Here is a 72,089-nt window from a genome sequence, read left to right on the forward strand (position 1 = left end):
CGTCATGGTCCCTAAACCGAACGGGAAGTGGAGAATGTGTGTTGACTACACCGACCTCAACAAGGCTTGCCCAAAAGATGAATACCCATTACCTCGGATCGACCTCTTGATCGATGCCACGGCAGTCACGAGATGCGAGCTTCATGGACGCGTACTCGGCTACAACCAAATCATGATGCATGAGGAGGACGAGTCGTACACGGCCTTCCGGCCGACCAAGAGAATTTTGCTACAAGGTCATGCCGTTCGGATGAAGAACGCCGGAGCGACATACCGGCGCCTCGTGAACTATATATTCCAGCGGCAGATCGAAAAGAACATGGAAGTCTACGTGGACGACATGTTGGTGAAAAGTTTGAAGGCCGAGCACCACTTGGCCGACCTGGAAGAAGCCTTCGGCGTATTGAGGAAGAACCGGATGAAGCTGAATCCCGCCAAGTGTGCATTCGGCGTAACCTCGGGAAAATTCCTCGGCTTCATGGTCTCTATCGGAGGCATCGAAGCCAATCCGGCAAAAATCGAGCCATCCAAGAGATGAGTCCTCCAAGGACGATCCTAGAAGTACAGAGCCTAAACGGACGTGTGGCGGCGTTGGCGCGATTCATGTCGAGATCGGGCAACAAGTGCCTACCGTTCTTTAAGGCCCTAAAGAATATCCGGAACCCAAAAGACTTTATCTGGTCGTCCGAATGCCAGGAAGCTTTTGAAGAGCTGAAGAAATATTTGGAGAACCCGCCTCTTCTCAGCCGACCTGAACCAAAAGAGGAGCTTCAAATCTACTTAGCCGCCACTCCCGTAGCGGTCAGTGCGGTGTTGATCAGAGAAGAGAGTCGAACTCAAAGGCCGATATACTATATCAGCCACGTTCTTGTTGATGCCGAGACAAGGTATTCCGGGTTCGAGAAGGTAGCATTCGCTCTAGTCATGGCTGCAAGGAAACTAAGGCCGTACTTCCAAGCTCATCCGATCGCGGTACTGACCGACCAACCACTCAAGAAAATATTGCAAAAACCCGACGTTTCGGGACGGCTGATTTCCTGGGCGGTTGAGCTAAGTGAATACGATATAAGCTATCGATCGAGGACGGCAATAAAAGGACAAGCCTTGGCCAACTTCATCGCCGAATGCACGGGTTCGGAACATAAGGCCGGAGAAGAAAAGACAGTCGAGGAGGTCGGGGCTACGGCCGACCCGATTTGGACCATGAATGTCGACGGCTCAAGCAACTCCGAAGGAAGCGGGGCCGGCCTAATACTTGTAAGCCCCAAAGGCTTTCTGGTCCAATATGCCCTAAGGTTCAAGTTTCCCGCCTCGAACAACGAGGCTGAGTATGAAGCCCTTCTAGCTGGACTTCGAGTCAGCAAAGCTATGGGCATAAAGCGGTTGAAGGTGCGAGGAGACTCCCAACTTGTGGTCAACCAGGTCAACGGAGACTACGAGGCGAAAGACGAAAGGATGATAGCATACCTGGGCCGAGCCCAAGATCTGATCTCCGAGTTCAAGCACTTTGAGATGACTCGAATACCAAGAAAAGAGAATGCCGCGGCGGACTCCTTATCCAGGTTGGCCGAGGCCGACCTCCAATACCTGAGCCGGTCAGTATACATAGAAATATTGGAGAAGCCATCCTTACAAGAAGAAAGCGTAAAGCACATTGAAGAGGACGGGCCGACCTGGTTGGACCCCATTGTCAACTACTTGGAGAATGACTCGCTCCGGGGAACCGAGACGAAGCAAGGAAGGTCAAGATCCGAGCTTCCAAGTACTCGATGATCGACGGAGTACTCTACAAAAGGGCAATCTCGGCCCCTCTTCTCCGATGTCTGGGACCGAAGGGGGCCGAGTATGCACTAGCCGAGGTGCATGAGGGAATATGCGGGAGTCACATGGGCGGCCGAGCTCTTGCATACAAGATACTTCGGCAAGGATTCTATTGGCCAAGAATGCAAGAAGAGGCCATGAGATACGTGAAGACGTGTGAGAAGTGCCAACTGTTCGCGCCAATCCCAAGCCGACCAGCAACAAAGTTAACCTCAATGCTGAGCCCAATCCCATTCGCTATGTGGGGAATGGACATTCTCGGAGATTTCACCCCGGCATCGGGAAACAGAAAATACGTAGTAGTAGCGATAGATTACTTCACCAAGTGGGTCGAGGCCGAGCCCCTTGCCACCATCACTGAGAAGAACATGGAGAAATTTTTTCGAGATAAGGTCATCTACCGGTTCGGGCTACCGAAAGTTCTCATCACTGATAATGGCGCGCAATTCAATAACCCGGCCTTCCGAGAGTTCTGCGAGCACTTCCACATTGACTTCCAACCCATCTCGGTAGCTCATCCGCAAGCAAATGGACAAGTAGAAGTGTCCAACCGAACATTACTCGCCGGCATTAAGAGAAGGTTGGATGAGGCCAAGGGGAGGTGGGTGGAAGAACTCCCAAGCGTCCTATGGGCATATCGGACGACTGTAAGAACTCCAACCGGGGAGAGTCCATTTCGCCTCGCTTATGGGACCGAAGCCCTCGCACCGGTTGAAGTTATGGCCTCATCGTACCGAGTGCTCAACTTCGATGAGAAGACCTATGAAGATGGGCTGAAAGCAAATCTTGACTTCCTCGATGAAGTCCGAGAAAATGCCCTACTCCGGAACGCGGCGTACAAACAGAAGACGGCAAGCTACTATGATTCAAGAGTCAAAGAGCGGCATTTCCGTCAAGGGGACCTTGTTCTCAGAAAACTCAGCGCATCCCAGCCGAAGCAACAAGGAAAATTAGCACCAAATTGGGAAGGCCCGTACATAGTCTCCAAGCAAATTCGCCCTGGCACGTATCGCTTGCAGACTCCGGGGGGCAAGAAGGTACCGAGACCTTGGAACTCGGAAAATTTGAAGAAGTTTTTTCAATAATTGAGCATGCTTGTATTCGGCTTCAGTTCTGACATTTGATTCAATAAAGTCTTTTTCTCCAACACTTAACGTATTGGCAAGCTCCCAAGTTGAAGTCGTAAGACCGGTCCTCATAGACCAGGCCGACATCAAAGACCAACCCTCATAGGTCGGCAGCCAAGTCGTAAGACCGGTCCTCATAGACCTGGCCGACCTCAAAGACCGACCCTCATAGGTCGGCAGCCAAGTCATAAGGACCGGTCCTCATAGACCAGGCCGACATCAAAGACCGACCCTCATAGGTCGAGTCGTAAGACCGGTCCTCATAGACTGGCCGACCTCAAAGACCGACCCTCATAGGTCGGCAGCCAAGTCATAAGACCGGTCTTCATAGACCAGGCCGACATCAATGATCGACCATCATAGGTCAACAGCCAAGTCGTAAGACCGGTCCTCATAGGCCAGGCCGACCTTAAAGACTGACCCTCGTAGGTCGGTAGCCGAGTCGTAAGACCGGTCCTCATTGACCTGGCCGACCTCTCAAGGGCCGACATCCCTGTTTGGTCGAACCTAACAAAGTACAAAATTAAGCTAAGGCATTAGGCTCGGCCAGGAAGGATACTCGGCCACGAGTCAGCTTATATGATAGCCTCTCCAATCGGACCAAAGGGAAAGGCGAGTTAACCAATCAAAGCGAGGATCACATTGACCTCGGGCGTTGTATGACCGAAACCGCCGACCACATGAGGCATGGATAAAAAAGAGACGAGTTCCTAAGCACGGCTAGTGAAACGACTCGTCAGCTTGGCCACAAACAAAATAGAATACGCAAGGAAAAGAATACTGAGGGTGCCGAGTTCAAATACTTAGACAAATTCTGGCAAAAATAAGTTGTTTTATTCATTGTAAGCCGACTGATCGGCACGGTTACAAAATTGGGCAGTTCGGCCCCACAAAAAAAAAAATAAATAAAATATTTTTACATCTCCGTCTCCTCGGCGTGGGACTTGGAGGCGACCTCGGAAGCGTCCACGGTACTGGGCTCGGCAGCAGGGTCTTGGGGTCCAGCTCCCCGAGGGAGGACGTCGGCCGGAGTAGGTGCCTCAAGGGGCAGAGCTTGGGTGACCTCGGCTCCCTCCTCATCTCCCATCTCGCCTGCGAAGGTAGTCGCATCATCATCAAAACGGGAGAGATTGAGGGGGCACGCCGCCTTGATCTCGGCCAAAAGTTCAGCTCGGCCGCCTCAAAACCCTCGGCGAAGGGAGGCTTCACGATCTCATGGCGAGATATCGGCGTACTCCTCCGATTGGAGATAGTCGCTGCGCCGCGCTCCGAGCCGTGGCCAGATCTTCCTTGGCCTTCTCCTTCACCTCGGCGAGCCGAGCTGCAGAGCCCGGACCTTCTCTCTCTGCCTAGCCACCTCGGCCGAGAGCTCTCCACTCGCCTCGCGGCGGTGAGCTTCTCTTGGGTCTCCCGACGCCTCGAACGGCATCTGGGCGTCCTGATAAGCCTTCTTGCACTGGACGTCCAAAGAATAGTTCTCGGTCAGGAGCCGCTCGAAGCGGAGCATGGTCTCCACTGCTTTGGCGAACCCCTACAAAAAAGCATGAGAACAAAATTCAAGACAAATTACCCAGATCATATCTAATTACGAAAGCCGACAAGAAAACTTACCATGTTAAAATCTTGGAATAGGGTGGAGAGGAGCTCGGGGTCGGACAGCGCCTCGAGCTTCTCCTTGTCGGCTAGAAGCCGACCGACATCAAGCCATTCCTTGGCTTGAGGGGCCGACGTCAGGGCCGAGTCCCCCGGAAAGAGGCGCCAGGTCGGCCTCACGGGGACATTATTGGCCGAAGCCCTCCCCAGGATGTATCGGGAGATGTTGGTGGGAGAGGCCACGGGCGGAAGGCCGCCACTCATCAGGTTTATCGAGAGCTTTTGACGCTTGATATCTCTCGGCGGGCTCCTCTCGCCTTTTCGGCCTTTCCCTTTCCTCGGAGACCCGGCTAGACCCGTGTTCTTCTCGGCCTCCAGACCGACCACCGCGTCCGACGGTCCCAGCATCACGGCCTTGCCCTTGGAGGCCTTGGAGGACTCTCCCCGGGGTTTCTTCTCGGCATTTTTCTTTTTCCTCTCTGCGATGGTCTCGGCCCTTAGCCGAGCTGTGTCCATTGGAGGAATGTGACCGACCACTGCAAGAGAAACCGAAAACATAAAAAAATGAGTCAGAAAAGGAAAAGAAAACTAAGTAAAGGGGTCGGCTCGGACAACAGAGACAAGCTCGGCAAGGGTTCCTACCAGGGGTCATATGCCAACTCGAAGAAACCCCTCGTCCTGAAGGTGGAGGACATCGAAGGGCGGACGCTGGGGGATCCAGTCGAGCGAGGTCATCTCGTTCTCGGTCAGGGGTAGTACCCTATTTACATAGTTCAGGTTCATCTCCTTCCACTCGGTTCGGAGAGGGCTGTTGGGAATAGAAGCAAAGAAAAAACGGGGCTTCCAATACTTGTTGAAGGTCGGCGTGCCAACCAGAAATTTGTGGCTGCCTAGAGCCGCACTCTTCCCTGATCGACGGCAGAAGTAATACCACCCCTTCTCGGGAGACTTCTTCAGGAAGAAGAGCCGAGAGAAAAGCGCCACGCTCGCACCTCGGCCCATCTCGCAGAACAAAGCGTAGAAGCCGTACACGGCCAGCCAAGAGTTCGGCACCAGCTGACCAGGAGACAAATGGAAGTGGTCCAAGATCTGGTCCACCAGGCTGAGAACGGGGAGCCTGAACGCATACTTGAAGGGTGTCTCGTACAGAGCCACCTCGCCGGGCCTAATGAAGCAGGCCATCTCCCCGGGGTTAGGAACTCGGAGCTGAATGTCCTCGGGGATGGCGTAGGTCGTCCTCAGATAGTCGAGGTCGGCCTCCGTGATTGTGCTCGGAACGGTGCCGACACTGCCTTCCTCGGGCTCAGGGGCGTCGGTAGACGAGCTTACCGAGCCAACCCCCATCTCGGACGAATCTCCCTCGCTTGATTCCTCATCGGATGAGGACGACCCGGAGTTCTCGGCCCGGTCTGCGGCTGTGGATTGGGCCGCGTGGTCAAACTCCATGGGTAACGGGGGCTCGGCCACCTCGGCCTGACGAAGCTCCACTACATCGGGCTCGTCTGAGGTCGAGCCCAACAGGTCTATGGTGGGAGAGCGGACGGGGAGTTCTCGGCTCGGACTCGCGCCCTCTGCCGCCCTGGCGAGCAGTTCGCCCATAGGACTACTACCAACTGACATACGAGGCGGAGAAGACTTACTGGTTGAAGAAGAGCTGAGCGGGAACGAAACGACGGCCGAGTCGATCACGAGCAAGCAAACGACGAGATCTACCGAGTTGACGGATCCAAACTTGCCGAGAAGTCAATAACTTAAAGCAGTGAAGAATGAATAGTTAGGAGTCGCCTATTTATAATCCTTGGGTTTTACTGATCCAACGGCCGACCAGAGCTCAACATGATCCAACGGCCCAGATCAAAGGACGTTTCGAATTCCCGAGCCCGCCATAATGACTTTGCTGACGTGGTACAGACACCCAACCGTCAGATCGTGCAACGTCAAATCCGCAGCAATAAATAATCTCGGCTCAACCGCAAGAATCTTCCAGATAAGCGACCAGGAAACTTCACTCATCCACGCCGAGCCGACCCCTGATGAGTGGGGGGCCTGTGATGAGGCATAAAACATCCCACCTATCGGAGGCTGCCACGTGGCCGACCCGACCTCAGTCCGAGAACAAAGTTGGGCCGAGCAGAAATCGGGCCGACCCCATCTCCGATAAGTCACCTGACAAAGCCTGAGTGGAGCGAGCTAGCCGGTGGCTGAGGTCGAGATTGTACGGGTCAGCCATAGACTCTTAGCCAAGCTCATGGCCGAGACCAACCTCCCGGGCCGACCTCCATTGCCGACCCCATGGGCCGACCTCGTAGGCCGAGCCCTCCTCCATTGAAGCTCCCATAGCACCCCACCGGGGATCTCCGGGCCACGTCAGCACATCCCGAGAATCACGGGATAAGGACCGAGCCACGATCCTAGCGCATCACGGAATCGCACTCTACATGGACTCTTACCTTAATAAGAGTCCGACCCCGAAAATAACTCTCCACTCTGCTCTACGCGAGAGAACCTTCCGAAAGAAGGACTCCTACCATACTAGGACTCTTCCAACCGTCTCATCTCCTCCTTACTCTATAAATACCCAGGTATGGAGCACTATTCCTGATCTGGCTTTCTACTACGCAGTTGCGTTGTCGCGTTGGAGACCTGACTTGAGCATCGGAGAGTCCTAGGCCGGAGCCACACCGGCCCTCTTGCGCTCATTGCTTGGTTTTTGCAGGTTCATCCACGGGCGAACCAAGCATCGGAGGTTTTCACACGCAACACATACAAATCTTATGGGAGGGAAACACCAAAACCAAATTTTCAAAAGGATAGAGGTATTTTAAAACGTTAATTAAAATACATTTTACAACATTATGTCACGTCTTTTGGTCGTTTCTGGATTTCTAGATCTGCATTTCTTCAGAAAAAAATTTAGTTTGTGTTACGGATTTATCTCTAGAATCGTTTAGGGTTCAATTTTCAGTTTCAAACTCTAAACGATTTGGGGAAAATGAGGGCAATTTGATCACTTTACTCTTTAATTTTGATGGGTTTTTATCATAAGGGCATTTTGATCATTAGATTCCCTTAAACCAATGTCTAATGTCCCAGAGTCAGACTAACGGACTGGACTAGATTGTTACAAAGTTTGGAAAGTAGGGGTCCATTTGCAATTAGTAAACTTTCAAAGGTGCATTTATACATATGGGCAATTTGAGGAGGGCATTTGAAAAAACCCTTAATTTAATTGGGCAAGGGTTCTCTGTGTAGGGAGCTAGCCACTGCATGTTTTTTTTTTTTTTTTAAATAAAAATTTATTAAAGATTAAAAAGGAGGCAAAGAAGCCTAAAGACAGACTAAAGGCAAAGAATGCTAAAGCTAAAGCTAAAGCTTTATAAAAAATATAAAAAAAAGGGGGGGGGGGGGACTCCGTCCTAAAACATATTGGCGAGGGCAACAAGCCACTCACTCACCCAAGTGACATAATAAATTAAGGCTACGGGGGATCTGTGAGGCACACCGAGAGGTTCCTTATCCTATTCGATCGTCAGGGGATTTCAGCACATAAACCAGGCCAATCAAGAGCCACACGGGTCAAAAGCGCCTCCTCCTCAGGCGAAAAGGGGGATGGAATTTTTTGCAACCCCACTCCTAACTCCTTATCAACCATGGCTTAGTTGCCATGAAACCCTCTTGAAGAACCTCTAAATTGAGGATTCTTGATGATGGAACCTATTCAATCTTTAACCAAATCATAGGGATTCTTGTTTTAATGTACTTAAACCTTCTATTTAGTATTATTGATGTTAATTAGTGACCTCCAATGACTGGTTACCAACCCCATGTCCAAACCACCGTGAAAGCCCCTTTGAAAAACCCTAAATTGGAGAAACCTTGATGTTAGAACCTAATTCTTATTATAGGATCTTTAATGGGATGAATCCATGCTTTAATTACTATGCTTAGAAGTCAATAATACTCCCTAAATGACCTCTGAAGGCTCTTGGCCATTGACCAAAGGAATATTCGAGCTTAGGCCAAACCGCTGCAGTTCTGGCTTAGGCGGACGATGGCATCATCCACCTGGATTACAGAACATCGTCCGCCTAGGCTATTTCAGTAATATTTCTACCGCCACAGCCACTGCCTTAACACCATGATTTGCATTCCGTTGACTTCGAGTTCTGCCAATAACTGGAGTTGCCATATGGGAACCCACACGACCACCTCGAAGAGCATTCCTATGACCATCACAATTTTTCCGACCCAACACCTGACTCCACCCGTCTTGCACCTCCTCTTGATCAGATTGGAAAGCAATCCTTGATTGAGTGGCCACCTCATCGGAATTAGAAATTGAATTCTCAATCAAAGTTTGACTATTCATCGAATTCTCTATCAAAGCTTGAAAAGCAATCCTTGATTGCGAGGCCACCTCATCAGAATTTAAAATTGAACTCCCAATCAAAGTTTGATTAGTGATACTTTCCAGAGTGGAGAGCGTAATCAACGCTTGATTAGCAACCTCCCCTACAATCATGGCATGATTCATGTCTTCCTCACCAAGGGAAGATCCTTCCTCCACCAACTGCTCTTCCTCCGATTCAGCTTCGGACTGTGAGCCACTAACTACCGATCGAGTCTCCCTCAAGCCAATTTGCCAAGCGTCAGGGATCCTTCCAGTAGGCCGCCACAAACGACGATCTTCAACCCCTTTGTCCAACCCCTACAGAGACACGGTTGTCGCAGGAACCACAAAAGACGTTTCCCCATTTTCCTCCCTCCTCACCAAACCACATCCATGACCCCTCTTCTCCACGGATTTCTCAATTACAAGTTCTTTCCCCTTGCTGAGCGCTTTACAATTATTCACCCCACCAACAGCGCCCAAAGCTTCCACCCCATTCTCACCGTCCAAGGCTTCCACAACATTCTCAGCTACCGTCGGCTGTTCTTTCTCCTGGCCAATCACCTGCTTATGATTCATCTTTCCACCACCATGGCTTTTACGACAATTCTCTTTAACATGCCTCAATTTAGAGCAATCCAAACAGAATGATGGCAACCGTTCATATACCACTTTCTGGAAGAAACCCGTAGCACCACAACCGATCCAGATTCTCTCCAGGAGATCGCAACGAAGATCCACTTCCATGCAAGCCCTCGCTGCAACTGTTCGAGTGTAACCAAATGTAGCCCCATCCACCCACAACACCTTCCCCACCGCCCCAGCCACCGAGCGGAAGAAATTCCCATGATACAAATTAATCGGTCAGTTGGGAAAAGAAACCCAAATCGGCACGACTGAGGATTCCAACCCTGCTTTGAAATACCTTGTCCACTTGAAAAACCTGAATGGAAACCCTTTGACCACCATCTGTTCCTTCAACCACACTCGAACATAATCCGAGTGGCTAAAAAAGCGCAAGAGAAGATGAAGTGAATCCAAAGAAGAAACAATGACGTCGGCCGAGAGGTGAAAAGCAGCTTGCAACTTTCGCTTCACGTTAAAAAGCGTTGGCCTCCTGTATGCGCACTTCACAACCAGTGCCATCTAAAACGGCTCCACAGACATTGCAATTTCTGCCTCAGAAGAAAATAGCCGGAGTTCCCAAGTGAATGGAAGGTTCTTTCACTGCAATAGACTGGGTCTCCGAGGCTGCACCTGATGCCACCACCGAGACAAAAAACCGGGCCGCACCACCCCCTAAAACAGCCGTACGCGGAGGATCCGGTGGGCGGTCCTCCCTTGCGCAAGGAGGAACCTCCATGGAACACTAAATTCCAACTGGAGGTCTTCCTCAGGGTAGTGGAAGAATCCAAGATAACTTCCCAATACATCAATAATTGCTGGCCACTGCATGTCAATGGAGCCAATGGGAACACATGCAGCGACATCAACAGCATCGTGGTTACCACCTTTAATGGGGGATGGGGTAGTAATTTCAACCCCGTGTCTGGGTGTAAGACACACACTCCCCCACAGAACTTTCTCCCTCATTTAAAAGATGAACCATTCTATGGCTGAGCTTTGTTCCCTGGCCTCTGCTATCGCTAGTCACTGATGAGTCTAACTCTAGCAATCCCAGTGGAGAAACTGGAGTTGATAAAGGATCTTCACTCCCCGAATAGGATAGCAATGAATGGACTGGATTGAAATAGGATCTCCACTCCCCCCGAATACAATGATGTGATGGCCATGAAAGGACTGGACTGAAATAGGTGATCCCAGCCCAGGCCAGTCCCGTCCCAGAAGGCAGACCTGTTTGGGATGAATTTCAGAAGATTCAACTGGGTTCAGTATTTTCAATAGGATTTGTTGGTGCAGATCGAAGTAGCACAAGCAACTAACTTTTTTAGTATGCACAAGCTTCAATTCACTTCGATCTTTCAGTCGTTTAAAAATTTTTTAGGCGTTTTGACTCATGAGATCACTGTCATATTCTAATTAAAATAATAGTGCGCTTGTGTTCACATACACACATCATAGGGTGCAGATTTTTATTTGTATTTGAGTTTGGTGCACTTCCTTACCCTTCCTTCCCAAAACAGGACGTATAAAGGGTCTCCAGCATTCAGTCACCATGCATTCTGTTCTAGCACAAATCTGTAATGCACAAAATCCAGCCATTATACTAATAGGATCCTAGTCAAACTTCATTTTCTTTTGAGCAAAATACTGTCCAAATGAAATTACAATAACAAGAAAAAGATGCTAATCGTTTGATCATCTAGAAAAAGATGTCCCCGGGTATAGCTCACCCAAAGAATGAAATTCATGATGTGTCCGAAAGAATGAGCAGCAGCACTCTTAAGTTCTGACTCTACAATCAAATGAGGAATGGCATTTACATGAGTGAAAGTTCTCCAGAGGGAATCGATCTCTCGACCAGTTTAGCCCAAGATTCATTTGTCTCAGTGATGACCTTAAGAGCATAATCCTGCATATCACAGACACAAAGCAAAGGGCAACTAAAATCACAAACCAAAGAATTAATAAACCACCCCATGCGGAAGACAAATGAACATGTCGGTAGTGCAATTCAAATCTATCAAGTACAGACAGTCGTATGTCAGAGAACCTAAACAAAAATGCAGAACAATAAGGCCCCATGCTCTCCTCTCCCCCCTTTTTTGCCAACACCATCCATGCACCTTCTTGCACCCAAATGTGACTTGACTTATTCATAAATGCAACTTATAAACATACAGTGCCATTGCACATGGACAACGGTTTTGTTGACAAGCTATTGTAGGTTGAATGCCTCCAAAGCTTCTTCTACCAAAAAAAAAAAAAGAAAGCTTCCAAAGGCACCAATCACCACTTAGGTGAGTTGAACCCCACTCTGTTTTTAGCGGATTGACTTGTGTTTGAGTCCCAAGATGTGCTTCCAATGGAGGTTGATGCCCTGACCTTTAATTGGCCAACTCCAGCCCAAAAACTGGGGGCCCGCCAGAGCCACCACATTAAGTGGTCATGCAGTTCCAATAACATGGACTACCAGATCCACAGTTACAGAACCCAATGGACTTCCTCAGAGTCTTGCCACAATTAACTCCCACGTTCCTACTTAAACACTATCACTAAAATCTTTCTCCCTCCATATTTCAGTTCCTCTCATCCTTGCATTATCTTATTTAATTGAATCCCCTAAGACTCATCCCTCTTCTCGATACTTCCCAATCTCTACCCAGATCTCTCTTTCCAACCATCGCTTACTAAATTTCAACATTCACCACTAAAGTATGCTGAAACCAAAAATTGAGCAAGAGAGAGAGAGAGAAATGCTCATGTAAAGTGCATAGCTCCACTAGGACAATTCAATGGAGATGGAGAAGACACCAAACACATGAAGACATTTTTGGGGGGGGGGAGGGGGGACACTAACCAAACCCTTTTTGGGGTAGCAAGCTACTTTGTAATATTTTTTGGTACTCAGCTACTTCTGTGATCGGAGAAGTACAAAAATTCCATAAAACATGCAGCTAAAATAATACCATAGAGAGAAGTTTAAGCATAAAAGATAATACAGGAACCTGAATTTACCTTGTCTGCTGCCTTGTTGCCTAGACCAAACTTGTTAGCAGGTTTTCCATCTGGGATTTTGTAGTCTCTGAACCAGTCCCTAATAGCGGTCAGAGTGCCCTGGAGATCAATTCCATATTAGATCAAGCAACTATGTGAAAAACAAGGGCAAAAGTGTTTGAAAATACTGAGAAAAAAGGGTGTACCCAATGCACAAGGCTTTCGCCATTGCGGGGTCTGGGGAGGGTCATAATGTACACAGCCTTACCCCTGCTTTCACAGAGAGGCTGTTTCCAGACTCGAACCCGTGACCACTTGGTCACAATGGAGCAACCTTTACCGTTGCACCAAGGCCCGCCCTCTTTTGAAAATACTGAGATTGATACAAAATAATTCACATGCTATATAAGAGCCAAAGTTTGACCCCTTACTCAACAAGTTCATGAATGAGAATAAGTAGCAAATCTCAACAGGAATTAACAATATTAAGCCTGAGACTCCTTTCCGCAACATTCACCCTTTTTTCTGTTCTTTCGATATATTTATTTTGAAAGACATTTGCAGTCAATTGGATGATTGCAATCTTACATGCTTTTCTTTGTAAACCTTGCAGTCACTCCCTCCCCCTGCTTCAAACTCAAGGAGTTAATATCACCAAAGCCAAGAAATTTTAGCAGCATATAGTAGACCTGTAAATGGGTCTAGCAGATCTCTGAAGGCAATGGAATGAGATGCTTTGTGATATTCAATCTGAGACCCCTTTATTTGATGTTCGCCGGATTTTCTTCTTTTTTTGTTTTGTTCTCTATTTTTCTTGAGTCTGGTTTATGTTTTATCTTAACAGAAATGTCCCTTCCTCCAATGGATAGAGATAGGTTACTACAGGATCTCAAAATTCAGAAACCAATCTGAACATGGTCATGGCACCAAGGAAACTTCTATTTGGGACATCACCAGACATTTTCTCTTTTTTGCCCCTTTTCAAGTTCCAGTTTCCATGAACATTACAAAAAAAAGGGGAAAAGGACTATCCGGGAGCATAGCTCCTGCACCCAGACACATGATGGGGTGAAATTACCGCCCCACCCCCTACAAAATATAGAAATTCCGCCCCTGTTGATGCTTCAATGCATGCTCCCATTGGCTCTCGCGCTGACACAGGACCACACTCATGGTCAAAAAACTCTTCCCAAAAAAAAAATTCAGTATGCAGCGACATTGATCCCCCCCCCCCCCCCAACAAGAAAAAAAGGAATTCTGAGATGTGCCCTAGTGTATCAAAAAACTTCCAGAGGCCCAAAAGGTAGGCCATGGTTTTCACCTTCAATATCCTTTAATGCTCAACCACATCAGCAAGCTTTCAAACGTCCTACCAAGCAATTGGCTGAAATTTACCCTCGACTATTACAATGCTTCAACTACTTTGCCTTTGAAGGAAAGTTGTCCATTTCATCGAGCTTAAGGTGTCATCTTCCATTTCAATCACTCAATAACTTTTCATCAATAAACTTGACTATAAACTTTGTTAAAATTGACAGATGACCAGCCATAAAATAGTATATAAAAATTTAATAAAGAAAATATGCATACAATAATATAAATCATGTGTGGCTTGAGCATCTACTCTATCCAATTGAAGGTACAATCTTATGCTCCATTTCTCTATAAATGAATTTTGGCTTGTTTGCTGTTCTATCAAATTAACTTGTCGAGTAATGATAAATGAAACACAAGATTGTGATCCCTTTGGCTCAATGTTTTTAAACAATTGAAATTCCAGTCCTTCTGATTGTACAAGTTTACAGATGCCAATTTTCAATATTCCCAAACAATGCTATAGCCTATATCCAAATATTTGGCTAGAGCAGCAGCTACCTGAGATTATTAGTCATATACTGTACATCATCGACATGCTTTACATAGTGCTATTTCCTCTTCATTTTGGAGAATGCGGAGAAGGATGAAGTGAAAGGGCGGGGGAGATTGTGGTACAACCCATTTGTATTATCATAGAATTCCAGTGCAATAGAAAGACCCTATCCCTGGGTCTTTGTTTGCTAAAATATGCAATGCACCAGTGCCAAATGGTGAACTGAGCATCAAAGCATAAAACTTAAGGTAGAAAGTGCAAATGATTTACCAGCCAGATTCACAACTTTTGTTTTAATCAGTAGGCTACAGACTTAACTTTCTTTAGCATCTCTGTTTCTATACAGACCCTCAACATTCTTTCTCTTTGGTAAGCTATAGACTTCATAATTCTAATGAATCTCTGAAAGTGTATATGAGCTTTTGTATATTGTTTGACCAATATTATCAAAGGTTTCTAGCATAACAAAACTAGGCATGTTGGTTAATATATCAAGGGCAGTTCCACAACAACAGTCTAGCATAAGTAGAAAAACCATTGAGCAGAAAGAGCATTGAGCATACCGGGAAATATTTCTCAACATCATTAATATCATTCACAAGAGAAGCTTTTGGGTCATCTAATGAGATTGCAACTATTTTCCAGTCAAGCTCCCCCTCATCAATCATGGCTAAAGTAGCTAAGGGCTTGACCTTGAGAATCTCACCAATCTTTCCCTGGCGTCCGCCAATCTCAACAACATCAACTGAAAGTTTAAAAAGATAAAATTCAAAATTTATTTCAATTTTGTGAATTTAAAACTTTCCCTTTCTCATCCAAAGCAGTAGGGTGCAAAAAATTGTACAACATTGAGTTACCTTGTCTGCGCAGACCAGGAAATTGTTTCCCTTAGACCATGAAAACCCTTTCACTTGAATTTAGAATGGGCAAAGGACAAAAGGATAAAAAGAGATAAAAGTGTGTACCATTGAAACCTGCCTGAGACAAGAATCTAAGATTCCGGACAACCAATTTGGTTTTCTGTCACGAAGATCGACCACTGAAGTTATTTATTTGCTTAGGAGACTAATGGAAAAAAAATTAGAGACTGTAAGAAGGATCTCCATATAGAGGGTGGACCTTGGTGCAATGGTTAGGTTGCTCCATTATGACCAAGTAGTCACAGGTTTGAGTTTCTGAAAACAGCCTCTCTGCGAAGCAGGGGTAAGGCTGCATACATTATGACCCTCCCGACCCCGCAGTGGCGGGAGCCTCGTGCACTGGGCACGTCCTTTTAGGAAGGATCTCCATATGGTCTTCATGGACTTAGAAAAAGCTTGTGATAGAATCCCTAGAGAGTTAATTTGGCAAGTGTTAGAGAAGAACAGTGTTTTGAGTAAATATGTGGACATGCTTAAAGATATGTATAATGTAGTGACTAGTGTAAGAACCGTTGGTGGGGTGGGGAACAGGGTAGTGAATTCCCAATTACAATTGGATTACATCAAGTATCAGCTCTAAGCCTGTATTTGTTTGCACTAATCATAAATTGATGAAGTTTTCTAGGCTGAAGAGACAAACAATACAAAACCCATTAGAAAACCAGAACCGTAGTGAACCAAAATTGAGAACATTACGCAGAAAATTGACAGGATTATACCTCTCAAGCCACCCAACCATGGGGCTGAAACTATGGTCAAAATGGAAGTCCTAATAGGAGGATTATGTGTCTAAAATATCTTGGCAAACTGATGGTAAGATTATGAGATAAAAATGTGAACTTAGTAACTCATAAGAGAAGCAATAACTCACACACTGTTGGTGGGATGCCTCCCAACTTCTGAAAACATGCAGAAAATAAGTGAGTAGTAGCAGTTATCGTGCTCTCACCAGTTCTGCTTCTTCAAGTTCAGCTGAATAAAATAAGAATAAGACACAAAGGAAGGTTTAGAAATAGCCCAATGATAGGCCATGATAGAGTGAAGTTACTTTCTGAAACTGACATAACAGTAAAAGAGAAGAGCAAGAGGGAAAATGACCTGGCTTCACCACCAAGGCCTGCGGTCAGATGCCTCACAATTTCTGAAAACATGCAGACAATAAGTGAGTAGTAGCTCTCACCCATTCTGCTTCTTCAAGTTCAGCTGAATAAAATAAGAATAAGACGCAAAGGAAGGTTTAGAAATCGCCCAATGATAGGCCACAATAGAGTGAAGTTACTTTCTGAAACTGACAGAACAGTAAAAGAGAAGAAGAAGAGGGAATATGACCTGGCTTCACCACCAAGGCCTGCTGGAAAGGCTTCACCACTAGTCTTGATCCAAGAATTCACCACCTTGGGTTGCTGCTGCTTCACCACAGTAGCCATCAACTTCACAATAAAGAAGACACAAAATGGTATAACCAAAATAGTTGGAGGGTGTTCTCCCTTTACTTGTATTTATAATAATGAAGGCTGGATTACAAAATAAGTAACTCTCTATGTGTGGGAGAGTACTAAAATAGCAACTCTAATAAAAGGATGATCTTATTGCTATTACATAAAAAGAAAATAACCAAAATAGTAACTACTAGGCAGCTATTATTAACTACTAAGAATATATTACTAAATAGAAACTATAATGAAAGGTAATAGCTAGAAGAATATTCCAGCAGATCTTCAAGCTCCACAAATAATCTTCCAACATAATATTCCACAGCAATAATACAAACTACCAGCAGCACTCAGTCTTCTAAGTTCTAACCAAAGCAGCCCATGCAAGATCTGTTCTTCTAAAAGCATTTTTTACTCAAACCATGACCCACACATGCTAGGAAATAATCTGGTCGATATCCAGCCCTGTTGATAAAACCAGACCAAAACCAGAAGAACCGTGGGCTGGTTCTAACCCTTTTTCTCGAACTAGACTCATCATAGATGAGCTGACTAGAGATGTTCAAGATTAAATCCCATGATATATGCTTTTTCTGATGATATTGTTTTGGTGGATGAAGCAAAACCAGGGATAAATGCGAAGTTGGAATTATGGAGATCAACCTTCGAATCCAAAGGTTTTAAGATAAGTAGAAGAAAAATAGAGTACATGTGTGTAACTTTAGTAACAATAGGACTGAAAGTGGAGTGTTAAAAATTGATGATAGGGAGATAGCACAAAATGAAAATTTAAGGTACCTAAGTTCAACCATAAATAAGGAGAAAAAGAGGATGATGTTGCACAAAGAATTAGAATAGGGTGGATGAAGTGAAGGGGTGCGTCCAGAGTGTTGGGTGATAGATGTATGTATCCCTTTAAATCTCAAAGGAAATTTTTATAGGACAGTTATACGACCGGAAATGAAGTATGGAGCTGAGTGTTGGGCAGTAAAGAAACAAAATACAAATAAACTTAGTGTAGCTGAAATGAGGATGTTGAGATGCAAGAACGATAAAACTTTAAAAAAAAAAAACATAAGGAATAAACAAATTTGAACTAATTTAGAAGTAGCTCCAATACATGATAAGTAGCAAGAAAGTCGTTTGAGGTGGCATGGACATATGCAACAAAGGTCTTTGAATGCCCTAGTGCAAAAGGGTGATTTGAAGTAGATTGAACAAGTTGAAAGAGTCAAGGATAGGCCTAAAATGACCTTAGGAGAAATGGTGAGGAAAGACATGCATAGCTTAGGATTAGTAACAAATACGACTTTGGATAGAGCTGATTGGAGAAAAAGGATCCATGTAGTCTACTCTTATCTAGTTGGGCTAAGGCTGAGTTGCATTGAGTTGTGCATTGACATACCGGGATCATTATCTCCTAGTGTCCCTTCAACTTCAGAGTTTGCGAAAGATGGGTCCTCCCATGTCTGTGGAAGCAATCCGTAATTCCAGTTTATGTTGTACCTGCAGGTGGGGGGGAAAAAAGAACAAGATGTGGTTCAGATTACAAAATTATGTACTAAAAAATGTAATAACGTCTTGCTGAAGAAATACCAGCAGGAGTCAGAAACTAATGATCTGGTCAACACAAATATACCTGATAGCCAGAAGTCCCGCAAGAAAGGCAAACCTTCAACTATAGTGAGACAAGAGGGTAACTTCCTCCGTTCAAAAATCCCACACCACAGCTTAGAATGACACATTACTAAATTAGCAAGATATAAAGTGTTGGTGTTGAAGGAAATTTCAAAGGTTCTATTAATTTAAAGTAATGCCAAGTATATGAAAAGCCCAGCAGACTATTTCACTCTGTGAATTCACCTAGAGGGGGGGGTGAATAGGAGAAGGTTTGAAGATTAAAAATAAATGCAAAAATTAACACAAAATACCAAACGTAAAGACAAGCAGTAAAGATAAATATACGAAGAGAGACACAAAGATTTATAGTGGTTCGGCCAACACTTGCCTACGTCCACTCCTCTCACCTTAGAGAAAATTTCACTAAAACGAATCTCAACTACTCTTGATTGAGAGCAAGAGGACTCAACTAATCTTGATTGAGAGGAAGAGGACTCATACAGCCAACAACTCTTGATTCCGAGCAAGAGGACTCAAACTACTCTTGATTCCGAGCAAGAGGACTCAACTCCACATAAAATAAAAGTGTATTAAGATTAGGATTACCTCAACCTTAGATGTGTAAAACTATCTCCCACCTTTGAAGCTTGAAGCTAATTGAAGTAGAGTACTCTTGAGTGTGTGAGCTTGTGATGCTTTGATGCTTACAATCAATGTATCTTGTATTGAAAGATCTTAGGTATGATTAGTAGTAGTCATTAGAGCCTAAAACAAGTGGGTAGTTATAGGCTAGATGGCTTGATTCAATTAGGAATCTATTTCAAGATCGGATTCCAAAAGCCATAAATAATCCAGTATGCTGGATGTCAATCCGGTATGCCGGATCACCTAATTTCCTTTTAAAACAAAGGAATAACGGATAAATTATAACAGTCATATCTTGATCCGATATGCTGGATTATGATCCGGTATGGCAGTTCATGATCCGGTATGCTGGATTACAATCCGGCGTGGGCTGGAAGGCTACTGCAAGCAATTTCCTGATATTGCAACACTGATCCGGTATGCCGTTTCATGATCCGGTATGCTGAATCATAAAATTTCTGCTGACATTATTAAGTCCTTTATTGGACTTACTTGGGTCGATTCCATTGGACAAGTCCGGGCCAATTTCTTTGGTCTTAGTCCAAGTGAGAAGTGTCTAAAACAACCTCCTAGGGTCACACTACATGTATGCATGCATGAGTGTGTACATTACATATGGACTTTAACAAATGAATTTCCAACTTAGTATATTTCTAAGTCTTCACAATTCTTCAAGTCCTGAACTTCACTTCTTTACATGAGTATCTTCAAAGTGAGTTCCTCTAACTTGTCTTGATCTTTGACTTCAAAAGTTGTTCTCCATTCTTCATGATTCTTTGATGTCTTGAAAGATTGGACAAGTTCAATTTGCTTTGAGCATCAATCTCTTGAATTGAGTACTCCCCCTCACTTGATGCTCTGCTCTTCTCTATGCATCTTTTAGAAAAGAGTTAGTACAACTAACTTATTTGTTATCATCAAAACCATAATGGGTGATGAGTGGAATTTACCCCAACAATCTCCCCCTTTTTGATGATGACAAATAAATATTATCAAGTGACATAAAGAGACAATATGAAGACAATTTATGTTCAAAAGATAAACTACATAACAACTTTTTCTCCTCATTTCTCTCCCCCTTTGGCATTATCAAAAAGAGGGGATAAAGGAAAATAAAACTTAATAAAATGTGGGTCCCCATTGTATGTTGGGTCCGTCAATGTTGGTATCATACCTTTCTCTTGGTTCCCAAACCATTTGGTTACCATACCAATTTGGGTATGATTAGGGGTTCCAAGGTCTTTGATTTTGGGGTATCTTATGTGGTCTTTTCACTTTGGGATGACTCATCCTGTTTTGACCATTGTAAGGTCTTCTAGGATGGTGAAAGGGTTGATTCATATAATGACATTCCCAAACAGTGTGTCCCTTCTTATTGCAATTGTTGCATACAACAATTTGAGGGTTATACGGAGTCTTCCCTTTGGGATTTGGTTTGCTAAATTGAGGAGTTTTCTTTCTAGCATAACATTCCTCAATTGAGTGTCCTTCCTTTCTACAATAGTTGCAAAATTTCTTCTTTACTTTCTTACTTGTTATTTTACTTGAACCTGCCTCTCTGTTCATATCATAGCCTACTCCTTCCTTGTTGAAGGATGCTTTAGAGGCATTTCCAAGTAAGATATCAAGGGTCTTTTTTTCATTTGTAAAGGACTCTAAAGCTTTACACAATTTCTCATTTTCTATTTCCAAGTTGTTCACTTGAGAAGTTAGAGTTGTGTTTTGGTCTTTAAGGGTATTGATCTCTTTTAAGAGAATCTTTTTAGTAGTAGCTAATTCCATGCTACTTTGGTATTGGTCTTCAAAGGCTTCTTCTAATTCTAGAAAATCCTTATCCTTATGAAATGGAGAAGTGGGGGTTACCTCATTTTCACTTTCTTCATCTTCAATAGCCACAAAAGCAAGGTTGATTTGGTCTTCTTCTTGAGATTCTTCGTCTTCCTCTTCTTCATCTCTTGAATCGAAGGAGTGTTCAGCTTTATATACTTTATTGTATTTCTTTATCTTCGGACAATCATCCCTATAATGTCCTGGTTTCCTACACTCATAGCAAACAATGTCTTTTGAAGAAGAATTATTTTCTTTAGAAGTACCCTTACCTTTTTTGTCTTTTGAGAGTCTCCTCTTGTTGAATGAGGTTTTGCCTTTGTTTTTCAGGAACTTTGAGAACTTTTTTGAGAGATATTCGAACTCGTCATTGGATAGTTCTTCATCATCACTTACTTCATGGTATGATTTGAATGCTACAACCTTCTTCGTTGGTTCTTTTGGTTCAACCTCCTTGGTGTCTTGTTTGAGCTCCATCTCATGAGTTTGGAGTGATCCCAACAGCTCATCTAAACTTAGCTTGTCAATGTCCTTTAATTCCTTTATTGCTGTAGTCTTGGGTCTCCATTCTTTTGAGAGAGATCTCAAAATCTTTCGAACGTTCTCTCCATTAGAATAGACTTTCCCTAAACCTTTCAACTTGTTCACAATATTAGTAAAATGAGTAAACATTGCATAGATATCTTCATCATTTTTCATTTTAAACAGTTCATACTCATTAACAAGCATGTCAATTTTCGATTGCTTGACTTCAGAAGTACCTTCATAGGTAACAAGAAGCTTATCGAACATCTCCTTAGCGGAGTCACACATGCATGTCCTATTGTACTCATTTTCTCCTAATGCACATTGAAGATAGCTTATAGCTACATAACTAAGTTGCATCTTAGCTTTTTCAGCTAGGGTCCATTCTTCTTTGGGCTTGTCTATGGTATTTGGTCTATTTTCAATAACTTCCCATGCGTCAATGTTATTGGCACACACGAAGTTCTTGAAGCGATTCTTCCAATAGGAGAATCCATTACTTTCAAAAAAAAATGGTCTAGTGATAGTGTATCCCTCAATCTTACGATTGGCAGAGGATCCCATGGTCTTAAAACCATTTGTTGGATTAAAAATAATCACGGTCTTGAGCTCCCGCTCTGATACCAAATGTGAATTCACCTAGAAGGGGGTGAATAGGTGAAGGTTTGAAGATTAAAAATAAATGCGAAAATTAACACAAAATACCAAACGTAAAGACAAGCAGTAAAGATAAATATACGAAGAGAAACACAAAGATTTATAGTGGTTCGGCCAACACTTGCCTACGTCCACTCCTCTCACCTTAGAGAGAATTCCACTCAAACGAATCTCAACTACTCTTGATTAAGAGCTGGAGGACTCAACTAATCTTGATTGAGAGCAAGAGGACTCCTACAACCAACAACTCTTGATTCCGAGCAAGAGGACTCAAACTACTCTTGATTCCGAGCAAGAGGACTCAACTACACATAAAATAAAAGTGTACTAAGATTAGAATTACCTTAACCTTAGATGTGTAAAACTATCTCCCACATTTGAAGCTTGAAGCTAATTGAGGTAGAGTAGTCTTGAGTGTGTGAGCTTGTGATGCTTTGATGCTTACAATGAATGATTGGCTTACTTACAATGTATCCTGTATTGAAAACTCTTAGGTATGATTAGTAGTGGTCATTAGAGCCTAAAACAAGTGGGTATTTATAGGCTAGATGGCTTGATTCAATTAGCAATCTATTTCAAGATCGGATTCCAAAAGCCATAAATAACCGGTATGCTGGATGTCAATCCGGTATGCCGGATCATCTAATTTCCTTTTAAAACAAAGGAATAACGGATAAATTATAGCAGTCATATCTTGATCCGGTATGCTGGATTATGATTCGGTATACCGGTTCATGATCCAGTATGTTGGATTACAATCAGGCGTGGGCTGGAAGGCTACTGCAGGCAATTTCCTGAGATTGCAACACTGATCCGGTATGCCGTTTCATGATCCAGTATGCTGGATCATAAAATTTCTGCTGACATTATTAAGTCCTTTATTGGACTTACTTGGGTCGATTCCATTGGACAAGTCCGGGCCAATTTCTTTGGTCTTAGTCCAAGTAAGAAGTGTCTAAAACAACCTCCTAGGGTCACACTACATGTATGCATGCGTAAGTGTATACATTACATATGGACTTTAACAAATGAATTTACAACTTAGTACATTTCTAAGTCTTCACAATTCTTCAAGTCCTGAACTTCACTTCTTTACATGAGTATCTTCAAAGTGAGTTCCTCTAACTTGTCTTAATCTTTGACTTCAAAAGTTGTTCTCCATTCTTCATGATTCTTTGATGTCTTGAAAGATTGGACAAGTTCAATTTGCTTTGAGCATCAATCTCTTGAATTGAGTGCTCCCCCCTCACTTGATGCTCTGCTCTTCTCTATGCATCTTTTAGAAAAGAGTTAGTAAAACTAACTTATTTGTTATCATCAAAACCATCATAGGTGATGTGTGGAATTTACCCCAACACACTCCTTCGTGTTCCCAATCTTTATAGTTTGACACACAAATTTGGCACTACTGAGCCTAGCTTTGTACTTAACCCTGTGAATTCTGGGTCGAGTATTAGTATTTACAGAATAAGTCATATACAATATACCGAGTAAAAATTAATGTTATGTTAGCTTTATATGGGAAAGGGGAGGAAAGGTTTTCCCTCACACTGTTGTTTGCTTCCATAGGGAAAGACCTTCCTTGACTTTCCTTTCCCAGTTACATTGCACTTTTTTTTGTGGGTAACATTTTCTGGGAAATAATTTCCCAAAATTGTACTTGTGGTCTCCCCCACCCCCACCCCCACCCCCAACAAAAGAAAACAACCAAATGAACACTCCAGAGTATTCAGAAACAGCTTTGCCTTCGCAGTCTTCCAGGGAAAGCAACCAAATGCAACATAACATACAGCAAGTTGACATTAGAAAGTTAAAACATTTAATAAAAGAATAATAAAAAAATGTAATGACATTACAGCCTAAAAAATCTATCAGAAAAATATTCATTCAATTACATCCCTTTTCTATGGAAGGAAGACTAGTCGCAAAAGAAGTCACAAATATGCAAGCTCACAATGCAACTGATTAGTGATTTGGCACAAGAGCTAGAAGACAAGCACATAAAAACTGTTTAGAAAGAGCCCGCTCCCATCCCATCTTCTTCAGACAACAACTAATAAAGATAGTGTAAGACAAGAATTGGGCAATCAAATAAAGGATGGGGACAATGTGTTTCATACATGGTGCACACAGTGAAGGTGCCATCCCACCAGTTGATGACCCGGTCTAGGACGTACCTTAAATCAATAATTCAACTTCATCCAATTATGTTAAGAAGACTAAAGTGGACAAATAAGAGCATCATGAACAACAATTTGCTTTAATATATGCAACAGCAACCACTAATGCTGCATACTACCTAACAGGTATACATTTTTCACATGACAAATTGGTGATGATTTTTTGATAAATTTATTGATGGCTAACCCTAAGTGTCTTAACAAAAATAAAATTATAGTAGGGAGGTAGTAGGATAAAACTTACGGATAGTATCGAAGTTTGCCTTTCTTCATGTCCTGCTTTATTGGAGTGTATGGCTCATCAGTAGCAACCTCCATCTTTGCACTTGTGTCTTTTGGTATTTCAACAATAAAATTAAAAACACCATTGCCCAATTGTAACGGTATGTCATGCCAAGGAGAAACCTGCCCAATAAGTAAATACTTCATTTTTAAGTAGGTACTAGGTAGTCAGCTTGATCAAACACCATACCTCAAATTGCAGAATCAAGGTAGCATCTTACTCAGAAATTTTCATATTAGTTGAAATGGAAATTGGAAACCTTAGACAACCATCACCTAATGCAGAATGTCTCGAAACCAACACAAGCCTGCGTCGATTTTTCCTTAGAAAGGTATTGCCGGAGAATTTAGGTCGTACAGTGATAGACTGAGAAATCCACATATAGCTAATTGTTGAACTATATACAGATTCACAAAACAATATTACTAGCTTGAGGTGATTCCACAGTACGGCATCAACTTGCTGTCTAGTCCGTAGACAAGTCTCCCCCACCACCACCCTTAAATCTTCCCTCGGGGAGAGAGATAGAATCGTGAAGAGGCAAGGCATCAGCATTGCATAACTAGTAATAGAAATAAAAGAATGACAGATATAACAGGAACACAGCACCGTCCCAGTTGGAAGAGGATTGAGGACTTCAATTCGATCTACCCACCAGAGAAGGCAAATATTAACATGAAATTTCGGCAATTCTCGGAAGAGTTTCCCAAGTTGAAAACCTTCACACTCGAGTTCAATAAACTGGTTTAGTTCACTTCTATAGTAAAGAAGAAATGAAATTAGTTGAATATAATCATTCGCTCCATCTATATACCGATAAAGAACTAAGTCGACAAATATCACCGTAATCAACATAGATAAACACTGAACCAAAGTTCATGGCTGATTCTAACCACGTACTACACTATTGAACTATCAAAAGAATCAGCAAAAACACACACTGAAAGATCCGCCGTTCAAAACAAATTAAAAGATTAACCTGTTTGCCGGAATTGTCGACGAAGAAGACTCTGTAATCAAGGGTTCCAGGTTGTCCCTCTTCTTTGATCTGAAATTGGGGAGCATGGAGTGCTCTACATGTGAAGAGCCTCTTAGTTGATCTGCTGAGAGTGAGAGGACGCCTTAACAAGAAGGGCTGCTTCAGGAGGAAACTAGTGGTGTTGTTACCTTGATGAAGCGCTCCACCTGCTGCAGCTATCACTCTGATGGCCGCCATTTCTGCACTGAAAAACAGTTATCGACCACAAAAATGTTCCCAGACTAGCCTTCACAGCTCCTCTACGTTCTCCTTAGTGTGGTGGCAAGTCGTTGTTCAACGCCTTAACGACAAGTGCTGTTTGATCGGAATCCTAATATATTATAACGAAATAGACGATTTGGTTTCTCTCTATTGTGTTGTGGGAGTTTACCAATCCTTATGTGTGTGTGTTTTTTTTTTTTTTTTTTTTTTTTTTTTTTGATGAGAATAAAATTTTATAAACTAAGAAGAAAATACAAAGGAGTTACGGTCTGGGGCCTTTATGGCCAAATTAGAAAGTACAGCAGAACACAAAGAGTCGCTTATCATACTAAACTTTAAGTTTAAGTCCTGGGCAATAGAGTTGATATATAAGAAATGGTGAAGGAGATGCCACGGCCAAGGATTGGTCTTTGGATATGGAAGGAGACCGGGGATCAGCTGATTCGAACACCACACTTCCTTTATCTTCAACCCTAAACTGGAGGCATGATCTAGCCCTGTACGAATACAAACTAACTCTAGTTCCAACTTTTGGGGAGATTTGATCGATCCTGTAGCAACCAATCCCTATGTTAATCCCTCTTTATGAATACAAACAAATTTGTATTATGTGGATCTCACTAGGTGATATTCGAATCCAGCGGTCTACATGGGCCCAGTGTACCGTAAACTACTTGTCGTAATCAGTGTAACCCCTACCTGTAGTACTGTAAATGGATGATTCGGCTCGAATAGTGCTATATCCGCATCTGATTAACTATCGGACGGATTCGAATAGTGCTAGATGGATTCGGATAGTGCTAGACGGATACGGACACGGATACGGATCAGATATTTTTATCCATTTACATGTAAATATTGCTTTTCGGATAGCTATAGCCTATCTATATCCGCAACCGTTTAGCTTTCGGACGGATTCGGATAGTGCTAAACAGATACGGACACGGATACGAAAATAGATTTCAGCTATTCATTTACACCCCTACCTGCCTGTGGATAGTCAGAGCCCAGGAGCTCATGAATCGACTATGGTTTAAGGGTTGATGTTTAAATTATAATAAATGTTAGGCAAGAGATCGCTACCTAGTTGTGTAGCCTCTACACCTGTGCAAGGGCAAATGAGAGCGCATGAAAGATCATTAACATGGACAGGATTTTTTATTTCACAGTGATGGGGTAGTAATTTCTTGTGCCCTTGTGTCTAAATGTAGGGGCTGCATGACTTATTATTATTGTTGTTGTTGTTGTTGATGTCTTGATCGTCGTTGTTGTTATTGATATTGGGGAAGAAGAACGTTGCGGACCAATGAGGGAACGCATAGCGGCATCGTCTAAGGGAATTTTTCATTTTGCAAGGGGGCAGGTAGGGATGTAAACGGATCAGATTCGGCTCGGATAGTGCTATATCCGCATCCGCATTCGATTAGCTTTCGGACGGATTCGGATAGTGCTAAACGGATACGGACACGAATACGGATCGGATATTTTGTCCGTTTACATGTAAATATGGCTTTTTGGATAGCTATAGCCTATTCGTATCCGTATCCGTTTAGCTTTCGGACGGATTCGGATAATGCTAAACAGATACGGACACAGATACGGAAATGGATTTTGACTATTCATTTACATCCCTAGGGGCAGGGCGGTCATTTCAGGAGGTTGTGTCTGACGCAAACTACATGTGATTAGGCAACGTTATATTCCATTTATTATTAGGGGTTAATCTATTTGTAACTAACCCAGTTACAATAGATGTTTGTAACCTCGTTTTTATGCCTTTGGTCACACATCATTTACATCCTTTTGTTGATAGGGACATTTTGATATTTTTATTAGGGAAAAGGATTGCACCATGTCGTGTATCTATGCCTAGGCATAGCTGCGTATGAAATGATTAATGCACCCTTGATACTTTATGTCTTTCCTACGGGTGCGCCGATCATTTCGTGCGCAGCTGTGCCTGGGTACAGGTACACGTTGCATTGCAGTTCCAGTTAGCGTTCTTTCTCCCTTTTTATTATATCACATCATTTTCTCCCTCTCCCTCTCCCCCCCCACTCCATGGCTCCTATCCCCTCTCTCCGACCCCACCCTTTTGTGGATTGAGCTCCTCTCCAATGCACCCCGAGCAGGAAGATGTCCACCGCAACCCTAGAGGTTGGCATGTGGCCGAGTTGCCGTTTGAAAAGCGAGGATGGATGTGCACATTTGAGCTGAAAAATCCTTCTCTCCATCACATTTGCACCACGTTCAAATATTCAAGTTCCTCCTTGCCGTTGGAACGACACCTCAACCACATGTCGACCTCTGATGGTGCGCTTGGCATCGTCCAGCTCAGGGATGCACTGGAGAGGATGCCATCCAGGTGTACGAAAATGTTTCGGAAGTAGTTTTTTGCTTGGGAGTGTGGCCTACACCATCACTCCATCACTCTCATGTCTCTATCTCTCTCAGCCTACGCCTAGACACATGGGCCTATCATTCAGGGGGCAGGGTGGTCATTTCACCAACCAGAACATTTGGCCAAAAATAATAAAGGGTGAATGGTTGCGGTACGTACGTGCAAAATAGATTTGCGGAACGTTCTTCTCTAGTGACAATTTATTTCACCAAACACAATCTGAGTCGTTGAACGTCTTCTCCCAGTTGAACCGAAAACCGGCTATCTTCAGTTCTGAATTTGTTTCTGAGTTCCTCTGTTTTTTTTTTTTTATCTCTTCCACTTCGCCTCCATCCTCCTCAGACACTGTAACTCCTTCCGTTTCCTCCGTTCTTCTTCTGTCTCAGTAGGCAACGAACGGGTTCTGGGCAAAGGCGCAACAGGTGGTGGAGTAACAGCATCATCTTCCCACAAAAAAGTCGTTAACCCAGCGACCGAAGATGAACGTATGAGCTGCCTCTTCTCCTTGGGGTCTACCTCAAAGCAACCACCTAAAGAAAGCCCAAGATTCAGTTCGATTCCTTCACTATCTTTCGTTTCAGCCTCAATTTCGGTCGCCCAATTACTCACAGACGTGAATCTCTTCAACAGATCTATCGGGTACCCAGCCATTGGCAGAGAGAGATGCTCAATTTCACTGGGTTTACCTCTCGTTGCTTCACCCATGGTTTTGAAACGAAGAAAGATAAAAACTATAAACACTTATTTTAATCCTTTCTCCACCTATTATAGTGATTCTTTTATCAAATTCTGAGAAACCCAGATGCAGAAGCTCCAGCACGAAATGTCATAACAACCAGAGAAAACCAGCATAAGGAAGCCATCACGAGACACAAAAAAAAAAAATTACAATATCCCCATGTTGGGATACAGAAGGTTTAGATTACTCTGAAATGACTCTCCCTCAGTAAAATCCCCTTCGCCTAATTCCAACTTATTTGTTAGAACCAGAGAAAAACACCACCGGCAATGGAGGAGAAGCCATTAGAGAGAGATGGATCGAGGAGATGAGAAGAAAACCTATTCAGGGATTAATGGAATAAGAAGAAGAATCAAGAAGATTGTACCTGATGTGGGTTTCGATGATCTCCAGAAGAACCCGAGAGGTCGCAGCTCACAGTCGCAAGTTTCGCAACCTCTCGGTTTCTTCAATCGGGAGAGAGGCCAGGGACTGCAGGGAGAGAGATTTCCACCGGCTGTCACGGTGACAGCAAGTCTAAACAGACTCATACATTTGTACGGTTTAGATTTTGCTTAGTGAAATCGACGGTATGAGAGAAGAACGTTCCCCAAACTAATTCACAAGCCCGTACCGCGACCTTTTTGCCAATAATAGAAGGATTCTCATTTCCCTCCTGAACTCGTACATTTGGGTTCAAGTTTTAGCGGGATCGATTCGATCAACCTTCTTGTGGGAAAGTCCGGCCTACTTCACAGTCATGTAGCTCGGTAACCAACCTGACGACACGACAGTAAGCTCCAAACCTTCTGCGTTCCTTCATCATTTTATACTCATTTATCTTCTATTAGGTTTACTCTCAAAAATCTTCTAATTCGTGTAAAATATAAACTGAAGATATTTTTCGATCTGTTTCAACTTTCAACTACTAGTCTGATTTTATCTTCTCACTTGTATCATACTATTGTTCTTCAGATCCGTGCATACGAAGATCGCAGTGGAAGGGTGTATGTACGGAGATCTCGACAATGTCTACGGCACTCTTCTGTATTTGGAGAAAGTAGTGAACACGAAGATCGACCTTCTCACATTATTTGGTCATTTTCAGGTAAATTGCGGTTGCTACCTGTTTTTGGACGTCGTATGGAAGTCTGTCGTTAGTGTTCCCCTATCTCTAGAGTTTGTAACAAATATTATTAGTTCTTGATCCGATCGTTTACGCAGTTGTGTATTTAATGAAATGCGTTTGGTGAATTTTTGGATTCTGTCAAGCTTCACCTCAAAAAAAGTAAATGAAGAATGAACTGCAATGTGTTAGATTTTCTGTTGTTAGAACTTACAGGTGTAGAATGGATTTTAGTTTTGTACTTGATTGAACTACTATTATTTGGATGAATAGATGCATGGTTCTGATGAACTTGATTGGCTAAGATAAATATCAACTGTTATCAATTGCTGAGTTGTGCTTGATTTGAAGTCGGTTGCTCTTTGACTGGTGATAAGGGTGAGTTTTACAATCTAAATTGAGGGTAAAATGAAATTCTGAATCTTATCCACAATGCAGGGCAAGCCAATTCAATCATAACAAGTCAATATGATGTTTACAGTGCATGCCGAGGATTGGTTTTTCTTGGGAAAGTATCTTTGAAAAATTAGAAGAAATCAAATTGTTGCTGCATGGATGAAGCTTTGATTGTAAACATGGGATCTTACATCTTTTGGTGAAGGATGGATTAGGGATTTTCGACCTAACAGTACATGTGCTTGGAGAGGAGATTACAAAAATACATGCTGGTTACAATTAAGTATGTTGGAATATGTAATCCAAAATACCATGGGGGTATTCTGGTCCCTTTGGGGTTAGTTTATTTTTTATGTTATTAAGTATAAGTCGGCTATGTGGGTTTTAGTCCCACATCGCCTATTTTAGTTTCTTGTAACTTTCCCCTCCATTATAAATAGAGGGGCTTACCTATCAATTAATATAAGCAATTATTCTCTCATTCTCTCATTTCTCTCTTTTCTCTCTTCTCTTCTCTCTCTAATGTTACTGGTTACAGGTCCTAGGTTTTCTACATGGTATCACAGCTAGGCAACCAATGACTGATTCTCTCCAAGATTGCCGTTTTGAGAGTCGGTTTGAGTTTCTGGTTTGAAGAAGAAACCCCTAGTTCAAAGAAGAAGAAGAACTAGGGTTTCATGTACTGAGTTCGTATGACTTTCGTATACTGCTGGTGCTAAATTATTTGATTTTACTTTGGTTTGCTACTGCTGGTTCCATAATTGATTTGCTACTGCTGGTTCCATCGTTGATGTTTGAATATCTCTGTTGAAGATTTATTCGATTATGAAAACTCTACATCAGATTTCGAATCTGATTTCTGCTCTTTTGCTGAGATGCGTTGTAGATTACATACTAATTTGTTGATCGATTAATGAGGAACCTGGTTCTGGCCTTCTGGGCTGTAGTTGCTTTTGAAGAACCTGCTTTCGTTGAAGGTACAAACCCTTTTGTTTTTTCTCTTGATTTGACGGTGATCGAGGGGCTGAAGTTCACAACCTGCCCAATTTTTGCTCGGTTTTTCTTTTCTTGTCGTGAGGAAGAAGAAATCTTCACTGTTCTCGTTCGCTGGTTGTTAGAGGTTTTTGATCTCCGCCGGTCTCGAATCTGGTCTCTAACGCCTCCTTTCCCTGGCTTCTCGGTTGCAAGGTTGAAGTCGTTCTTTCCCAGATTTCTCGGTTGCAAGGTTGAAGACGCAACCTTTTTTTTTTTTTTTTTTTTTTTTTTTTTTTTAAATCTTGGGATTATATGCTGATCGAACTCGTCATTGTCGCTGCTGCTGTGTGGTTTGATTGGCTCAATTGATGGACTTGAAGGTGTCTTCTTGGTATCATGGTATTTCTATTGGAATAGTAAAAGAATTCTTCATTGCTTCCTTTGATGTGATCGATTTCTTCGCTACTTTCTCTGATTCGATCGAGTCATGAGGTTGAAGACGGTACTGTTGGTTAATTCCTTATCTCCAGTTCTGCTGCTTCTTTCATTCACTTTGGTCCTTATTTTATTTCCCCTTTCAAGTCTATCCCTAGTTAATAATTGGTAATTCCTTTTGTATCCTTTTCTTTAATCTATCAAGTGACCCTCCTCTGGTTGGTTAATTACAGCTATGCCATCCCTTTTTCAACTCTGTGTTATTCGGAATTCTGCCATTACCCTTGCAAAATTCTGGTTATTTACAAAACTGCCATTACCTTTTTAATACATTCTCCTATTTGACTACCCAATTGACCCTTGCAAAATTGTGGTTATTTACGGAACTGCCATTACCTTTTTAATACATTCTCTTATTTGACTACCCAATTGACCCTTGAAAATTCTGGTTTATTACCAGTTTGCCCTTTGGCTTGGATTGTATTTAAAAGTGGATTTTCACCAAATTACAGTCATGCCATCCTTTTTTCCAACATCGTTCCCTTTCAATAATTGTAATTCATATCCCAAAACATACTTTTGGCATATACCCATAACCCCTTTGGAAGTTCATGGTATTTTCTAATTTGCCATTTCTTCCTTTTCCATTACCCTTAGCACCTCTTGGAAAAATCTGGAATATTATGTTTTTGCCCTATCTCTTACATCATCTCTGTTATGTCCACGTGTACTACACGTGAAGGGGGGATTATGTACAGTACCCCTGCAGACATTGCAGAACGCAAAACTTGCAGGAACATTGGTGCAAAACATAGAAGATCAGTGTTTTCCACCATTGCTATTGGGTATCCATGTTATTGGGTTGAGTTTGCCGTAAGGGGGAGATTGAAGTATTGAAGAGTATTGAAGATATTTGGTTGTTGCCTATTTGAGGACTTTCAGTTGGATTTAGGATTTTCAGTTGGGTTGATACAGTTTTTTTTCCGTTGCCTGATTCAGTTTGTTTCCGCGGCTTGCTGCTCTAGTTATTTCACTTCAAGATTCTATGTCACTATGACAATTTGAGATTCATCACTGGATAGCTATTGAAGATCGTTGAAAGCTGCATTTTTTGATAGACATTCCAGTCCTGGTTTGCTGATCATGTCTGTCCAAGTTTAGAAGATCTATTTTTTCAAGTTCTTGAAGGTTTATTTGGGAGCTGCATTCATATGTCAAACTGGATTCTGCTGCAACTTAGTTTTTTTCCCATTTTGTTCAAGTTGGGCATTAGTACTTTGTATGCCCCAACTTGAGGGGGAGTGTTAGTATTATTATGGAGTTCCTTTTTTATTTAGTTCAAGCTGGATTTTCCTTCTTCTCTTATTTGTACAATCCAGCTTGAGGGGGAGTGTTGGAATATGTAATCCAGAATACCGTGGGGGTATTCTGGTCCCTCTGGTGTTAGTTTATTTTTTATGTTATTAAGTATAAGTCGGCTATGTGGGTTTTAGTCCCACATCGCCTATTTTAGTCTCTTGTAATTTTCCCCTCTATTATAATTAGAGGGGCTTACCTATCAATTAATATAAGCAATTATTCTCTCATTCTCTCTTTTCTCTCTTTTCTCTCTTCTCTTCTCTCTCTAAGGTTACTGGTTACAGGTCCTAGGTTTTCTACAAAGTAATTCATGAAAGCCATCCAAATCAGGTTTGAAACAGATAAACTAATGGAAGTGCTAGTTGATGTCTAATCAGTAGCAAGACTGCTCACTACTGATTACCTAATTCAATGGAACTGATTCAGATCGAAAGGGTTGAAGGACTTAAACAAGGTAATATGTTTAGGTTTTAATCAAGGCAACAGGTTTAGGATCCAGATAATTAGAGTAATGAATAAATAAAGGAAACACCAAAGATAAAAATAATAGAAGGAAAGTGGTGACTCCAAAACAGAATGGTGACAGTTAAAGGCAGTTTGGAGAAGAAAAATAGTAGTAGAAGGAGGGAGAAGTATATAGGTGGACCCCAAGGCTTCCAGTTCGAATATTTTCACTCAAAATTCTTCTTCTGTACCTTCCATCTCCTAAAGTACTATGATCAATAGAGAAAACACCACACTTGCAGTCTTAGAATACACTTGAAGGGGCCCAAAATAGATCCATCTTTAAATCATAGAAATAAGAAGTTGACATAGACTATAGAAGAATCAAATTCTCTGCTACTGTAATTGGTCAACATTTAACAAATTAAATGGAATGTAATGTACTGCTAGAGATATCAGTTTGGGACCTTCACATCCAACAATGGCTGATAAAGCAGGTCAACAATGTTCTGTGATGCAGCACTGGTAAGGGTCCTATCTTTGGCTGTTAAATTAGGTTCATTTAAGGGTAAAACCAGAGAGAGAGAGAGAGAGAGAGAGAGAGAGAGAGAGAGAGAGAGAGGTCTGCTAGGCTGAAAAAAAACCTACAACCAACACAGAAACCAGAATCGCAGTGAATATGGCAGAAGCTAAATATGATTAGAATATGCAAATAAAAAATTTGATGGGACTGAAACTAATAAATATTAGAGCTCCTATTGGGATGAGTATGTGGTTAAAATACCAAAGCAAAGTGACGGTTAGATTAGGAGATATGAGCATGGACAGAAAATAGCAAGTAAGGAGAATTTAAATAAATCTCAATCCATCAGTGTGATGGTGCTCAAGTTTGGGACACATGGAGTAGAAGGGGAAGGGAATAAAATAGTCAACTCTCATACCAATCCGATGGTTAGGTACTTAGAAAACAATGACTAAAGTTCAGACTCAGATGGTCTCAAATAACCCTATCGCAGATATGAAACTGTACTTAAAATTAATAGGAGATAAAGAGAACTTGGACAGCAACATTAATGGATTAACTAAGCACTAAAAGAAGTTCTGATATCACCTAATAGTAGGTCAAGATGGAGAGAGAGCTGATTGTGCAAATTGGGAGTTGCAACTTGTGTTGGATCTCCCACTAACCTTCAATATATAATAATAATCACTAAGGGCAAAACAAGAAAAAGAGACCAACAAAAAAAAAAACAAAAAAAAAACCCAATATAATACCTAATTTACCCTTACTATCATCTTGGTATTAGTGCTAGACACCAATACCGAGAGTACAATATCGACTAACACTCCCCATCAAGCTGGAACATAGATGTTAATCATGCCCAACTTGTTACAAATATAATCCACTCTTGCACTCCCCAAAGACTTTGTAAAAACATCTGCAAGTTTCTCTCCTGTACGAACATGACAAAGAGAAATCAGCCCTTGTTGCAGCTTCTCTTGAAGAAGATCACAGTCAACCTCAATGTGTGTCGTTCTTTCATGAAACACAGGATTTGAAGCAATATGTACAGCAGCTTGATTGTCACACCATAGTCGCATCGGAGAATCATCAACGCACCCAAGCTCAGCCAATAACTGTTTCACCCACATTAACTTACAAGTAGCATGTGTCATAGCCCTATACTCTGACTCTGCACTGGAACGAGCAACTACTATCTGTTTCTTGCTCTTCCAGGACACCAGGTTCCCTCCAACAAATGTACAATAACCTGTAGTCGACCATCTGTCAACTGGAGATCCTACCCAATCAGCATCTGAAAAACCCTTTATCCACCCATGGCCATGATCATGATAGAGGAGATCACGTCCAGGAGCCTTTTTAAGATATCGCAAGATACGCACAACTGCCTCCCAATGAGACGTCCGAGGAGCTGATAAAAACTGACTCACCCACACTAATAGGAAAGGCAATGTCAGGCCGAGTCACTGTTAGATAATTCAATTTCCCCACTAGCCTCCGATACTTCTTAGGATCACTTAAAACATCACCATCATCAGCTGTAAGCTTTAAATTGGGATCCATGGGAGTATCTAAAGGTTTAGAACCCAACATCCCTGTTTCTGAAAGAAGATCAATAACATATTTTTGCTGTGACAGCGGAATCCCTTTCTTTGACTGAGCCACTTCTACACCCAAGAAATACTTTAACTTTCCCAGATCCTTGGTTTGAAACTTTTGCTGCAAATGTACCTTCAAGTTCTCAATATCAGAAGCATCATCTCCTGTAATAACTATATCATCTACATAAACAACAAGGAATATTTTCCCTGCATCAGAACGGCGGAAAAACACTGAATGATCACTACCACATCGTGTCAGCCTAAATTCTAACACATCTTTAGTGAACTGGCCAAACCAAGCTTGAGGGGACTGTTTCAGCCCATACAACAACTTCTTGAGTTTACACACCAGACCAGACTGCCCTTGAGCAACAAACCCAGAGGATTGGTCCATATAAACCTCATGAAGATCCCCATGCAAAAAGGCATTCTTAACATCTAACTGATATAAAGGCCAATGATAAGTAGCAGCAATGGATATTAAAATACGAACAGAAGTAAACTTCACCACAGGAGAAAAAGTATCCAATTAGTCCATACCATATACTTGGGCATAGCCCTTTGCCACCAAATGAGCCTTTAAACGAGCCAAGGATCCATCAGGGTTCACTTTCACCACATACACCCAACACCCAACGACAACCAATAGCAAATTTACCTGAGGGTAAGAGAACAAGATCCCAGGTCTGACTTTCCTCTGACGCCAACAATTCCTTATTCATAGCAGCCCTCCAACCAGGATTAGATAATGCCTCTGCAACCGACTTTGGAATAGGATGATTTTTAATGGTATGCAAACGTGAATGGAAGGTGGAAGACAAACTAGAATAGGACACAAAGTTAGAAATGGGGTGTTGGGTACAACTTCGAACACCTTTATTATAGCAATGGGAATATCAAGATCAGAAAAAGGTTCCAAGGAAGAAGAAGTACCTATTGCAGGATCAATAGGCGAAGAAGTAGATGGAGCAGAGGCAGCCGAAACGGGTGGGGCCCATACTTTCCATTGGTGATGTTGGAAAACAATAGGAGGTGCCAGTGATAAGGCAACTTGTGGAACGGGGTTTACAAGAGACTGAACAACATAAATGGGAAGATCATCATCCAACTCAAAAATAGTAAAAGAAGATGCATTATAAGGGGTGGATTCAAACAAGGAAACATCAGTAGTAACAAAATGTTTTTGTAATTTAAAGGAGTAACAACGATAACCCTTCTAGGTGCGGGAATAACCAACAAAAAGACACTTAGGAGCTTTAGGATCCAACTTTGAAACACAAGGTTTATGATCACGAATGAAGCAAACACTACCAAACACCCGTGGTGATAATTCAAACAAAGGCATAGAAGGAAATAACAAAGAAAAAGGGATACAACCACGTAAAACCGAGGAAGGCATGCGGTTAATAAGGTAACACGCAGTCAAAACAACATCTGCCCAAAAAGGTTTAGCCACTTTCGTCTCAAACAAAAGAAAGCGAATGACTTCCATTAAATTTCTATTCTTCCTTTCGGCCAGACCATTTTGTTGAGGAGTGTCAGCACAAGAGGATTCATGAATAATACCACGTTGAACCAGAAATTCAGTAAAGGGGGCAGAAAAATACTCCTTAGCATTATCACTACAAAGAACACGCAAAGGAGTCTGAAACTGAGTATTAATTTTCATTCACAAATGCACAAAAGATGGAAAATAATTCAGAACGATTTTTCATTAAATAAAGTCAGGTAACCCTGGAATAGTCATCAACAAAGGTAACAAAATAACGAAACCCAACTTGGAAATGATTGGACAAGGACCCCATACATCAGAATCAACTAAAGAAAAAGGTTGGTCTGACCGTTTATTGACTCTAGGGGGATAACTCATGCGGTGAAGTTTCCCAAACTAATAGGACTCACAATTTAAACTAAAAAGAGGCCGAAAATGAGAATCTAAAAGTTTCAAACTCTCCAACGAAAGATGACCCAAATGATAATGAATCTGGTGAGGTGACACCACACTGGAACACGCCACAAATGAAATGTGCTCAAGTATATCTAGCCCCCTCGATTCACGACATCTACCAATAATCTTCTTCATTGTAAGATCTTGAAATACACGAGTTTGAGAAAAAAGTTATTGAACAATTATAGGTTTTGATGAACCTATTAATAGACAAGAGATTAAAAGGAAAGTCAGGTAAATAAAGAATTGAGGAGAAGCTCAAAGAAGATGTGACATTAATAGTGCCAGTACCAGTCACTTTAGCTTGGGAACCATTAACTAAAGTAACACTAGACGATGATTTGTGGAAGGAGGAGGATATACCTAAGACACTAGTCATATGATCCGATGCCCATGAAGTAATGATCCAGGGACGAGAAGTAGCATTCGAAAGACATGCAATGGCATTATTTGTTTGAACAAAAGTTGCAGTTGGAGGTTGGGATGACACTAGGTAAAACGAGCATACTCCTCATCAGACATCTTCACTGTCTTACTCCCAGACTGTGGAGATGTAGAAATAACAGACTCAGTAGTAGCAGCGGAATTGGCAAATTGTTGCTGAGGTGGTTTGCTATGAAGTTTCCAACAAAAACGTTGGATGTCCTGGGCGACCACAATGATGACAATTCTTCACCGATCTGGAATTATCAGAAGTAGCTTGAGTACCCGAAGTTGGTGGTTTACCATAACCAGCCCCACAACCACGACCACTATTACCATTACCACCATTACTAGCCCCACTACTAGGCCCACGGTTGGGTGGAAAAGAAGCCAAAGCTGATGTATCCACTGAAGTAGAACTCTCACGAGAGACACGTAGAACTCGGGAAAAAGTTTCTGATAGTGTGGCTACCTTGTCTCCATCAAGAATTTGAGTACGGACTGAATCAAACTCCTTCCCGAGTCCTCCCAAAAATCCTATGACAGTAGAGAATTCAGCTCTTCATACATCCTCTTGAAATCAGCAAAATATTGGGTCAAAGGGCAACCCTTACGATCAGACCTATAGAACTCCAGAAACAGATCATAGATGTGAGAAAGATTGTTTTGTCCGGCATACCAGAACGTTAAGATACTCCCACAACTCCTTAACAGTGTCAATTTGAGTTACCAAGTCAACAATTTGGTTCTCCATAGAATTCAGCATCTGTCCCAAGATTCTTGCATCAATATTATTCCATAATGGGTCATCATTAGGTTTAGTTTTCAACAAATGATCCTACTGATCACGTCCGGTCAGAACCAATTTAACAATTTTCCTCCATTGTTGAAAGTTGGTAATCCCCTCCAATTTCTTTTTAGTAATACGATTACTGAAGATGAAGATAAAACTTCAGTCACCACATTCTTCGAGTGCTCAGACATTATTCACAGCCGAAAGATGGAGTAAAGCTGCAATAAAAGGTAAAATATCCAGGGGAAAGTCGATTCCCAAAAACCCTGACCAATATCGATTTTGTTAGAAAACCTTGACAAAAATCGATCTGAAAAAAGGTTGATTCAAACAAAATTCTGCCTCAGTAGTAGTTTCCGAATTCTTTAGCAAGCTAAAAAATTCCAGCAAACTCAAAAAGGGGATTCCAAAAAAACCAACAAAAATTCAATTCTCTCCCTGAGAGAAATCGATCTCAAAACCCTGACAGGGTGCTGCCGATATTTCTTCTTCAAGCTCCAACTCAATCTTCACTCCATCAATCGCCCAAAAACATAAAAAGAGACCTAGTTCTTAATTTAGAACATGAACTAGTCTCTAAACAGTTCCAAAACACAGCATAAGGTGCTGCACCCCTTCTAACGAAAGATAAGAGAAGACATAAAGCTTCAATATACCACTAACACTTCAATCCCAATAGAATTCTTGAGAAAAGAGAAGAAGATGATCAAGAAGAACTGTAAATAATGAGTGAGAGAGAGAGAGAGAGAGAGAGAGAGAGAGAGAGAGAGAGAGAGAGAGTTGTCACACCCCGCCCCACTAGACCGGGCACGGTATGACCGGATGCCAACTAGCATCCCAACAACCGTTAGGATCGAAAGTGCGGTACTCCAAACTCATCATCCATCACAATACAGTAATCAAATCAATGCAACGAAAGAAAATCAATATATATATACAACTATCCACATAATTTTAAGTGATACTTATTTAATAATTACATAAGAACCTGAATAGAAGCTTTACATCCAACAAAATAAGTTTAATTACACAAAAGGAATGTATATACATCAAAAGTATAGAGATGCCTAATCCATCAGGCCAGATCACAGAAATGTGCAGAGGTCACACGCATGACGGGTTATACACCTCGAGTTCCTGGTTTCCTGCACCACAGTCACTATCTGTGGTAAACTCTGGAGCAACATCACCCACCAACTTTGGGTCGTTACTACTTGCAAAATCACCTAAAAAGAAGGAATTCCACGGGGGTGAGTTCCACTGAGCCCAATGAGGGAGAATGACATGCAAGCAGTTACAAATAGGCCATGATGCATGACCTTGCTCTAATAATGCTACTAAAGTACTAATAACAGATCTAAGTCTCATGAGGTTTAGTGCTACTATAACAGATATTGTATTCCTACCCGGATTCCTGCATCAGACCTTAGCAATACAACCCTGTTACGATGGAAGCCTGCCGGTACCAGAATCATCCATCAGTCCCCAGCTAACCCCCGAAGTTAACCCTATTGTACCTCCCATTCTAGAATTCCCATCAGATCTGAGAGTACAGTGAATGACATTATGGAATCCCGCATCAGACCTGCCATGGGTTATCCAACACCTAACCCCTGTTGGCAAGGGTCGTAGCGTAAGGTTATGGAATCCTAGCCATAATTATTTTCTACTATGAATGACATGAAAACATTGCATAATTGAAGATAACAAATTCACATTCACACTATCCATAACTCTCCTTCTCAATGAACATAGCCCAATTCACATCTATAACTCTCTTTCCCAATGAACATACTCCAAGTCACTTCACCATCTCAAATTCAGCATGATCAAGACATATTATAAGTTGAAATGTAACAATGAGCATGATGTAAGAGTCATTAAAATAATGCAACCTAACATCAATACATATCATCTAAATGCAGAGATTATTTAGTATGCTATCATGATGCATGTTGAAGAGTGCATCAAGCAATATGAAATAAAGATTTAAAACACTCTTAAATTAAGCCAAGATCCCCACTCACCTTGAGTTGAAAGGATTATCCAAACTAGAAGAAGATTCTAACCCTCGATAGCCCTCACCAAATTAGTATTTCTACCCTATTTTAATAGTACAAAATGTTAGTTAGGCCATTAGATAGGTTAGAAATAAAACCCAAACCAATTGGGGAAAAACAGAGTCAGCAGGGAGGATCGGATGGTTAAGCAGACCACAGACCGGTTATCCGCAGTGGGATAAGCCTGACCATCTGGTAGTTGCTGTAGAGCTTGAATTTGAGGAATTCTTCATGAGTTTTGGCACACTATCCTCCCAAAAGCTAGAATATCTTAGGGAAGGTGAAGAGCATATTAATTGGGTTAAATCAACCCAATTGTATGTTGAATTTGATGATTAACAACTTAGTTTGAAATCAAGTTTAAGAATTGGGTTAAAGGGTTGATTAAACTTACTCAAATCATAGAAGAGGAGAAAATGGGGAGCTTATGGGTCTGCAAGCCTACCTGAAGTGTCCGAGTGCGAGAGGTAGCAGCAATTCCTAGCAGATCGGCCTTTCTTCAGACCTTCTCTCTCCTACTTCTTCACCAAAGCAAAATCAGCAGTTGTGTGAGAGTTGAAATGAATCTTAAAATTGATTTTGCATATATATAGCTAAGACCACTAAGGTCCGTTTGGTTTAGTCCCAAAAGAATCAGTTTAGATTAAAGGGTCATTTTGCCTAGGTAGGACCCACTGTCGAGTTCTGGGAAAGGTGTCCCGGAATGTAAACGAAACCCCGATCGTAATGATATACAGACGACTCAACACAGCAGGGTTATGCGGGTCCCACAAGGAGATATAATTATTTAAACAGATACGACTGTCTTGTGACCAAACAAGATTGTGGTTGATCATCCGGTGGTTGAAATTGTTCAGCTGGGTTTGAAAACAATGACTTCTTGTAAAAACACTAAGGGGTTTCTTACCTACTGCCTGGTGTCCGAAATCGACAGGTTCTGCATGTGTTCATTCCAACATTGCTCGCACGCAAAACTTATGTATGTGGTCCCATCTAGTCTCTTAGACTCCATAATAGCTATATCAGTCGGTTCTTCGAAGTCCGTCATTGGTGAACTGGGGAATTGTTCCAAATCCTTAACAGTCAGAGCCCACAACGTAGAGACATACACAGATGCTGTACCTGGACCTAAAATGGTTTAGAGGTGGGTTTTACACTCCCCCCTCATAAAAATTTCGCCCTTGACATTGGCGTACCTGGCAAGCTAAAAAGGTAAGGATATCTTTCTTGCAATGAATCTTCCTGCTATCAGTTCGACTCTGGCCAAAATCTTGAAGGGACCAATGTATCTTGGACTCAGTTTTCCTTTCTTGCCAAAGCACACTACTCCTCTGGTTGGTGATACCTTAAGGAAGGCCTTCTCCCCAACTCTAAACTCTCAAGTGCTGCCTTCTTTTATCAACATAACTCTTTTGCCGGTATTGAGCAACCTTAATCTTTTCCTTGATGAGGTCGACCTTCTCATATTTAGTTTGGATCAGCTCTGGGCCTAAGATGCGTCGCTCACAAACCTCATCTCAATATAATGGGGTACGACCATAGTTAGTAAGTTCGGGAACGACAACAATACGGGAATGGATACGTACGGCAGTCAAATGGACTGTACGGCAATAATACTTTTCGAAAAATCCGGCGCAATAAAACGCTACGGCAATAATATAGTACGTATATAATACATGTATAATACGGTTGCTCTGTAAAAATCCGGGAGCAAAAATGCGGGCATATATTCACTATGCAATGGACATGTACACCTAAAAAACACAATAATAGCATTGACTAATGTGCCTAAATATATAGTTTGATTGGTCAACAAGCCTAGATTCATTACATTCTTTATTGTATGGATTAGAATGGTCATCAAAAGGGATGATTGAAATGAATATTGCTTATATCAAAGTCTAACAGATACTCTACCAAATAAATCAAAACATCAAAGACAAAAATAACACATTATGTGTTATAGAACCATGAAAATCCCACAATATATCTATTACAATAAAATGTATAGATCATCCATCAAATTATCCTATGCAATCCATAAAACATAGTTCATGTCATAAAGAAAACATCCATAAAACATAGTTCATGTCATAAAGAAAACAAAACATCAATTGGTCCTCAATCTGATGGTGCTTGTGTCTCTGATTCATATGTGAAAGGAGTGACAATAGTACGCAGCTGACTTAAATTGCCACTATAGATTGGAGTACTATAAGGTTCAGTAGAATTAAATGCAGATCCAAGCCCAAGCTCTCTATCAAGCCATGTCTGATCATCTTCCACCATTGTATCCCCCTCATCTTCAAGTCCAACTCTATCATCATCTTCATTAATTGGAATCTCAAGAAGTTTATCTAACACAATTGAGTCCTTGTTGAATTTCTCAATTTCCTTTGATTTGAGTTTCATAAGGTTCTTCATCCTTACATAAATCAAATCTTGCAACATCTCAGGAGAAAGTTTGTTTCTCTTTTTGGTTTGCACAACTTCAAAAGCACTCCAGTTTCTGTCACATGATGATGAACTACAAGGTTGACTCAAAATGCGAATAGCTATCTTTTGAAGCAAGGGAACACAACTTCGATGCATAGTCCACCATGAACCTACAAACATAAAAGTATGTAAGGAAATAATAAAGAACAAATTCATTATCAAATTTAGAAAAATAAAGAAGAAATAAAATAAGAATATAACAAAAATTAGCAAATTTTTTTTACTTACGTGTATGGCAATCAACCATTAATAAAGAGAGTTCATGAAATAGCTTTTCTTCTTTCTCATAATAATTTCTGAACTCATTTGCAAATTGTCTCTTGTCATCTGGAGAAGCCATAGTCTTTATGATATAGATAATTGCTTGTTGCACATCATTTTGGTAGTATGAAAATTTTCCATCATACATAAAGAAAGGATTCAAAAAAGCTGCCATCACGTGCACAGGATGAATTATGTTTGCCTCTTTTCTACTGTCAAACAATTGCAATAGCCTCTTGTACTTCGATGAATCTCTGTTGCAACGATCTATGATGGTATTCCTTGACCTTTCCATAGCGTCATACAAAAATGGACTTGTAGTTCCATCATCATCAACTAGGCGAAGGACTATGATAAGAGGTTCTAAAATGGACAACACATCTTTTGCATTCAACCAAAACTCTGTACTCTGAATTATTTGAGTTACCATTGCACCCAAATCTGACCTGCAATGCCTGTTGATCCTCCATTCTGTTGATGCAACCATAACTCTCAACAAATCCGCAACATCAAGAATAGATTTAAGCATAAAAAAATTAGAGGCAAATCTGGTCTTGCAATGTTTTTTCAATTCTTTGCCTCCTGTGCATTCCCTCATTAAGGCTAAAACAGTCCCATGCTTGTACATAAAACCAACAACCAACTTTGCCTTGTCAAATACTTATTTTACCCATGGAATTTGTGCATCAATGTCCTTTAATAGTAATTGCACTCCATGTGCTGCACACCTTATCCTATGAATGTGAGGATATTTCTCCATAATCAAAGAGATTGCAACCCCATAGTTGGAAGCGTTATCTGAGATAAGTTGAACAACTTTCTCTGCTCCAATTTCCTCTATTATAGGCTCAAGTATATCTCTAAGAAATAGTCCAGTCTTAGAAGAATCAGAGCACTCAAAAGAGTTGAGGAAAACAGCCCCCTTGGGTGAATATGCAATAACATTAATGAAAGAATGCTCTTTCATATCAGTCTATATGTCAGACATAATAGTGCATCCTGTAGTAGACCATGACTCCTTAACTGAAGCAACATATCCTTCAATATCCTTCCTCGCCCTTTGTACCAATTTGGTCCTCAATGTAGAATAACTAGGTATGGCATAACTTGGACCATAACAACAAGTAGAACGTATCATCTGAATGAAACTAGGAGTTTGAATAACATTGAAGGAAATGTTATTCAAAAAAAAACAACGAGCTAAATCATCATCAACTTCATCCTTGCTTTTCTGTTTAAACATTCCATCTACACTTGGTTGTTGAAGACTTGAAGACTGACCTATATGTTCTCTACTCTCTAGGGGGTTTTGTAAAGTTCCAACATTACATGCAGTGGAACTTTCCCCAGTCTTCGCTTTCTTATTACTTAATGCACGGAGTGCCTTAGCATGGACATCATCAGGCACATTGCTACATATCCCAACATCATTTCCCTTCAAGCAAGCTAAATGATATTTCACTCTTGAAATACCCCCTGCATACTCCTTGTTACAAAATTTACATTTGAAACGCCCTTTTAAATCTTCCACATACTTCCATAATTGATCTCTTTGTTTAACCATTTTCCCTTAATGTCCTAATAAACAAACAAATACGAAAAATAAAAAACAAATATATAATGATATGGACAGTTGAAATTATAGACAAAGGGTAAATAATTGAATATGGAAAGACATAGTGGATCAAGTGAATCCATGAAGCTATCTCAAATTCAGACTTGTCAAAAATCCATACCTTCAAGTACTGCAAGCAAAGGAAATCGATGAAGAATAACAGAAAACAGGGAAATGCAACTATCAAAGTGCAGCTTTCCAAAAACTTGCCTTTCTAAATCAAAAATAGCAAAACAAGAAATGAAATGCAAAACAATTAAATTATAAAATTTTAGGAAAAGAATCAATAAGCTTGCCTGAGGAAAGCACAGAAGTAGAAGCATGCGAAAGTCTTACAGGTCGCCAGCAGCAATTTCCCATGGAAATGCTCACAACCCTTCTCACTCACTGGCAACGGTGACAGTACAACGTAGAACCTTAAGACTCTATTAAGGGAAAACAGAAGAGGTATCTCCATGGACCAAGCAGATGAGAGCAAAAATGCCAGTCCACGGTAGATGGGAAACAGAGTCAAACTAACAATGGCCCATAAGCCATTAGTGGAGGACTCGATCAATTGACTGTTCACCTACTTTAATTCTCAGGAGGAGCCATGAAGATCATGTAATTTCTTCAATACTTCAAGTACATGTTCATAATCACACAGAAAACAGAGAACGGACAAAAGAGAGACCAGTGGTGACTGGTGTGTGGAGACCTCGGTTTTTATTTTCCATTGACTTGAAGTTGAAAAGCAGAGGTCAAAAGCAAATATGGAGTCTGAACTCTCTAAATCAAACACAAGCACCACTGAAAATGGATAAAAAACTAACAATAAGAACGTTCTCAGAGAATGCTTGGAAATTGTTGGAATGAGGAAAGGTAATGGATGGAGCTGTAATCACACACATTATATAATTTACTAACTGGGTTTTCGGGTTTTCCTGCGTCTCTGCTCAAAGATTTCATTTGGGTTATCACTGCTTCTATGTTTCATTATTTCCTTTCCTTCTAGGTTTTCGGGCTTTAAGTCCAAAAACAGACCTCTGTTTCTTTAATCTGTTTTCCCCTTCCTCAAACATATACGTTTTGTATTTTACTAGTTCTCTAAATGTATGTTCAGCTGTTCAATTGTTGGTTTTAATTTTTGAAAATGGCTAAAAATGAAAAGCTTTATTTCAGTGCAGGAAAATTGATATAAACAAACAAGCTAAAAAAGGGTAAAGCATAAACTTACAAATGGACTGCAATCTACGGCTTGAATAACAAGAACGCTGCAATCGATCGATGGCCTGAAGAACGCAAGAAGAGGAAGAAGAGACAGAGAGTTCCGTTGGAGACTGGGGACTGAGAGCCGTTGGATGATGGAATTCTTTCGCTGGAGAAGCCGAGAAGAATAGAAGATGAGGGTAATGGACTGCAATCTACGGCTTGAATGAGAAGAACGCTGCAATCGATCGATGGCCTGAAGAACGCCAGACAGAGAGTTCCGCCAGAGACTGGAGACTGAGAGCCGTTGGACGATGGATGGATGGAATTCTTTCGTTGGGGAAGCCGAGAAGAATAGAAGATGAGGGTATGTGGTAGATTGATCTAACAGTTAAGATCAACTCTATATATTTTTTTTAAAAAAGGTAAACAAACGTATCTGTACGCGTATCATACGCGTATTATTCGTGTATAATACTTTAAATAATAAAAGCCACGTATTTACCCGACTCTGACGTATTATACTCAATACGGCGACTTTTCCATTAAAACGTTTGGATACGCGTATTTACTAACTATGGGTACGGCAAGTCCTACTATATTGTGCCTTGAAAGGTGTCATGTCGATGGTAGCTTGGTAGCTATAATTGTAAGCAAATTCAATTAGGGAAAGATGATCATCCCAACGACCACTCATCTCTATTACAAATGCTCTAAGCATATCCTCCAGGGTTGAATTGTTCTTTCTGACTGCCCGTCAGTTTGGGGATGATGTACTGAGCAAAGATTCAAATTTGTACCCATGGCATCTTGCAGCCTCTTTCAGAATCTGGATGTGGATCTGGGATCCCAGTCTGACACTATACTCACTAAAACTCCAGGCAGACGGACAATGCTATGAACATATAGCTTTGCTAGCTGGTCCATGGAATAAGTGATCTTCATAGAAATGAAATGGGCTGTTTTAGCCAATCGGTTTACAATCACCCAAATGGTATCCATAACGTTTCTACTACGGGTTAGACCTGTTAAATCCATTGTGATTTGTTCCCACTTCCATTTTGGTATGGGTAGTGGCTGTAACAATCCCTGTGGTTGGTGTCTGACGGCCTTGACTTGTTGACAAGTTAAGCACTTGGACACATATGTGGCCACATCATTCTTCATTCCATTCCACCATAGGTACTGTTTCAGTTCCTTGTACATTTTTGTACTACCTGGATGTATAGAAAATTGAGATTGGTGCGCTTCTTTCAATATCAGACTCTTTAGGTTGCTATCTGCAGGCACACACAAGCGGCCCTTGAACATGAGGACACCATCTGGAGTCACAGTAAAGTTGGGTCCTTCTGTGTTCCTTCGTTGATATTACCCACCATTTTCTGAAATTCCTCATCAGAAGATTGAGCTGAAATGATCTGTGCTCTAAGTGATGGTTGTACCGTTAGCGTAGACAGCAATCCAGTGGTATTTCCAATCACGTATGCCATATCAAACTCTTTAATTTATTTTACTAGATGCTTATTTACTAGTATTCTGGCTATTGACCAATCTGGTGACTTCCTATTGAGAGCATCAGCCACCCATTGGCTTTACCTGGATGGTATTCAATTTCACAATCATAATCCTTCAAAAGTTCCAGCTATTGCCTTTGCCTCATGTTCAACTCCTTTTGGGTGAAGTATTATTTGAGGCTCATGTGATCTATGTATTTTCAATCTTCTCCCCATATAGGTAATGTCGCCAGATCTTCAATGCAAAAACCACTGCAGCCAATTCCAAATCATGTGTGGGGTAATTTTTCTCATAGTCCTTCAATTGTCGGAAAACATATGCAACTACCTTCCCGTGTTGCATCAGTATACAACCTAGTCCTACTTTAGAGGCATCAGTGTATACTACCATCCCATCGGTGCCATTTGGAATAATTAATACTGGTATTGTTATTAGTTTTTGCTTTTATTCTTGGATGCTTTTCTCACAGGCTTCAGACCAATCATACTTGATACCCTTCCGTGGGAGTCGGGTCATGGGTGCTGCTATCTTGGAGCAATCCTCGATAAATCTTCTGTAGTATCGAACTAGTCCCAGAAAGCTTCTTATCTTAGTCACAGTCTTGGGTCTTTCCCAATATACTATTGCCTTTACCTTACTTGGATCCACTTCAATCCCTTTAGCTGAGACCTCATGGCCTAAAAACACCACCTGAGGTAGCCAAAATTCACACTTACTAAATTTTGCATACAATTGTTTCTCTCAATCTTTGCAATACGAATCTCAAATGCTCGGCGTGCTCTTCACTTTTGGAATAAATCAAGATGTCATCGATGAATACACTTACAAATTTATCTAATACATCGTGGAAAACTCTGTTCATTTAATCTATAAAAGCTGCCGGTGCATTCGTAAGGCCAAAAGACATCACTAGAAACTTGTATTGTCCATACCGAGTCCGAAAGGCTGTTTTGTTAATGTTACCTTCCCTGACCTTGAGCTGATGATATCCGGATCTCAGATCAATTTTTGAAAACACCCTTGGACCTTGTAGTTGATCAAATAGATCGTCAATCCTTGGCAATGGATATCGGTTTTTAATTGTCAACTTATTCAACTCTCGGTAATCTATGCACATCTGCATACTGCCATCTTTCTTCTTGATGAACAATACCGATGCACCCCAAGATGAATCATTTGGCCTTATAAACCCCTTCTTCAGTAGATCTTGTAGCTGAATTTGCAGTTCCTTCAGTTCACTTGGCGCCATTCTATAAGGTGCTTTTGACACTAGCATAGTTTCAGAACTCGCGAGATCTCGCCGAGTTTCTCGGTTTTTGGAAAAGCCCAGACGAGACTGCTTGCGAGTCTCAAAAGTGCAATATCTCAGATCTCGGTTTCGACCCATTATTTTAACCCACCTACCACTTAAATACCTTACCTAATTGGACAAAACTCGATATATCTCGGCGAGATCTCGGATCTCGGGTTGACCCAAAGTTGAGGTTTCGAGTTGGAAAAAAAAATGCACCAACTCGGCGAGATCTCGACTCGTCTCGGTTTTTCCAAGAGCCGAGTTGGTACCGAGACCCGAGTTTTAGTACCTTGGATACTAGTGCCGTTCCAGGAAGTAAATCGATTATAAATTCTGTTTCCCTAGCCCGAGGTAAACCTATTAAGCCGTTAAGGAAAACATTTGGAAATTCTTTCACAACTGCAATTTCCGACATTGGCCTAATCTTTGTCTCCGTATCCCTCACTGAGACAAGGTATCCCTGTTGGATGTGTGTCCATCAAACCCGGTTCAATCCGGACGACCCGGTTTATTACGTGTTAAACATTTCATACATTTTTGTTTAATATGATCACATGCGATATAAACTTTTGAGTAATGTATGCCTATAAGTATTACTTTAAATTGGTAGTCACAACTATGGTTTGGGTTGGGCAGCCCTTATCATATGGTCGTCGTATTAGGTATGCCTAGACATGTTTGATGTTGGGGTACGAATGTAAGTACGCATATGTTGATATGTGTATTGGCAAAGAATCTTATTTTGTCAATTCCCTCGTGTATTACTGCCAGATGTAGGTTTGGGATAGACATGTGTCACCGAGACCCAATACCTGAGAGGGCCTTATGATTGCATTATGTGAGCGTATTCTTTGGTTCACCAATGATTGTGGTTTAAGAGAACTAAAGCTGGTGTTTTGGGAATGCGTAAATATTATGTGAGTGAAAGAGTCACTCAACATGGTCTCCACTGCTTGATTGAGGAACATTAAGAGGAGTTAGTCTGTGGATGATCGGATTTGACTTAGGATCCTGTACCGTTTTGTTAAATGGTTTTTGCAAAACATATTTTCACATAAAATGTTAATTTATTATTATATATGTGATTAAATTGTTTAATTGTGTTTTGCAGATTCTGATCATGCATACAGACGCTTCGATATGGACATGTACCATGGAATGAGGTTTGACAGTACGAGTGTACATGCCCTAGATTCCATGACGATGATGTTTAATGGAGGGTTAGTGTATATTTGTTATGTAGGGGTATTTTTGGGATTTGCTAATTAGTAATTAATTTATTTAAACTAGTATGGGCTTGATGCTAATTATTTAAGGCCCATTAATGTTTAAATTTATTAATTATAATTATTCCTTTTCAGATTCTGCTTCTTCACTAATTAGAAGCCCATCAGGGTTTTAAGTCACACAGGAGGGAGAGAGTGTCAGACTCTCACTGGAATGAGGTTCCTTAAAACCTCATCTATTTAGTCACACAATAGGGGATGACTAGGGGGTTTGCTAAGCAGCCTTGGACGAATTTTCTTGCCCCCCTCACTCTGGAAAATTCGCCCCTGCCTCTCTCTCTTCTCCTTTGCTGTCTTGCTCTCTTGAGTGTTGAGGGCCTGAGGCTGATTAGGGTTTTGGAAACCCTGGATTTTCGGATTGGATCCAGTTTTTGGAGAAAAAATTCTGGTTTGACTTAAGGATCATCTACTAACTACTGCATCAAGAAGATCCAAGTTGGGGCTTTCTTGAACGGCTCATTAGGGGAAGAACCAGTATCTGGAGGAGGAGCAACACTTGGGGCTCTATAGGTTAGCAGATCTTAATGTTTAATTTATGCATTAAGTGTTTTAATTATTTGATCATCATGGGATGTGAAAGAAACCCGAATCGATCTATTTTCCGCTGCGCATTCGGGTATGGGATGGATCCCTCTTTGCATGGGAGGAAAGGAGATGACCTGCTCAATTCTTGTGGATCCCATAATTTTATGGGACAAAAAAAGAAAGGTTTTGGTGTAAAATTTTTATACCAAACCCTAATTGGATTCACTAGGGTTCCCATGGGCAACCATGGGATTACCCTAGGGTTCTATGGGCGACCATGGGGTGACCTAGACTTTCCAATACTTGTGAACCCAAGATGATCCTATGACCATTCCTACAATTCCTGGCATCCTTTATCAAGCAGCTTCTTCATCTGAAGCGTTGATATGATCGTTCTCCTAAGCTTCTTTTCTTGTCACCCACAAAAATAAATTCCTTCTCATCCCTTGGTTTGAACAAAATTGTTCTTTTAGCATAAAACACATTTGCCTTATATGCGGCCAACTAATCCATACCCAAAATGACATCGAAGTCAATCATATCGAGCTGGATCAAATGAGCTATCATATATTGGTCAGCAATCTGTACAAGACGTGGTTCATATACTATATTTAGTTCTATCACCATCTTGATGGGTGTTTCGACAGTTAGACCCTTTGCCAAATTCTTTGGTGGAATACCCATTTTCTTTGCGAAAGACGGAGATACAAATGAGTGAGTAGCCCCGGTGTCAAACAATGTGAATGACGGTGATGAACAGATAAGGACAGTACCTGTAACAATTGCTTGGCTGGCCTCGGCTTCCTCAATAGGAATAGAGTAAACCCGACCCCGGGGCCTGTTGCCCTCCTGTGACTATGCTGGACGGGGTGCTAGTTGTTGTTGTCGAGGAGGTACTGGAGGCTTTCGATTAGTATAGGTTCTTACTAGGTGGCCTGCCTGACCACAAGCGTAACATCTAGAATCTTGATAGGCTGCTGGTGCTGGTGCTCCCATAGGTCTAGGGCCTGAATTTGCATATGCAAGCCTAGGGGCTGTTATGAGATTGAAAGGCTTAGGATTTTGGGCTAGTAGTTCTGCATCTATTCTTCGAGATTGAGAGGGAGCTGAATTGTAGTATGGAGGTCTAGAAAACTTGTAACCCCGGTCTGCAAATGGCATTGGCCTTTTGCCCGGGCCCTGCTGTGCCAGGAAATTATCCCTTTGTTTGTCTTCAATCATTTTGGCCAACTGTACAACCTCAATGTAGCCTTAGCTTTATGAGCTGCTAAAACAATATCGATTGAAAGTCTCAATCCATCTTCAAACTTTCTTGCTTTTGCATCACCAGCTCCCAAGTGTTTAGGGGCGAAGAAAAAAAGTTCTTTAAATTTCTGCTGATATTCCAAAACCGACTTAGGACCTTGAGTCAGTTCCATGAGTTCGGCTTCCTTCTTCCTTCTAACGCTGTTTGGGAAATAATTCTCGAAGATGCTTCTTTGAAAATATCCCATGTCAGATTGGGATGTGGGTCGGCAAGAATAGGCTGAGTGGTTTGCCACCATGCTTCTGCTTCATGTTGGAGCTTGAATCTGGCACACGAGATTTTCTGTGCTTCGGTATAGCCTAAAAACTCAAAGGCCTTCTCCATTTCCTTAATCCATCTAATTGGTTGTAAGGAAGCTTTGGAAATCCCAACAAAGGTAAGAGGTTGTATTTTTAGGAATCTCTTCATTAACCGGGCTGTAGCATCATTAGCCGGTTCAGCAGGAGCTGTCGAAACAACTGGTACGACATTTACTGCAGGGTTTGCTGGTTAAGCTTGCATTATTCGCATTGCAGCTTGCAGTTGGTTTGTCATGGTAGCCATAAATTGCTGTTGTTGTTGATGCAACATGTTATCCATGATAGTGGTAACATCGTGGGCAGTGAGTATTTGAGGAGCGTTAGGTACACCCATCTCTTATTGATCCTCTGCAATAGCATCTGATGTAGAGGTCACATTCCCACGTGTGCATGTATTCATGCGAGAATGGGTGTTTCGACGAGGATGCACTATGATTGATTTCTGGGGAAAGAGATCCAACTATTAGTACCCACAGTTATATAGATTAATCTGTACTAACAGTTGAAATGCATGATTGTAATGATCATAGAGCAGTATTAAGCAAGATATACACTTGAGTGCCCTATCTCAAGCACTGGACTTGGTCCACCCATCGATTGAGTATGCTCTCCGTACGTTTGAGTTTGAAGATACCTTCTTTCAATCATATTGAAGTCCCTAGTCAACAAGGTTTGATTATGGTACATTTGAGTTTGAAGATACCTTCAATCATTGATCATCATTTCGAACTTACTGTCTAACTCATGAATATTATTTTCATTGTAGTAATATTCCTCGATTTGCCTCAAGGTATAACTCATTTGCGACCCTTGAAGGTGTTAGCTCACCATCGAGTTGCGATGATGTGTCGCATCGTCATTCCCGACTCCTCAAGAAGATACTGAAGTTAGCATGCATTCACAACTTCCCTCTTATATACTAATGTATTGTAGGGCCCACACCCTAAATAAACTTTTAAATTGGGAATTGAATCCCTTGTTTTGACCCTCCGGATGGTGGGATCGGATGGTAGTGACCGTCGGGAGGCCATACTGGATGGTCTACCCGAAAAGCCTTAAAATTTGCAGGCTCAGGTATAAGTGTATGACCACCGGATGATGGGGACCGGATGGTGGTGACCGTCCAGAGGCCATACCGGATGGTCTACCCGAAAGGCCTTAAAATATGTAGGCAAAGGTATGACCAACGGATGGTTAAAATTGGAGAACCGGTCGTCCGGTTGTCGACATCGCAACATATAAAAAGAGCTTGAGGCCAACTTTTAGCATTTCAAAACCACACTTCATCTCTTCTCTAAACACTCAAGCATACTCAAGAAGAGGTCTAAGGACATTCTAACAACTTTGGGAACAATCTATTGCAAGTTTTCACTCAACAAATTATCAATGTAAGTGTTCGAACCTTAAAAATTACCCAAAAATCAAATTTCTTCATATGTTTAACCTAAGTTTCCTTTACTTGTCTCTGTTTTTCTAATCTTTACGAGGTTTTGTGTAATGTCATGTGATTAAACCCAATTTGTATACTTTTGCTATGATATCTTCTTTGCTTACATCTTTTCCTTCATGTACATTGTTGTTCTTTTTTTTTTTTTTGGAATTCCCACTTAAGAAATCACCGTTCTTGCAAACTCTAAGCTGTGCACACCATGTGTTTGTGAAAATGTACTTTTTCTTGTTTAATCTTTGGTTCTTTGTAACTCTAATACATTCCAAACTCTTCTCTTCATTATATGACTTTTAATAGTCCTTAATTTAGTTAGTTATTTGGCATTTTTACTTGAAGTATTTCCCAATGATCTTTATAATATGGATTCTTCAAATAAGTTGTCTTAACATTTTCTCTATTTTTTGCAGTTATTTTATCAATATGGCTGCAACAAGAGGTCGTGGGAGAGGTCGTGGAAGAGGTCGTGGTGGTAGGGGAAGGGGTGTTCCCGTACCAAAACCCAAGTACGATCAGTTTTGGTTTCAAAATGCATTGGAAGAAGAACAGTTTGGCGAATGGTTCATGAATAAACCAATCGAACATGAACGTATGGTGATTACGAGACACTTGGTTCCCTTCAGAGTCCACGATAGATTCGAAAGTTTGGGTTGGCTTCCAATGCTAATGCCAGACGAGGTGTGCTACCCTAGACTGGTACGACACTTCTACTGTAGCCTAACCTACAGTCATGAGGGAGACGACTTCATTATCTATAGTTATGTGAAAGGTCAGAAGATCTCCTTCAATACCGAACAATTGGCAGCAATGTTGGGGGTGTCGAATGAGGGGGAAAGGAGGTATTGTCCCCCAAGGACAGAGTCGTTGGATTTCCTTTCAGAAGGAGAGTATAGCGCTATGTTTTCCATCCTTACCAATGGAGAATCAGAAACTAGGGTGAAGACTGAGTTAGGCTTTGTACCTTCCGCTCGGGTACTCTCTCGGATTTGCAGTCACAATGTTATTCCAAAGGGAGGCCACTTCACTGATGTCTCACTCATGCAAGCCTACACCACTTTCTGTCTTTATATGGGTTACCCACTGTGCCTACCTTACCTAATTATGCGCATCATGGCAAATCGTAGTGACAATCCCGAGGATAGGAACTTGCCCTACGGGAGGATGCTCACCAAGATCTTTCGGCAATGCGGTGTAAGTTTTAGTGGCGAGGAGATTTCAGGTCATAGAAAAGTAAACATTGATCACACTACTCTCAACAAGATGGGCATTACTAATCCACGACGATCACCTGACGTGACTCCCTTGGGTACTTCGGAGATTCAAGTCCCCATGGAAGTAGATGAGGATAAAGATGGAGTATATGTTGAGGAGGGAACAAGGGCTGGAGCTGGTTTTGATGATCCCCAGATAGGAGTGCAAGGCAACTTCCCTGTAGGTGGTCAGCCCACAACACCCTCTGCTTGTGTCGGTGCTTCTTCTTCTGCTGTCCCACCTTCTTCGGAGGAACGGTGTGTTTGGAATCAATTGTTGGATCGTCTTAATCACATTGACAGTCGCTTTGACTCCATGGAGAGGCTTGTGAGACAAGGGGTTGATCGGCTTGGTGGTCAAAACCAAGCCTTGGATAAGCGTGTAGCTGCCATTGAAACTCAAATGGCCAAGTGGACCGCTTACTTTCAGTAATATCTGCCACCTCCACCACCACCACAGTAGAGATAGTTTTGGAATGGGTTTTTCTCTCTTTTTTTTTTTAAAAAGACATGTAATCCAACAGAATATACTGCTGAATTTTGGAATATAACTCTCGGTTTATGTAAAATTTCATGATGGTTTGACTCTTATGACATTGTGTTTTAATTCCAATATTAATCTAACTTACGGCTTCTCACTGCTATTAAACAGCCTTGGGAAGAGATGAAGTACGAGTTGAAGAACAAGTACCTACTTGAACATATGTGCAAAAAACTCTCTCTACGACAAGATTACCCCCCAAAGCCACTTACACTGGAAGAGAGCATGAAGCAACTAATGGACCAAATGGCCTCTTTGGAGCAAACATTTAAATATTAATCTAAGTTAATTCTTGAACTTCAACATTAACTTGATAGATGTCATAGTTATCATCTAGGGTGTCTTCACACTCTTCTCCTTCAAGAGCAGCATTAACAGCCCAATCATCATCAAGCTGTGGTTCACACATCAACATCCCCTGAATGGATTCAATGGCTGTGATCACTAAGTCTGCCTTCACTTGTTGCTCTTCCATCTACAATACTTCAACAATTTCCATGGTAGCATCTGTTGGAGGTGGAGGGCGATGGGGACCAAATGTGGCTTTAAATGTTTGTTCAAAAGAGGCCGTTTGGTCTATTAGTTGCTTCACGCTCTCTTCAAGGGTAAGTCGCTTTGGGGGGTAATCTTGTCGAAGGGAGAGCTTTTTGCGCATATGCTCCGGTAGGTACTTGTTCTTCAACTCGTACTTCACCTCTTCCTAAGTTCTAGGTTCACATCCCTTAGCTATGAGTCTCTCTTCATGGAGTTTCCACCAATTTTTTGCATAACCAGTCAATCAAGAGTAAACAAACTTAAGCTTCCGCTCCTTTGTCGGGTTGTACCAGTCAAAATATTCCTCTAGTGAATCCAACCAATCAAAGAAGAAGACTAGATCCCGAAGGAACTTCTGACTTCCTTGTATTAACATCAACCCTAGAGGTGTTAGGCTCTGATACCAACTAATGTAGAAAGGGTTCAGCTATGAACCACTCTACAGTAGGATCGATGATAGGTTGCAGCAGAACATCAAAATAGCACCAATCAGAATTAGAAAGTGGACAGAATCCCGATATTCAGCCAAGTGATGGAGCTGAAATTCAGGTCGAGTGTAGGCTTTGGCAGGATGGATTGAACCTCCAAGTTGGTGCTGATTCTAATGGCCAGATACAGATAGAGATTGGTTACCAAATTAGAAGGTAAACTTCAAAATTAGAAGGTCAGTACTAGTGTACTACAGACCAAACCAATCAGCAGCAGGTGCTCAAACTGGAATCGAGTGAAGGCCTAGGCAGTAGTAGAAATCCTCCAAATCTCAGTCAGTTCTGACCCAGGGTTGCTGAGATATAGGACATATTCAAAAATAGAAAGTCTGTGGAGATCTTGCAAACCAGGGGGAGTTTTGGACTCCAAGTCAGGATCGAGTGTAGCCCTGGGTTGTGAGATCCAGTCCTTTAAACCCCTGCTGAAACAGAGTACAGGTTGCAGAGAAATCAAGGCTCGAAGTTTGCAGGAGAAACTGGGCTGAAACTGCAGATCCACAGGTGTTCTAGGGCCTCCTCAGGTTGTATAACAGCATCAACTAATAAGAACTTGACAGAGGCTTGATTCAGGTCTTCGAGGCATACTTTCACAGTGATTAATTGCAGTCACAGAATCAGGACAGGAGTGTTGATCAAGTAGGGGAGAAAGGAAGAGAAGATAGAAGTTAAGAGAAGAGGGGATAAGGAGATTCGACTCTCTCAGCCCTAGGGTTTTGGCTCTCACCCGCCAGGCTCCCTGCCCTTCATGTCACTCACAATGGACAAGAGAATGTCCACGCATAAAGCCAGCTTTCTTTCATCTACTAAAATCATGGCGGGGTGGCCTCTAAAGCCTTACATTAAATAGGACTCATAGCTGAGTCAAACAGAAAAACTATAAGAATTAGAAGCTAATGAGAATGGCAGTCTCCTTTTGGGATTGGAATTGCCTTACATGAATTAGAAGCCTAATAAAATAGAAGGTTACAAAATTGGAAGTCTTTTGACTAAACTTCTAAAAAATAAAAACTAAATCTTGCAACATAAAAATAGAAACTAAATATAATCTTCTCAAGTGCAGCTGATCCTTTCCTTGTCAAAACTGGAGTATCATTTGGTCCCCACATAGATACTATCAGCCAGCAGCTGTATTGAAGAAAGACTAAGTGATATTGACTAAACCCCCACGATACTCCTAAGAATATTCTCACCAAGCCAAAATAAGGGGCTGTGACACTGTTCACGTGAACAGTAACATGAACAGTGTTTTAGCCTCTTCTTCTTCATGTTTTGATCTACATCACCAAGGAACCTCATCTTGAATGTCTCTGGTTAAATCATCCATGATAAGCACAAACAATAAGGGCTTAAAGGTGATCCTTGATGTAGCCCAATTGTAATTGGGAATTCACTACCTTGACCCCCCATATTTCTATACTATAGTCACCACACCATCATACTTATCTTTAATTATGTCCATATATTTACTTGAAGCACTTCTCTTTTCTAGTACTTGCCAGATTCACTCTCTAGGGACTTTGTCATAAGCTTTTTCTTGGTTAATAAAGACCATTATGTAATATCTAAATAAATGTAATATAGATTTCTTTTCATTTTTGTTTCCTAGCTGAAAGAGTGTTCCTGATTTCTTTTATGAATCTTCTTCTATTATGAGATTTATCTTCTTTTTTAGTTTCTGCCTCCTATTTTCAGTTGTGCAACCGTAATGCTTATATATTATGGATTGTATCGATTCTCTGTATTATGCATTATTCGTAGTTGAAAGACAAAATAACATATATACCACACTATTATATTAACAATTAAGATGCTATTTGTCTTGTTCAGGACATTACCGAAACATTGAAATAGAATCCTTATTGCCATTTCTAGAACGTCCATATCTTCTTGACAATAAAGTAGAACTGAGTGGACTAACACAATCCGATGCCATTGATTTCTAGAGGTAAATGTTGTGCTCCACCTATGCTAATGATATATCAGTTATTGTTAAAATTTTCCCTTTATTCCTTTTTTTGTAAATATCTGTTTTAATTAATATGGGTATTTTAGGCACATGCCCATTATGTTGTAAGTTGATGTATTGTGTTTCTTTTCTTTTCCTTTTTACCTCCCTTAGCTATCTTATATTAGCATGGAGGCATAAATATAATTTGGCATCTAAGTTAAGTGAGTGAATATATGGGGAGAGTTAAGAATACTCTCCCACTTATTCCACCAAACTCCCCTCTTCTCTTTTCTTGTCTTCTTCTTCTTCCTTCTTTCTTTCTTATCTTCATCTCCTAAATTCTAACTTGGTAATAGAGCTCTACGGTTTGAGAGTAGTATTTCAGCTTACGCTTCTCTTCCACCTCTCTTTGGAATCCTAGGACACAAAGGATTCCAAGGAAGAGAGTACTATGTGAATCCATTGAAGAAGCATGAGATAAGTCTTGAATGGAGCCTACAAGAAGTTCACGGTTGAGATAAATCTTGAATGGAGCCTACAAGTTCTCATGGTTGAATATGAGCTCTTAAAGCACAAAACACCACCAATAGCATCCAAAGTTACCGCCAGCCCTAACCTAGGGTTACCGCTAGCCAGTTGGAGTTGGTGCTTCTCTCTCTCTATCTCCAGTTGTTGGAGCTGTGGTTGAGCTCCTAGGAATAGCCCAGGGTTCCTTTGAATGGGCCATATGGTCTCCATGGTTGAAGATAAGAGTTGTTAGTTCTTCTCTCTTCTCTCTTTTTTTGCATTTGGAATGCAATGTATGGTGCTTTTCAACTATGCAATGGTTGTGGAATGCTTCATATGGTTCTTTGAGTTGTTATGAGTTGTTGTTGCCCTTCGAAGGGCTTGTTTGAGTGGAATTGTCTGATATTTGGAGGTTGTCTCCCTTGCTGAATTTATTTATTTTAATGGTGGAATTGTGTGTTTTGGTTGAGTGTGTACTTACCATTTCACTCCATTTAATTTGGAACTTTTCATATATTGTTGAGTATCCTTCTACACCATGTCTGGGGATAGTGGATCTACTGAGACCTCAGGTGGTGCTTCGGTTGACTCACTGCCCTCTCAACTAGTCCCTCAGTTAGCATTTGAGAATTCCCAGACCCAAATCTCTATTGTGAAGTTGGATAACACCAACTACTTAGACTGGGCTCATTATGTAAAGCTTTTTTTCCGAAGTAGGGGGAAACTTGGATATATTACTTGCAACATTCAAGCTCCTGCTGCTAGTTCTACATACAAAAAATGGGAGACCGAAAATTCCTTAGTCATGACTTGGCTGATTTTTTCGATGAAGCTTGAGATTGGGAGAAGATTTATGCGAAAGGAAACTGCCAAGGACATCTGGGATAGTGTTTCCAAGACCTTTGACACGGTGGGTGACTTTGCCAAGGTTTATCAACTTCTCCAGAAGATTATCACCCTGCGGCAGGGTGATAGGATAATTTCTGAGTATTACAATAATTTTGTTGGCCTCTGGGAGGAATATGATCACTATTGGGACCTTCAACTAATCAATCCCGAGGATGAAGCTAAGGTGTACCATACTCTTGAGAAGGAGCGTGTTCTCATTCTGCTTGGTGGACTTAATCCTGACTATGGCCCTATCCGGATACAGATTTTAGGCCGGTCTCCTCTCCCCTCCTTAGATGAGGTCTGTAGCTACTTGCAAAGTGAGGAGACTAGGCAAGTGGCCATGAAACCAGTTTCATCCCTTGAGGGTCTGCTCTTACTTTTTGCTCTCACAAAGATTGGCGTGGTGGTGGTGGTAGAGGCCAATGGCCTACATGTGGAGATGATAGAGATAGGCTTCGATATGATCACTGCGGGAAACTCTTATCCGGGTGTCTTCTACATGATCTAGCCCTCGGTGGTTCTCTTTTTTCCCATTGAGTGTCCGTTTTTTGTGTTTGGTTTGCTTCATATGGCTTAAATCAGTGACTTCTTTTTCCGCTGGTTTTTTTTTCCCTGTGTTGCTCCTTTGCTTCATTCGGTTTTCCAACTTTACCATGCTATGGCGAGCAATTGGGATTATCTTTCGATCGGCAATCATGTCTGGAGAAAGTACCACATCCACTAATACTGAAGGTGTAAGTTGCAACACTGAGAGCGAGTTCCCTTCGTTCCCAGTTAGCTCTATCAAGTTGGATGGCAGCAACTATTTGATGTGGCCACGCTCTTGCTTCCTCTCTATTGTTGCCTGTGGCTTTACCGGATACCTTACGGGTGAAGTTGTGAAGCCTACGACAGCTGGTCGTTCGTTACAAAAATGGATTTCTGATGACTCACTTGCCATGTCCTTCTTGATTAACTCTATTAACCTCCGATTTCTCGTAGCTTTCTCTTGGACTCTGCTGAGAAGATTTGGAAAGCAGCCAAGGAAACATACTCTTAGGTTGGAAACGCTGCTCAAGTCTCTGAGTTTCGGAAGCGAATTCATGGAACCATCCAGAAGGAGATGTCCTTGTTCTAGTACTATTTTGAGTTGCACAGCATGTGGCAAGAGCTTGATTTCTATAGGACCTTTCAGGCTATATGTTCTACTGATGCTACCAACTTCAAGAATTGTGAAGATATGATCTGTTTTTATGATTTTCTGGCAGGATTGAATGTGGAGTATGATCATATATAATCCTGGTAAGGATCTTGTCAAATGCCAGTGGGTTTATACTATCAAATATAATCCTGATGGTTCTGTTGAGCGGCTTAAGGCTCGATTGGTTTCTAAGGGTTATACTAAGATATATGGTGTTGATTACTTTGAGACTTTTTCGCCTGTTGCCCGCCTGAATTCTGTTCGTATTCTTATTTCTCTAGCTGTTAATTTTGACTGGCCCTTATATTAGATGGATATTAAAAATGCATTTCTCTATGGTGATCTTCAAGAGGAGGTTTATATAGAGCAACCTCCTGGGTATGTTGCTCAGGGGGAGAATTCTACCAAAGTTTGCAAACGTAAGGCAATTTATGGGTTGAAACAATCCCTACGGACATGGTTTGATAAATTCAGCTCCATTGTCACTAAGGTTGGGTTCTCACAGTGTTATTCTGATCATTCTGTGTTTGTTCGGCATCAAGGCTTAAAAGTGGTGGTAATGGCAGTTTATATAGATGATATTATTATATCTAGTAATGATATCTTTGGTATTACTCAAATTAAGTCCTATCTTCATTAGCATTTTCAAATAAAAGTCTTGGGCGTTCTCAAGTATTTTCTTGGTATTGAAGTATTGCGAAGCAAGAAAGGTGTTAGCTTATCCCAAAGGAAATACACCCTTGATCTACTCACTGAGAGCGTAATGCTTGCTTCCAAACCCGAAGATACTCCCATGGATCCTCATCAAAAGCTTGGGTCCATTGAGAGTGAGGATTTTACAGATGTTTTTCGGTATAGAAGACTAGTTGGGAAACTCATTTATCTTACTGTTATCTGCCCAGATATATCCTTTGCTGTTGGAGTTATTAGTCAGTTTATGCAACATCCAAAGAAAATTCACTGGGATACTACTTGCCGTGTGTTGCGATATCTAAAGGGCGCTCCTGGCAAGGGTCTTATTTATCGACCTCATTAGAATGCCAATATGGTTGGGTTTCTTTATGCTGATTGGGCCGGTCCTGATGATGATAGGCGATCGACTATGGGATATTGTACTTTTGAGGGTGGCAATTTGGTCACCTGGAAGAGCAAGAAACAAACTACTATTGCCCAATCTAATGTTGAAGCTGAGTATCGGGTTATAGCACACACTACAACTGAGTTAATGTGGATTAAGTCATTACTTCAAGAGTTGGGATTTCCTATCACTCAACCTATGAAGATGTTTTGTGATAATCAGGCTACTATTTACATTGCCAGCAATCCAGTATTTCATCAGAGAACTAAGCACATAGAAGTTGATTGTCATTTTGTTCGTGATGTTGTTATGAAGAAGCTTATCTCTACTCCATTCATTTCTAGTGCTAATCAACTTGGTGATATATTTACCAAGCCTTTGTTTGGACTTGTTTTCCGTAAAAATTGTTCCAAGCTGGGCCTTGGTGATTTGTACTCTCCAGCTTGAGGGGGAGTGTTAAAGTATCGAGTAGAGTTGGGAGAATCTCGATTAAACTATTCCTAGTTCTATTCAAGATTCTTCTCTTTGTGTCCTAGTAATTAGATTAAGTCTTAGTTTTATGATTCCTAGTTATAATTGGATTTATAGGTTATAAGTTGAACATATTATAAATAAAACGATGGGGCAAGAGGGTGATCAATTCGATCACAGCTTTCTCTGCTTTCCCTCTTCTCCATTCTTCTTCTCCCTCTCCTCTCTATACCTTCTCGGTTCTGATTTTCTAGAGCTCTGCTTTGTTACAGGGAAAATTATGGTAGGTAAATGAGCTCCATAGATCTTTGCCAGCCATAGTTCAATATCTCGCGATATATCGGTATCTCGGGCCTACCGAGATATCCGAAATATGGTGAAATTTCGCCGAAATATTGCATTTTTCTGCAATATTTCGGGAGTCCATCTCGATGGGTTTTTGGCCATATCTAGGCCTGATACTTCATGGACACCCTTATTTAAGTTAAATAAACACATTTAAACCTTCATATTGCAAAAAAATGAACTCTAAGTGGTGTTTTGGGCTTGCACCCTTGATTGACAGTATACGGCCGCCGACCCTAATGTATAAATAGTTAAATACACATTGATTAGGCAGTTAAAGACATAAAATAAATTTAAGCAAACTAATTAAAAGTTAAAACTCATAAAACATAATTCATAAATCATATTCTCATAAACACTCCATAATAGTCAATGACTCGATACTTCGATAGTCAATACTCAACTTACAACTTACAAGTTACGACTTACAAAGTTACAAGAGACAAGACTCACAACTCACAACTCACAAGTGCTAATAATAGTTGTTGTCTTCCTGGATCAACCCCACTCATGGCCCGCTGGAGTCGACGTCCATTGTTCTCTGTTTGAAGGACATATGTGGACCACGGTATAGTTTCGGAGAAGAAACAAGTATAGTCATCCACAACTGTCATGTAAATGGAGTCATCAACATACTGTAGGTAACCTATCCTAGGATATGGATTAAGGTTACCAATCGGTCCAGCATGTGAAGAAGATGATTCAGTATGATATGAAGTCGGCGGAAGCGGCGTTGACACTGGCTGCATGTATGGCTGGTGAGGTTGGTAGCTAGGGTATGCAAAGATGTCATCCACAAAAGATGATCCAGTATGTCCCTGGGACTGGGACTAGGAGTCATAGTCCCCTACCCCACTAAACTGCCTAATGCAGGTTCATCATAGAAATTGGCTTATTTCTTTAGAAATAGGCCTAGGGCTAGGTTATATACATGTTGGGCCTTTGTTCCCAAGGGTTTTCTATGTATTAGGTCACTTTAATGAGCCTAAACTAGGGGTACATAGGTTGCATACGGGATTAGCCCAATACTTAGTTTATTTTTATGTTTTCTAATTGAACCGGTTCAAATTGGTTGCATCCAATTGGTTCAATTTAAGTGATCATGTGACTTGGTTAAGTGGTCATGTGATGTAAGTTGGGCTGGATTAGGACTCTGTAAGTCCAACCATGTTTTGAGTCTATTTCCTTTAGTATTTTAGTTTCCTAGTCAATTTAAATTACCTAATAGGTTAGGGATAGGATTAGGCCATTCCTTTTTAGTGTCTAAGTCTATTTTTGAGTCTTCTATATAAGTTTGTAAGGGAGGCCAGCAATGTAGACGAATTTGATTAATGAAAAAAGCTTTTGCTTGTTGGCTGCCATTGTTGCTGCTCCTATGCTCCTTGTGAGTGTGCATCCTTGTGGTTCTATCAAGGTGGAAAGGGACTGGTGGAATCCGGTTGATTCCTTACGCCGTGACGGCTAGGAGGATCTTCTTCAATTCGAAGGTGGTTCTATCCTTCACATCTATTCAAGCTGCTGCCAGTGGAATCTCCAGTAAGTTTGACACTCAATTTCTTCTTCATCCTTTCCCCCAATCAATCCCCTTTATTTTTTGTTTGAATCCCATAAACCCTAACTCCATTAAACCCTAGATCTTGCTGCCCAGCCATATTTAACCATTAAAATTACTTCAAATTCAAACCACAGCCTCTCCTTAACACCCCCTACACTCGACCCAAGCTGCTGCCCATATTTGTCTTTCAAAACCCTAAATTTGACCTAATTTTTAAAACCCAAAATCTGAAACCCTAACTCTAATTTCTGAAATTTTGAATTCTCATCTAAACCTAACCAAATCTAGCTTTCTAAACTCCCCAAAACCTGCCTAGTTTAATCGTATAAACTATATTCCCATTATCGTACCCTAACCCTAGGAATTGACCTAAATCCTAGTGCTGTCCATTCGAACCAGCAGCCCCTTTTGTTATTTGATCTTGTTGTTTGGCTCCTAGTAGGTCTCCTACCTATCTAGGACTACATTAATTGGCATCAAAGCTATGGCGGAGGGAAGCTCCAACCAAGCCTCGAAAGACCCACCTCCCTTCGTTTTCAAGACCCGAGTTCGTCTATCCAATGGGAGCACAACCATATTAATTGTTGATGAGAGGTGACGTAACAACATTATTTCACAATCCGTGGTGGATATGTTGTCCCAGTTAGGAGAGATTTGCATCATGCCTACAGTTCAAGTCTTTGTTGAATTTGAGTGTTCCTCATACTCTGACGGTGCTTGGTATAAGCCGGTACCATCTCCAAGGAGCATTATTGCAGTAGGTTGTAATTGGTTGGACGAGCGACAAGGTTGGATTGAACCTGAAAACAACTCATGTGTCCTACCTGATCGACACCGTCTATACCATTTGTTTACTCTAAAAGGGTTATAACCAAAGGTGACCACATCGACTGTACAGCCACAAGGACTGCCGAACATGTCAACTCAAACGCAAGTGGCATCGACTGTGTTTGAAGTTTCACCAATGGCGGATGCACCAACAGAAAATTCTACTAAGGCAGTTTGTGTTGAAAAGATTCAAGAACCTATAGCTAAAGAAATTCAAGTAGACCAAGCTACACCAATAGTTGAGATCATGGTTGAGAAGCTCTGCCATCAAATTGATGTGGAGGTCCAAAACACAATGGTAGAAGAAACTACTGAAGAGGTCTACACTGAAGAGAGCAAAGTAGACAAGGCTGAGGACATAGAAGATGAAGAGATGGAGCTGATGTCTAAGAAGGTTATTAACACTGAAGACTATGGATAATGCATTCACGGGTGATTTAGAGATCGAACACATAGAGTTTGTTATGCCACCATGGTTCTTCGAAGAGAAAGCTCCACGCCTTGAAGACTTCATCCCTAATGTTCCTGCATCACCAGAATTTTGTTTGGGAATGGTTGAAGCTGCTACTCATGTGTTGTTTCCCCCTCATCAGTGCAAAATTCGAGGACGAATTTTTTCAAGTTGGGGAGAGTTGATGCAGGTTCATCATAGAAATTGGCTTATTTCTTTAGAAATAGGCCTAGGGTTGGGTTATATACATGTTGGGCCTTTGTTCCCAAGGGTTTTCTATGTATTAGGCCACTTTAATGAGCCTAAACTAGGGGTACATAGGTTGCATACGGGATTAGCCCAATACTTAGTTTATTTTTATGTTTTCTAATTGAACCGGTTCAAATTGGTTGCATCCAATTGGTTCAATTTAAGTGATCATGTGACTTGGTTAAGTGGTCATGTGACAACTTAAGTGGTCATGTGATGTAAGTTGGGCTGGATTAGGACTCTATAAGTCCAACTATGTTTTAAGTCTATTTCCTTTAGTATTTTAGTTTCATAGTCAATTTAAATTACCTAATAGGTTAGGGATAGGATTAGGCCATTCCTTTTTAGTGTCTAAGTCTATTTTTGAGTCTTCTATATAAGTTTGTAAGGGAGGCCAGCATTGTAGACGAATTTGATTAATGAAAAAAGCTTTTGCTTGTTGGCTGCCATTGTTGCTGCTCCTGTGCTTCTTGTGAGTGTGCATCCTTGTGGTTCTATCAAGGTGGAAAGGGACTGGTGGAATCCGGTTGATTCCTTACGCTGTGACGGCTGGGAGGATCTTCTTCAATTCGAAGGTGGTTCTATCCTTCACATCTATTCAAGCTGCTGCCAGTGGAATCTCCAGTAAGTTTTACACCCAATTTCTTCTTCATCCTTTCCCCCAATCAATCCCCTTTATTTTTGGTTTGAATCCCATAAACCCTAACTCCATTAAACCCTAGATCTTGCTGCCCAGCCTTATTTAACCATTAGAATTACTTCAAATTCAAACCACAGCCTCTCCTTAACACCCCCTACACTCGACCCAAGCTGCTACCCATATTTGTCTTTCAAAACCCTAAATTTGACCTAATTTCTAAAACCCAAAATCTGAAACCCTAATCCTAATTTCTGGAATTTTGAATTCTCATCTAAACCTAACCAAATCTAGCTTTCTAAACTCCCAAAACCGGCCTAGTTTAATTGTATAAACTATATTCCCATTATCCTACCTAACCCTAGGAATTGACCTAAATCCTCGTGCTGTCCATTTGAACCAGCAACCCCTTTTGTTATTTGATCCTGTTGTTTGGCTCCTAGTAGGTCTCCTACCTATCTAGGACTACATTGCTGCCCATATCCATATGGACCATATTCATATTCATATCCACTATGAGGTTGTGATGGAGTGGTATGTGCATCAAAAGATGGGGCACGCCAATGCCTAGTCGATCCTCCCTCCCTATCACCCATACTCAAATCGCCAACAGAGCTAGATAAGTCATCAATGTCCATATAATCAGCTTGTAACTGTGTTTGTCGACCCCTACGCTTCCTGCTGTATGGTTGTATTGGGGCTTGTGAGGGTGGGGGTACGGGGTCACGTGCACCGTGGTCCGTATCCTGTGGCATGATCAAATTGTGTCTCTCCAGTGAATTGGACTAGCTCTACAGGCGCTGTATCCTCGCCTACCACATAACGCTCTGGCATTCCATCAAAATCTTAACCACCACCACCACCATCACCATTACCACCATCATCATCACCTAAGGACCTAGACCAGTCATCATCATCAGCAACATTGCCACCAGTGGGCTGGAATGGTATGGGTGATGCTTCCCGTGCATGTATCTGACCCTCGTCGGCCATATAATCATCCACATCAGCACCAATCTCGGAAGCTATCACGGGGTCGGGCCTACCTCCCTCCTGATCCAACACTGGCTCACCTTTATCCCTCACCCAATCCACAATAGGGTCCTCATCGTCTGAGTCAACTTGAAAGATGTCGGCGAGGTCAATAGTGCCCCTCTGTCCCCTTATGTCCCATGCGTATATGTTGCAGTTTCAGCCTCAAGTTATAGTGCACATACACCATGTCAGATAGACGTTGAGACCCCAATCTGTTGCACCTCTTGGAGTGGATGAGCGCAAAGGTACTCCAGTTCCTCTCACAGCTAGATGCGGAACATGTTTGGGCAAGGACCTTGATTGCTATTCTTCTTAAATTCTCAGCCGATTCCCCATACAACACCCACCATTCAGCTGCGTTACAAGTTTACAACAAAAAAAGACTTGTGTCAAATGTTGTTTCAAGTTTTGGCTTCAATACATATGTAATTTAAAACTTAAAAGAATTAGATATTGAATTGAGTACCAGCATCACCACGTGCTCTACCTTGTATTGCAGCATCGGTTCCAAAACTTCCTAATGCATTCCTAAATATCTTTATCTACACCCATGTGGAAAATTAGTAAGTACTTATTACTAATTACTAAAAATTAGTTAGTACTTATTACTAATTAGTAATTACTACTTGCTAATTATATTCCAAATGAATTCTAAGACTCACCTCATTGTTGCAAATAGCTTATAGTTAACCATCTGGCTCTAACTTCTTCACTACTTATTTCACAACATCAATAAGTTGAGTTTCCAACCCAAGCCTATTATTATATTGATACTAGGAGTTCAAGTAGTATGATGAAATTTGACATATAGAAATGAGATATTGTCAAATTAGTTACATAAAATAAATTTACTCACTAGCATTATGCAGTGGATGCATAAGTTGATTCTCCCAGCGAGCATTGATGATTCCAAGAAGTGCTTGCTACTACGAGGAGCCACACTGTAGACACTATCTTTCATCAAGTCCATTGCAGCATATAGGACTGGCATGGTTGGGCCCTTGAGAGCGGAGTCAGCAATATGTAGAACTTTAACTACTGGCTCCAAAACTTTCACCACTTTACTTAGTTTTGTCCAGAAGTCCTCAGATGACATGGTCGCTTGTGCTTCCCTCCCACTTGTAGTATTGGAACCCTTCCATCCAAACCACTCCTCAGAAGCAAACATACTTCTCAGCCCGGCCTTCTTTGTCTCAATTTTTTTAGGGCAATGTAGGTGGTGGCAAATCTTGTGATGCCCGGCCTAACCAAGTCACCCCCACATTTTTCCCTCAATAGATTGAGTGCATAGGAGTGGTTGTATACAAAGTTGGTGACTTGTCTTGCACTTTCAATCACAGTCTTCACCAATTTTAACTTTCCCATATCCTTTAGCATTAAATCAATGCAATGGGCTGCACAAGGAGTCCAGAAGAGCCGGTACTTACTGTTGTTCATCATCTTCTCACCAGCCAGCTTGAAGTTGCTTTCGTTGTCCGTTACAATCTGGACAACGTTCTCAATTCCCACTTCTTTTTCAACTACTTCCTTTAACAATCTGTAAATGTATTTTGCATCCTTTATTTCTTTGGATGCATCCACAGATTTAAGGAAAACTGTCCTCCCATCACAGTAAGCCATAAAATTGATGGACTTTCTTGTTGGCCCAGTCCATCCATCTGCCATTACAGTTACCCCATATGTCTCCCACATACTCCTCATCTCCCTAATGTACTCATCAATCTCAGACTTTTGTTGAGGTAGATAAACATTCATTACCTCATATGGGGTGGGGCCCTTGAATCCTGGGCCAGCCTCTGCAATTGTATCTATCATGGTATCATAATGGGGGCCTTGTGCAGTGTTTGCTGGGATGGTATGGTATAGCATCCACTTAGCTATTGCTTTTTTAACCAACCCCTTCATCCCCTTCCATGCTCTTTTGATTCTTGGTTGACTGCTTCCTTTCTTCCTATGCAGTTTAGGATCTGATGCTGATGGTGGTATTGGTACTGATAGAGGTGTTGGGGTTGCCCTCACACTTTGTGATCTTTTAAAAGGATTGAAAGATCTAGAACCTCCAGATGTGCCAGCTCCTCCACTACCCCTTACTCTCTGTCTCTGCTGATCATCTTGAAAACTAACTCTACTCCTTGAAACAGTCCGTCGAAAATCCCTAGCCTCCTCTGCTGTTTGTATATTATCAGGTACTGTAATGTCCTCATCATAATCATCATGGTATTGTCCTCCTCCTCCCATTGAACCCCTCACTGTATCCTCAAGTTGTTCTCTTATTCTCTGCTTGTCAGCCTTCCTCTTCTTCTTTCCCCTCAAACTCTCACCAATCTCCCTAGCTACTTGCACAGGTACCATATGGCAACCTGCAACATCTTTAGATCCTCCAGTCAGATGTTGTTTAAGTCTACTGGACCCACCTCCCAAAAACTGCATGTGATAATAGTTACATTGGGATTTTTTTCTCTTATCCCCATCAATTGGAGTGCCATGTAACCATGCAATGTCACCCCTATGCTGGCTGGCTGGCCTCTGTTCTCTCTGTTCTCTTTGCTCCCTCTGCCCCCTCTGTTGGCTACTTTCCCCTACCTTTTGCTTACCGTTCGCACGTTGTCTTTCACGATCCGCTATAATAATACTTGTTTATTGCAATGTAAGTAAAACAAATAATTAAAAACTTAATGTAGAAGCACTTCAATTGAGACTTTTAGAATACTAAAACAATTGTATCGCTATTTAATATTTTTCCCCTAATCCTTATATTTTTCTCATAATTAAAAATAATTTTTTATATATAATTTTAATATAAATATTGACCTAATACAATAAAACCGAAAATTATTAAACATTATATATATCTAATGCATTTCAAAACATGTAGAAATTACTTTCATATTTTTTCATTATTTTTCAAAACTAAAACTCATATTTTTCCTTATTTATTTCTTTTTTTTTTTTAATTTTTTAAATATTTTTCTTAATTTTCGAAAATTAAAATAATTATTTATGGGCAGAAAAATAAGTTCGGCACCGTGAAGCCGTAGATTGGCCATTGGTGTCTAACATATATTTAATTCATCCCCATCTAAGTTATATTACCCCTAATTTTTTCCTATTTTAGTTGTAGGAAAATCAATTTTTAAAATCAGAAAATAAAAAATAAAAAAATACATATGGAAAAAAATTTCAACACCGTGAGGTTGTAGATCGGCCTCTGGTGTCTGACATTTTAATATCATCACCATACAACATGTATTGAACATACTATTTTCAAAAAAATTAGTTTTAGAGAAAAAAAATTACCTTAAGTAATGAAAAATGCTTGGAGGATGTGCTTGGATGAGGCTCCGACGTGTTTCCGGCGATAATGCGTCGAAAACTATGAAGAACAATGCTTGGAGAGTGGAAGAAAACCAAAGAGAAGAGAAGAAATGAGGAAAGAAGAAGGAAAACTAAGAGCTTTGCAGGTCTCGGTCGATATATCGACGGAGACTTGCGAAATAAGGTATATATGTCCATGGTCACATGACCTTTAAGTGGGAAAAGTGGTCTTTTGCAATATTTCGCCGATGTATCGGCCTATGACCGAAATATGTTGATATATCCGAAATTTCGACCGAAATTTGGTATTTTTTTCATTTCGTATATGCAATTCATCTCAGCCTTAGCGAAATTTCCAAAATTTTCCGATATATCGTGAAATTTAGTTCCATGTTGCCAGCACTATCTGCTCTGCTCAGAGTTCTACAACAATGTCACCCACTCGAGGTAGTCAACTTGTCTTAAGAGATGAATTAAATCAGTTACAAGAACGGATTCAGCTAATTGAGACATTTGTATCTACATCTACTGCAAGTATTGCTCACTCAGGTATTGGCGCATTCCTTGCCACCTTGTCTTCCACACCGTGAGTCATTGACTTTG

The 72,089-nt window shown here is 41.3% G+C and overlaps 1 protein-coding gene across 1 annotated transcript; it reads right to left on the minus strand.

Annotated features, from left to right (window-relative positions):
- Positions 1 to 11,222: 11,222 nt before the first annotated feature.
- Positions 11,223 to 25,810, minus strand: LOC122662526 (soluble inorganic pyrophosphatase 6, chloroplastic-like). Its single transcript, XM_043858182.1, has 6 exons — positions 25,489 to 25,810; positions 24,471 to 24,631; positions 18,178 to 18,278; positions 14,983 to 15,164; positions 12,571 to 12,669; positions 11,223 to 11,464 (listed from the first exon to the last, which is right to left on the minus strand). Exons 1-6 carry the CDS (start codon positions 25,723 to 25,725, stop codon positions 11,372 to 11,374), a joined length of 873 nt encoding a protein of 290 aa, XP_043714117.1. The 5' UTR covers positions 25,726 to 25,810; the 3' UTR covers positions 11,223 to 11,371.
- Between the last annotated feature and the right edge of the window lie 46,279 nt (positions 25,811 to 72,089).

Source organism: Telopea speciosissima, chromosome 5 (genome assembly GCF_018873765.1).
Source record: "Telopea speciosissima isolate NSW1024214 ecotype Mountain lineage chromosome 5, Tspe_v1, whole genome shotgun sequence".
Classification (NCBI taxonomy): Eukaryota; Viridiplantae; Streptophyta; class Magnoliopsida; order Proteales; family Proteaceae; genus Telopea; species Telopea speciosissima.

Bases quoted from the DNA above. Each gene is read 5' to 3' on its own strand.
- LOC122662526 (XM_043858182.1), bottom strand. From the start codon at position 25,725: ATGGCGGCCATCAGAGTGATAGCTGCAGCAGGTGGAGCGCTTCATCAA. The intron at 15,165-18,177 runs GTATGTCAATGC...TTAAACTTTCAG, and splicing joins ACTAGGAGATAATGATCCCG to TTGATGTTGTTGAGATTGGC. The intron at 11,465-12,570 runs GTAAATTCAGGT...TGTGATATGCAG, and splicing joins GCAACAAGGCAGCAGACAAG to GATTATGCTCTTAAGGTCAT.